Source organism: Pipistrellus hanaki (genome assembly GCF_964339955.1).
Source record: "Pipistrellus hanaki genome assembly, chromosome: 5".
NCBI lineage: Eukaryota > Metazoa > Chordata > Mammalia > Chiroptera > Vespertilionidae > Pipistrellus > Pipistrellus hanaki.
This window is the reverse complement of record NC_140507.1, coordinates 75,513,536-75,585,624: the sequence shown is the minus strand read 5'-3', so window position 1 is coordinate 75,585,624 and position 72,089 is coordinate 75,513,536. Positions and strand designations below refer to the sequence as shown.

At 38.8% G+C, this 72,089-nt stretch overlaps 2 protein-coding genes and 1 pseudogene across 3 annotated transcripts; 2 read left to right on the top strand and 1 right to left on the bottom strand.

The window, feature by feature from the left end:
- Nucleotides 1–14,479: 14,479 nt before the first annotated feature.
- Nucleotides 14,480–15,457, top strand: LOC311623557 (olfactory receptor 7E24-like; the record flags this gene model as incomplete). The annotated part of the gene is made up of 1 exon (XM_084885755.1): nt 14,480–15,457. Exon 1 carries the CDS (start codon nt 14,528–14,530, stop codon nt 15,455–15,457), a length of 930 nt encoding a protein of 309 aa, XP_084741881.1. The 5' UTR covers nt 14,480–14,527.
- Nucleotides 15,458–36,910: 21,453 nt separating this feature from the next.
- LOC311622586 (olfactory receptor 7E24-like) lies at nt 36,911–37,903 on the bottom strand (the record flags this gene model as incomplete). Its single annotated transcript, XM_084883838.1, has 1 exon — nt 36,911–37,903. The coding sequence occupies one exon, from the start codon at nt 37,901–37,903 to the stop codon at nt 36,911–36,913; it is 993 nt and encodes a 330-aa protein (XP_084739964.1).
- Nucleotides 37,904–63,186: 25,283 nt separating this feature from the next.
- LOC311622585 (olfactory receptor 7E24-like) lies at nt 63,187–64,187 on the top strand (annotated as a pseudogene). The gene has a single exon. The product of its transcript is annotated as an olfactory receptor 7E24-like (transcript).
- The last annotated feature ends 7,902 nt before the right edge of the window (nt 64,188–72,089 follow it).

The window sequence follows — 72,089 nt, the reverse complement described above, 5'->3', positions numbered from 1 at the left end:
CTTAGGCTATATTCCCAGCAGTGGGATTGCTGGAGCAAACAGCAGTTTTATTTTAATTTTTTGAAGAAACTCCATACTGTTTTCCACAGTGGCTGTACCAGTCTGCAGTCCCACCAGCAGTGTACTAGGGTTTCCTTTTCTCCACATCTTCATTTATTGATTTATTGATGGTAGCCATTCTGGAAGGTGTGAGGTGATACTTCATTGAAATTTAAATTGCATCTCTCTGTGGTTTAGTGATATTGAGCATCTTTTCATTCGCCTATTGGAGAAGTGTCTTTTCAGGTCTCTATTTTTTAAATTTATCTTTATTGTTAAAAGTATTACAGATGTCCTCTTCCCCCAGTTGATCCCTTACACTTTGCTCCAGCCTCCATTCATATTTAATTGGTGTTGAGTTATATAAGTTATTTATATATTTTATAATTGAACCCATTATTAGATGTATGATTGGTGAATATGTTCTCTCATACAGTGGGTTCCCTTTCAATTTGCTGATGTTTTCTTTTTGCTGTGCAGAAGCTTTAAGTTTTATGTAGTCTCATTTGCTTATTTTTTCCTTTGATTCTCTTGGCCTAGGAGAAGTATAAGAGAATATACTACTCGTGAGATCCCTGAGATTTTACTGCCTGTTTTCCTCTAGAATTTTTATGGGTTTACATTTAAATATTTTATACATTTTGAGTTTATTCTTATGTATGGTATAAACTGGTGGTCTCCTTTCTTTCTCTCTCTGTCTTTTTGTTCTTCGTCGTCTTCTTCTTCTTCTTCTTCTTCTTCTTCTTCTTCTTCTTCTTCTTCTTCTTCTTCTTTTACTTCTTCTTCTTTTTCTTCTTGTTTTTTTTTTTGCATGTACCTGTCCAATTTCCCAATACCTTTCATTGAAGAGATAGTCTTTATGTGTTGTTGATGGCTATTTTTGTGCTATGATGACAGAGTTCAGTAGTTATAACAAAAACCATATGACCTACAAAGCCTAAAATATTTACTACCTGCTTCTTTACAGGAAAATTTGCTGACCCTGTCTTGATGTTATTGGGATAATTGTTCATTTTATGGGGTTATGGTGAGGAGAAACCAAGTGTATGTAAAGTGCTTCACTTAACTTCTAAGTTAATTACAAAGTATGATCTTTGGGTTAAGACTGGGGTGCCACCTTGTTTTCATAAATAAAATTGTATTGGAACACAGCCTTGCTCATTCACACATGATTTAGCTTATACTAAAGGATCAATAAGTGGAAGTTGTGGTTATCATATTAAGAGGCCAAAGAGTAAAACATACAAAAAATTCTGGAGATGTTCAAATGGCATTTGGTAAATTATAACACATTCCGGATTAGAAAAATTAACAGAACAAGAATATAAAGATCAAAATATGTACATTAAACTAGAACTACTATGAAGTTAAATGCAGAAAACTTGGAATAATGTTCCTTTATAGTGAATAAAGTTACAAGTTCATTCTAACACTGTTATATTTCCAGTAGAGGTAACCTTGGCATTAGGACAAAAACATAAAACAGGAAAGAGACCACAATAATGAGTAATTTCAGACAATATGATGGTACTCATGGAAAACAACTAGAACCACTGTTAGAATAAAGAAGAGTTCTAGAAAAAGAAAAAAAGGATTAAAAACAATGAGGATAGCTTAAGGGAAATTGCATCATGGGGTTACAAGAGCTAGAAGAAACTGATTGGGATAGAAATATGTGTGAAGAAGAAAAATGACAGGAAAGTTCCCTATCCTGTTGAGAGAAAAGGGCTCATAAATTCAGGAAGCACAGAGGGTCCCAATCAAGATAAACCCATAATTAAAATGTCAAAGGTTAAAGAAAAAGTGAATATTAAAGGCAGCAGAGGAGAGATAGTCAGTAACCTACAAGGGAGCCCCCAGTAGGCTGTCAACTGATTTCTCAATAGAAATGCTCTAAGCCAGCCAAAACCAGTTTGGCTCAGTGGATAGAGAATTGGCCTGCAGACTGAAAGGTCCCGGGTTTGATTCTGGTCAAGGGCATGTACCTTGGTTGCTGGCATATTCCCAGAAGGGGTTATGCAAGAGGCAGCTGATTGATGACTCTCTCTCATCGATGTTTCTAACTCTATATCCCTCTCTCTTCCTCTCTGTAAAAAATCAATAAAAATATATATTAAAAAAAAAGAAATGCTCTCAGCCAGAGGGAATGGCATGACATTTTTAATGAAAAACAAGGTGTTTAAGGAAAAACCAAGACTACTCTATCCAGCAAGGCTATCATTTAAACTTGAAAGTGTAACAAAGAGCTTTCTAGACAGAAGAGGGCTAAAGGTGTTTATTGCCACCAAATAAGCATTGTAATAATTGCTAAAGAGAATCCTGTAAGAAGAAGAAATAGAAAGGAACATAGGCATAAAGACTAAAAATGGAAAGAAAAAGTCCTTATCAATAATAACCTAAAATGTAAATGGATTAAATGCTCCAATCAAAAGACACAGTAGGAGAAACCAAGATGACGGCATAAGTAAACACCTAAACTGCTGCTTCGCACAACAATTTCAAAACCACAACTAAAAGACAAAACATCTATCACCCAGAACCACGGGAAAGCTGGCTGAGTGGAAGTTCTACAACGAGAAGGAAAGAGAAAAGAGCAATGAGACATACACAAATGCTGAAAATCTGAGAGGTGCGCCCAGCAATCATTGTTTACTGTGCTTGGATGTGGGATGATGCGGGGACTTGTAAAGGCAGAGACATATAGATGGCTGACTGGCAGCCATCACTGTTTGCCACACCCTAGCCTGGTGACTCCCTGAGACCCCGCCCCACAATCTACAAATCCACCCAAGCTCCATGCAACGGCTTTTGCATACTAATAGCCTGTCCTATCGCAGCTTAATCAAAAAAACTGCAGCTCTGGTCAGACAGCTCCAAAACCTCCAAACACCAAGCAAAGAGGAGAAAACTGTAGTTCTCGCTGTAGCTCCTGATGGGTGGCCTCAGACTGTAGCTGACCTGCATCCCATTAGAGATCCAGAAGCTAGAGTATCTAGTGGTCAGTGTGAGATGACACCAGATTTCAACTACTCACATCCTTAAGTGACACATTCAAGAGCAAACTCAGTGAGCACCAAAGCCCCACTGAAACATATCCTGTCCCATTAAGGGTGACTTCAGCCAGCAGTTCTTCCATTATAGACACAGGGGGTCCTCACAGCCGACTGGCCTAGAGGTCAATTCCTCCCAGTGACACCAACAACAATCAAGACTTAATTACAACAAGGCTGTACACACAGTCCACAAAGTGGTGCACTAAGTATGTCCACCTCAGGTAATTGGGAGGCTGAACCACTGGCCCATGTATGACACCTAGCACACAAAGCCATCCTACCAACTCAGGGAAGCAGCAAAAATGTAGAGGCAAAGAAACAGATCACAAGTGAAAGAAATGGAGGAAAACAAATTAATGGATATAGAGTTTAAAACCATGATTGTAAAGTTTGCCAAGAAATTCCTAGAAAAGGCCAATAAATTCAATGAGAACCTTGAGGATATGAAAAAGGACCAACTAGAAATTAAAAATACAGTGACTGAAATAAAAATATATACAGAGAACCAACAGCAGACTAGAGGAATGCAAGAATCAAGTCAAAGATTTGAAATATAAAGAAGCAAAAAACAATCACTAAAGCAAAAATAAAATAAAAAATAAAAAATTGAAGATAGTTTAAGAAGCCTCTGGGACAACTTCAAGTGTACTGACATCAGAATTATGGGGATGCCAGAAGAAGAGAGAGTGCAAGATACTGAAAACCTAGTAGAAAAAATAATGACCAAAAACATCCCCTACCTGGTGAAAGAAATAGACTTAAAAGTCCAGTAAGCACAGAGAACCCTAACAAAGGAATCCAAAGAGTACAATATCAAGACACATCATAATTAAAATGCCAAGGGCAAAAGACAAAGAGAGAATATTAAAAGCAGCAAGAGAAAAACAGTTAATTACCTATAAGGAAACACCAATATGATTTCCAACTGATTTCACAATAGAAACTATGCACGCCAGACAAGAGAGAGAAGAAATATTCAAACTGATGAGTATCAAGAACCTACAAACAAGATTACTCTACCCAGCAAAGCTATCATTCAGAATTGAAGGTCAGATAAAGAGCTTCACAGATAAGAAAAAGCTAAAAGAATTCATCACCATCAAACCAGTATTATATGAAATGCTGAAAGGTATTCTTTAAGAAGAGGAGGAAGAAGGAAAAAGTAAAGATAAAATTATGAACTACAAATACATATAAATCAACAAGTGAATCTAAAAATCAAGTGAATTAAAAATCTGAGGAACATAATAAACTGGTGAATATAATATTAATAGAATCAGGGGCAAAGAATGGGAGTGCAATGATAATTCTAAAGGGGAAAGGGGCATGGGGGATATGAAAAGAGAGTGGACAAAAATCATATACCTATGAATTAGGACAGTGTGGGAAGGTAAGAGCAGAAGGTTGAGTGGGAACCGGGCGCTATGGGGGGGGAGGGAAAGGAAAAACAATTTTAATAATCTAAACAATAAAAGATTTATTAAATTAAAAAAAGACACAATAACTGAATGAATAAGAAAACATGTCCTGGGCAAAATGGATAAATTCCTAGACATATACAATTTTTCAGATCTCAACGAAGAAGAATCAGAGAACCTATATAGGCCAATAACAACTAATGTAATTGAAATAGTTATTAAAGATAACTCCCAGCAAACAAATGTCCCAATCCGGATGAATTCACAGGCAAATTATAAACATTCAAAGAAGAACTAATACCTATGCTTTTGAAACTATTGCAAGAAACTCAAGAGGAAGGAAGACTGTTTTTATGAGGCCATCATTACCCTAATTGCAAATCCAGATAAAGCCACTACAACATAAAGAAAACTATAGGTCAATATCCCTGATAAACATAGATGTTAAATCCTCAGCAAAATATTAGGAACTAGGATTCAGCAATACATTAAAAAGATCACACACCATGATCAAGTGGGATTTTTTTTACAGGGATGCAAGGTGGGAAAAATATTTGCAAATAAATAAATGTGATATATCATTTAAATAAAATAAAGGATAAAAACACAAGATCTTATTAATAAATACAGGAAAAGCAGTTGACAAAATACAAAACACATTTATGATAAAAGCTCCCAGGAGAATAGGATTAATACCTCAACATAATAAAAACCACATAAGAAAAACCTAGAGCTAACATCATACTAAATGGGCAGAAAACAAAAAGTGCTTCACTTAAGATCAGGAGCAAGACAGGGCTGTCCACTTCCACCACTCTTATTTAACATAGCACTGGTAGTAACAGCTATAGCAATCACACACACAAAATAAATAAATAAATAAATAAATAAATAAATAAATAAATAAAATGAATGAATGGAAGAAGTAAAATTGTCATTATTTGTAGATGACATGACACTGTACATAGAAAGCTCTAAGGACTCCACCAAGAACTACTGTATTAGATTTAAGAAATAAATTTTTTCAAAGTATCATGATAAAATATAAATATCTAGAAATCAATGGCATTTTTATACATCATAATGAACTGTCAGAAAATAAAAAGAAAATCTCATTTATCATTTCAACAACAAAAAAATAAGGTACTAAGAAATAAACTTAACCAAAGTGATAAAAAACCTGTATGCAGAAAACTATAGGATATTAGAAAAAGAAATAGAGGAAGACACAAACAAGTGGAAGCATACACTATATTCATGGATCAGAAGAATTAACATTATAAAAATGTCCATACTACTCAAAGCAATCAACACATTCAATACTTAGTAAAATACTAATGGTATATTTCATGGATCTAGAACAAATATTCCAAAAATTTATATGGAACCAAAATACCCCAAATAGCTGCAGGAATCTTAAGAAAGGACAAAGTTGGAGAGATCACAGGACCAGATATCAAACTATATTACAAAGCCATACAAAACATAGATTTCAGAAATCAATCCACATCTGTATGGTTAACTTATATTTGACAAAGTAGGCAAGATCATACAACAGAAAAAAGACTATCTCTTCAATGAAAGGTATTTATACAACTCAACACTAACAATACAAATGGGAGCTGAAGCAGTGTGTAAGGGGTCAACTGGAGGGCAGGGAGAGAACATCTGTAATACTTTTTATCAATAAAGATAAATGAAAAATATAGAGACCTGAAGAAACACTTGTTTAAAGAGGACATACAGATGGCCAATAGGCCAATGAAAGGATGGCCAATGTTACTAATCCTCAGAGAGATGAAAATTAAAACTGCACCTTACTCCTTCCAGAATGGCTACCATCAATGAACCAATAAACAACAGTGCTGATGAAGATACAGAGAAAAGGGAACCCTAGTACACTGCTGCAGACTGGTACAGCCACTGTGGAAAACAGTATGGAGTTTCTTCAAAAAATTAAAAATGAAACTGCTATTTGATCCAGCAATCCCACTGCTGGGAATATATCCCTAGGTTTCTGAAACACCCATCAGAAAGAATATATGCACCCTTATGTTCATAGTAGCATTGTTTACAATGGCCAATATCTGGAATCAGCCCAAATGCCCATCAGTAGATGAATGGGTAAAAACGCGGTCATACATTTACACAGAGGAATAATATGTGGCTATATAAAAGAAGAAGCTCCAATTCTTGCAACAACATGGATCAATCTGGAGATTATTATGCTAAGTGAAATAAGCCATTCCAAAAAGAAAGAAAGAAAAGACAAATATCACATCATCTCACTTATATATGAAATCTAATTAACCAAATAAACTGATGAACAAATAGGACTAGAAGCATGGATACATGCAATAGAATGACAGATCTCAGAGGGGAGGCTGGAGGACTGGACAACTTAACCAAAGAGCATATATGTGTATATGCTTAGCTTGTGAACACAGACAAAAATGTGGTGAATGCCTGGGGTAGAATGGGGCTGGTTGGAGAGAGGCAAAGTGGTGGAAAATGAAGGACTTCTGTAATCCTGTTAACAATAAAACAAAGAGTACTAGATAATGGAAATATATAATTTAATTTTGTTCTAATATGCCAATACAAATCAATTAAGAATAAATGAAAAAAAATGATATTACATATATTAGCAACAACAACAAAAAAATTACCAAGGAAGAAACTCCATAAGAAATGAGAACTTATATTTGAAAAAACGTGAAGCTCTTCTTGCAGACATCAACATGTTCAAACATGGAAATATTTTCAAATTTTAGCATGGGAAATACATTTCAGAAAATCAAAATTGTAAGTGAGATTAAAAAATTTTAATTGATTTTTAGAGAGAGAGAGGAAGATAGAGGGGCAAGAAAAACATTGATGTGAGAGCCAAACATCAATAAATTGCCTCTTGTATGCCCCCTACTGAGGACTGCGCTTGCAACATAGGCATCAATCCCAGGGATCAAACCAGCAATCTTTCAGTGTATGCAATGGCATGTAACCAACTGAGCCAAACTGGCCAGGACAGCAAGTAAGTTTTTAAGTGAAAATAAATCTAATCTGTATAAGAAGAGTCTTTCTTTAGGATAGGTGATTAGACCCAGGCAAGTGAACTTCCCCCTGGGATGGCACACGGCTCAGAAGTAATTGAGCTGGACCAAGGACACTGACTTTTTCCTCCCGTGGTTCTCTAAGATTGGGACGTCTTCAGGGAATAGAGTTCATGGACCCATTTGGTTAATTAAGAAGACGGTGCATTGAGAGTGTTCAAGGCCATACTACCATAAATAATTAGTCTGTCTCCAGCCTTTCAGTCTCCAGTCCCTGTCTAGCTGGCTTCACACCTGTGCCTCTTCTTTAAAGAATAGTAATCTCCATCCGGAGGCCTGGCCGGAGCCTGTCTTTCTGCCAGTCCTGGGGACAGAGCCTCAGCCACCATTGTTCACCAAGCAGAAGAGGACTGGCCCTCCATGGTCATTCACCTGCAGAATGGCAGCCCAGCCCAGTGAGTGCCATGGGAGACAGTGGAGGGAGAGGGACTGGGGGACATTGTTTGTTTATTGTCCTGACAAGGAAGTTATTTGGGGTAGGCAGGTGGTAAGGCACAAAATGCAGTTTCTATTCCAAGCACCATGAAGTTTATGTTTTCAGTTCATGTGGGAGTCGAAGAACTTTCATTCAAATTCTGCTTTTCTCTTATAATAGTTTTAATTTACAGAGAAATGACCCCCAAGATGGAGGAAATAGGTGTCTCTAAACTGTCCCATAAGCCCTATCTGTTTTGGCTCAGGGGATAGAGCATTGGCCTATAGACTGAAGGGACTTGGATTCAATTCCAGTCAAGGAAATGTACTTTGATTGTAGGTTCTCTGGCCCTGATTGGGGTGTGTTCAGGAGGTAACCAATTAATATGTAACTCTCACATTGATGTTTCTCCCCCTCCTTTTCAATTCTTTAAAAATCAATGGAAAAAATATCCTTGAGTTAGCATTAACCATAAATAAATAAATAAACAACCAAATAAATTACAACTGTCCCGTCTGTACTCTAAAATATGAGGTTATGATGATGATTATGAGAAGGAGGAGGAGGAGCAGGATGAAGACAGTATTCTGGATATCACGAATGATCACTGATGACTGCCTAAAAGCCAGGCTCTGAGCTGAGTGTTGGACAGTTTGTTTCATTTCATTTGTATAATCATGCCCAACAAAGAGGAATGCACATGATCATCATTTTACAAATGAACAAAGGAGCACAGCATTTAAATATAATATAACTTGCACTCTTTTATGTGGTAAAATAGGAGTGAATTCAGGTTTGAATCCAGGCATCCAGACTGTAGACACAATACATAACACTATTCTCTGCTTCCAACACAACCTTTAACTTGACAGGTCACTGCAGGGAGAGACCCCCTGTTCACTGTCCTCTTTCCTTTGGGGGTTCCTGGTAGACACCAGCAGAGAGCAATGGATGCCTCTTGCTGCACTGATGAAAAGCAGGCTAGCTCAGCTCAAAGTGGGGATCATAGAAAAATGAGCAGATTATAATTTAGGGCAGATCTTGCTCCTGCCCCCCACTCCTTAAACTGTCTTCTTTCTCCTTCATTTCTATACTTTAGCCCTCTCAGTCTCCAGAAGAGACATAAATTAAGGGTCTTGTGTCCTATTATTAGGAAACTAAACCCAGTTAAAAGATGGATCTTAGCTGTACTTTTGGTATGAAGAATGAAACAATTTCGTGTAAAGTACATATGTGATTATATATGTGATGTATGTATAGAGAAAGGAAAAATACATTTCAAATATCATTGTTAATATCAAGAGGCTAGTTTTATGCACTTTGATTAAAATATCCTGTGATTTGAAGGTATGAGGTTACCTGGATCTCTGACAGGACATTTTTAAAAAAGATTTTTATTGATTTCAGAGAGGAAAGAAGAAGAGTTAGAAACATCCATGATGAGATAAAATCATTTATTGGCTGCCTCCTGCACACCCCCTACTGGGGATCAAGCCTACAACCCTGACCAAATAAACTGATGAACAAAGGCATGTGCCCTTGACTGGAATTGAATCTGGTGCCCTTCCGTCCACAGGCTGATGCTCTATCCACTGAGCCAAAGCCGCTAGAGCTCTGACAGGCCATTGTATTTAGTCCTTGTACAAGTAGATACTGAGTGAATGGAGGGAAATGACTGAATCTTATTAATTTGTGATTCCTCAGAGCTTATCCTGTCTTTGGCACAAAGTAGCCAACAACAACAACAACAAAATTCCTGTTAAACATTAACTAGATCCTTAGTTTACACCAGCACAGAGTTGGCAAAGAGGCTTCCACCCACAGGGTGCTTCACTGCCTGTCCTTTCATTCCGTTCAGCAATATTCCATAGGACTTGCAATTGGGACTTTGTTTATCTATGACATGAACTTCCTAGGAACCTATTATTTTCCATTTGTAAGACATACATCATTCAATTGCTAAAACATTCTGGCAATTTTTCAATTGCTAAAACATTCTGGCAATTTTAAATATGGAACAATTTCAAAGGACAGGAAAGGGAGGATCAATCTTAGGATGCCAAGTCATTCCCGTTCAAGTTCCCTGGGACAAAAAAGGCTTTGGCCTCTTTGCCATGTAATTAAATAAAATCATTAAATATTTCTTGAGATTAAATATATCAATAACCTGCTACTATAAGAATAATTTTATTCTGATTAAAATGTAGTAGGAAAATATATTAATTGCCAAACTTCTGGGGGTATTAGTCTCCCCAGTTGTAGATACTTCACACATACTATTTTATAGACATTCTCACAGTGTGATTTGGACAGGTAAAACAATTTGCATATGATTGTCATTATAATAAATTAAAAATAGACTCTATTCCTCTGACAATATTATACATTAGCTTCAATGTTTAAACTAGATGCATGTACTTTACAAATATTTAATCTATGAAGTATTTTTTAAAAATATGAAGTTTAAATGAAAACATTACAGGGACAACATGTGCAGTATGATACTTTACAACTGAATTTTCAGGAAAACTTTTTATGAGTACAAAATCAATCCTAACACTACAGTAGCATTGGCAAGAATATATACCCACCAAATTCACTGACAATGGTTTACTTTGTGGGACAGGTACACAGGGAATGGGATGCAAACAAAACTGAAATTTTATTGGTAATATTTCAAATCTGTATAAAATATAAGTTCTGAAGCAAATATTACTGAATGGTCACATTTTAAATATGATGAGTGGGTATACTGATAATAATAGATAACATTAATGCAACATTTGCTAAGTGCCTGGTAATGTTCAAACACAATAATTCTCAACTTGACCATACATTAGAATCACCATGAGACTCACACATAGAAATTCTTATTTAACCGATTCAAGGCTGTAGCTAGGGCATCAGTATATTTTAAAAGATCCATAGGTTATTATAGTGGTCCATCAGAAGTGGGAGTCACTGGTCTATATTCATTTAATTTAATTTCTTGCAACCTATAAAGTAGGTTCCATTTTAATTCCCACTTTATAAACATAGAAACTGCCCAGGCTTTTGTTATGTTATTTTAACACAGGATGGAATAAAGATAGTTTTTTCAGCTTTTGCATTTTTCTCAAATTAAATCATATTGCTTCCTGCCAGAATAAAGAGAGTTTCAAGTTGTCTCCAGGGAGCTGGTTTAAAGAGAATTGTACTAGTAATTCCAGTTAGTAGGAAAGATTGAGGTAAAAATTCTCAACTACCCTGTTTCCCCGAAAATAAGACAGTGTCTTATATTAATTTTTGCTCCCAAAGATGCGGTAGGTCTTATTTTCAGGGGATGTCTTATTTTTCCATGAACAAGAATACGGTACACATTTATTGTTAAATGAAAATAAAAGAAATTTATTACCTGTATATGGTACGGTAGTACAGTAGTTGTCAACACAAACTAGACAAACTGTGAATCCTACAGTATCAAGAATTTACTCATTAGTTCAATGACAATCATGTCATCATCTTCTGGAACATCATCATAACAATCCAATTCCCAAATTTCCTAGTAATTTCTTGTGACTCCATTCTTTCAGAATCAGTGGACCAAATCTCTCATGTTTAGCAATAGCATTCTGAGACAGAGCCTGGGCGGGGGGAAGGGGGGGTGCTTATTTTCGGTGGATGCCTTATATTTCACTCAGAAGGAAACCTGTAAGTAGGTCTTATTTTCGGAGGATGTCTTATTTTCAGTAAAACATGGTAGTTTTAAAAATGCCTGAGTTTTAGACATAGCTTTGGGACTTCCCTTGGGTGTAAAACCCCAACTGTAAATAAGATGGCTGATTTGATGAGAAAAGAATGCTTCACAAATTTTAGAATTAGAAGCACGTTAAAACAGTTTAACCTACTTGCTACATCATGGAGAAAAACAAAGCAAAGAGCAGTTTCAAACACAAAACTCCCTGAGATTGTATAGTGTGATATAAATAACCTGCCTGCAAAGCCTAAGTGTAGGATTAATATTTGAAAATACATTTTTGCCTCTTTAAAAATGCTTACTTATTAAATTGATTGGGGTGACATTGATCAACATGATCATATAGGTTTCAGGTGTGGGTTTCTATGTTATAAGATCAGTATATTGCATTGTGAGCCCGCCACACAAAGTAAAATCATCTTCTTTCACCACATATTGGAACTCCCTTCTTCTCCCACCTCCTTCTCTCTGGCAATCACCATACTGCTGTGTTTTCACATGTTTCAGTTTTATATCTCACAGATGATTGAAATCATATAGATCTTAGCTTTTTCTGACTTATTTCAGTTGGCATGATGTTCTCAAGGTCCATCCATGTTGTACCAAATGGCATGATTTCATTCTTATGGCTGAGTAGTGTTCTATTGTGTATGTGTATCACATCTTCTATATCTAGACTCCTATCATGGGACACTGGTTGTTTCTATGTTTTGGCCACTGTAAATAATGCTGCAATGTACATAGGGGTGCATGTATATTTGCAAATATATGATTTTGAATTTTTAAGTTATATACCCAGGAGAGGGATTGCTGGGTCATTTGGTAGTTCTATTCTTAATTTTTTGATGACTGGCCATACTGGATTCCATAGTGGATGTATCAGTATATATATGAACCGATAATTTTTGACAAAGTAGATGGAAACATGCAATGGAATAAAGATAGTTTCTTCAATAAATGTTGTTAAGAAAACTAAAAAGCCACATGCAAAGAAATGAAACTGGATTACAATTTGTCCCCATGTACAAAAATAAATTCAAAATCAATCAAAGACCTGAATATAAGACCTCAAACAATAATGACATAGAAGAAAGTAGAGGTACCAAACCTATGGGACTTGTCTATAGAGGACATTTTATGAACTTGACCCCAAATAAAGGCAAGGGAAGTAAAGGCAAAAATAAATGAATGGTACTATATCAAACTAAAAACCTTCTGGAAATCAAAAGAACTGACAACAAAACAAATAGCCAGCCAGATGGGAGATGATATTTTCAAAAAGTAGCTCTGACAAAGATTTTCTTTCCAAAATATATAAAAAAGTCATAATGCTCAACACCTAACCAATAACCCAATCCAAATGTGGGCAGAGGTCTTGAAAATGCACCTCTGCCAAGAAGGAATACAAACAACTAATACGTAGATATATGAAAAGATGTTCAAGCTCACTAGCAGTTAGGGAAATTCAAATTAAAAATACAATGAGATACCACCTTACATATGTCATAGTGCCTATTATCAGCAGGGCAAGCAATAACAAACGTTGGAGAGGGTATGGAAAAAAGGGATCCCTCATTCCCTACCCGTGGGAATGTAGAGAGGTACAATCACTATGAAAAGACTTTTAAAAGACAACAAAGCTCTAGCTGGTTTGGTTCAGTGGCTAGAGAGCTGATCTTCAGAATAAAGGGTCCCAAGTTCAATTCCTGCCAAGGACACAAGCCCAGGTTGAGTGCTTAATCTCCCACCCCACAGTAGGGAGACTGCAGGAGGCATCCAATCACTAAATCTCATTGATTCTCTCTCATCATTGATGTTTCTAACTCTCTCTCTCTCCCCCTTCCTCTCTGCAATCATCATAATAGAAAATATATTTAAAAGATAGCACATATTGCGTGAGCACTTATTTCCATTGAGGATGGATATTGGGGAAAACCAAATGATAATAAAAATCCAGGACGATAGCTGTCATAAAAAAATTCCAACTGACTAATTACATTTGACTTTAATTTAGAATACTACCCTGTTTCCCCGAAAATAAGACAGTTTCTTATATTAATTTTTTTCTCCCAAAGTTGTGCTAGGTCTTATTTTCGAAGGATGTCTTATTTTTGGGGAAACACGGTAGTAATGTTATAAACATGTATAAATATTCTAAATTGAAGATTTCTTTGGCATACAATTTAGGTTAATTACAGTATATTTGGTTCCCACTGTCTTTGAACTGGAGTGATTTAAATATAATTTTCTTGATTGAAGGGAGAAAGAAAAACATCAATTTGTTTTTCCACTTATTTATACATTCAATAGTTATGTCTTGTATGTGTCCTGACCAGGGATTCAACCTACAACCTTGGTGTATCAGGACGACTCTCTAACCACCTGAGCTCCTGCCCAGTGCTGGAACAATTTATTTCAAAGGATAAAGATATTTCTTATTATATATATTTCCTTCATAAGGAAATGAATATTTACTGTGTTCATGACTTTATTAAGTCTATTAACCTTGGTATCTCTAAAGTAGGTACAAAGAGAAATAGGAAAATACCCAAGAATCAATGAGGAAAAATTCTTTTGAGGAAATGAGTTTGCCACCACTGAGAAAAATTGCTGAAAGTACTGGAGTATATTGTCCTTAAGTATGAATACTATACTCAGATTTAACTGAATCCAAAGTACAGACTCAGTACTGGTTGCCTGCTTACTTGTTTCATCACTCTAAGCCTCTTTCCTTTTTTAGGAGGTGTCTCAGTCCCATGGAACTCAAGAATCTAACACATGTCTCAGAATTCTTCCTCCTGGGTCTCTCCGATGACCTGGAACTGCAGCCTCTGCTCTTGGGGCTCTTCCTGTCCATGTACCTAGTTGCTGTGTTGGGAAACATGCTCATCATCCTGACTGTCAGCTCTGACTCCCACCTCCACACCCCCATGTATTTCTTCCTCTGCAACCTGTCCTTGGCTGACATTGGTTTCATTTCTACCACTGTTCCAAAGATGATTGTGGGCATCCAGACTCACAGTAGAGTCATCTCCTATGGGGGCTGCCTGACACAGATGTCTTTTTTTTTATTTTTTGCATGTATGGATGACATGCTTTTGACTGTCATGGCCTATGACCGGTTTGTGGCCATCTGTCACCCTCTGCACTACTCAGCCACTATGAACTCACACCTCTGCTGCTTCTTAGTTTCTGTGTCATTTTTCATGAGTCTTTTGGAGTCCCAGCTGCACAATTTGATGTTATTACAGTTTACCTGCTTCAAGGATGTAAACATTTCTAATTTCTTCTGTGATCCTTCTCAGCTCCTTCAACTTGCCTGCTCTGACACCTTTCCCAATAACATAGTCATGTATTTTGTTGGGTCCATCTTTGGTGGGGTTCCACTCGCGGGGATCTTTTGCTCTTACTATAAAATTGTTTCCTCCATTCTGAGAATTCCAGCGATAGGTGGGAGGTATAAAGCCTTTTCCATCTGCGGTTCTCACCTGTCAGTTGTTTGCTTATTTTATGGAACAGGTGTTGGAAGTTACTTTGGATCAGCACTGTTGTCTTCCCCCAGGAAGGATGTGGTTGCCTCAGTCATGTACACTATAGTCACCCCCATGCTGAACCCTTTCATTTACAGTCTGAGGAACAGGGACATTAAAAGTGCCATATGGAGGCTCTGCAGCAGAATAATCTAATGTGAACATCTCTGCAATCCCTTTGCATTATGGTTGGTAAAATTCACAAAACCAAACATGTAGATCAGTGAATGTGCTTTCCTTGGTCACATTCTTTTTTTGTCTCATAGTTTTCATTCCTCTCTGTGCTTCACATATGAAATTTACATCTTTTGATTTGTCTTTAAATTGGCAGAGTACTGTGGGAACTTTTGATCATCATAATAAATGAATGAGAAGTACTCCTCATTGATTCTGATATCTAGGTGAAATGCACAATTTTCTTAGTATGTACTTAAACTTTATTTCCCCCCCATAGTTTTAGAGTATTTTCCATACAAAATTTGCATCTGTCAAATACATGTATTCAGGTAATTTCTGAGTATGAAATTCACTGGTTTTCATGTATGGATTTTCTTGGAATGTGCTGGGTGTTCTATCGATATAAACACTGGTGACTGGGTCTGTTGGAGGAGTTTGTCAAGAAGATGTAAAGGCCAGTCGACCCAAGAGCTGGTTGTGGAATCAGAGAGCCCTAAGCCTCTCCCCTGTCCTTGGATTGTTCATTTCACTTGCCTACCCTGAGCTAGAAGCTAGCCTTAGGAGACTATCTGGATGTATATATGACTGAATGCAATTAGATTGTCAAACTTTAGAGGGAAGACAGGGTCGAGTGTATGGGAGGTAGGGGGGTGTGTGAATTGGGGTAAGGTAAATAGATTAACCAATGAACTCATATGAATATATGTATAACCCATAGACACAGACAATAGTGTGGTGAATATAAAATGGGGGTTGGGGTGGGAATGTGCAATTAGGGGGGAAAAAGGGACATATGCAATACTTTCAACAATAAAGATTTATTTTTAAAAAGTACCTTGACTGTATATAAATGTTAAAATTTGGCTCATATGAAACACTTTCCTAGAAAAGTACAATCTTCCTAAATGGAATCTGGAAAAAAAATCTGAATAGATAGATTACAAATAATGAAAGTGAAGCAGTAACAAAAAACGATAAAAACAAAAAACAAAAAATCTCTCAACAAACAAAAGATGTCTCAATAAATTTAATGTGTTTATATCATATCAAGCAACTTCTCTGACCATCCTATCTAATAAAAGAGTAATATATAAATTGACCATCAAACCAAGACACAAGATGCCTGCCCCCATATGGAGACAAGATGGCCACCACAAAATGGATGTCAAAAGATGGTCTGAGGAGAGGTCAGTTGTGGGGAGCTAGGGGTGACAAGACCAGCAAAGGAGGGCAGATGGAGGAGACAAGGCCAGCAAAGGAGGGCAATTTAGGGGAAACCAGGCCTGCAGGTAGGGCAGTTGGGAGCACCCAGGCGTGCAGAGGAGGCAGTTGGAGGGACCAGGCCTTCAGGGGAGGGCATTTGCGGGCAATTAGGCCAGCAGGGATGACCAGCCTGGCAGAGGAGAGTAGTTGGGATAGATGAGGTCAACAGGGGAGGAAAGTTGGGTGGGACCAGAGCTGCATTGGAGGCCCATGAGAGGGGTGCAGGGGGGGGGGGGTGACAAGGCCTGCAATGTAGTGCAGTTGGGGGTGGACAAGGCCTGTAGTGTAGTACAGTTGGTTGAGACTCAGGCCAGTAGATGAGGGAAGGTGGGGGAGACTAGGGTAGTTGGGGAGGGCAGTTGGGAGGGTCCAGGATTGAAGAGGAGTGCAGTTGTGGGCAATCAGGCTGGCAGGGAGGGCAGTTAGGAGTGACTGGGCCAGCAGAGGAATTGGTGGTGGTACCATTGTTTGGAAAGAAACAATCGTTGTGCCGCAGTGAAGGGGACAGAGTCCTGGGCCTGCAATCAGGAGGCCTGTGTCTGAGTCCCACAGCTGTCTCCCACTAAGTGGGATGTGTGAGTTCATCTTTTCACCTCTCTGGACATAGAAATGGGGAAATAACACCCATTTCTGGCAAATGAGTGACACCATTTATATATAAAATATATATTTATATAAAATGTTTATATTCTATTACATGGAAAGGAATAAGTTTCTTAGAAAATTCACGACATAGATGCATACAAATGTATCTTCTGCTGACACCAGGAGACATTGCTAATAGGAGAGAAATTACTGGAAAGAAAGCACTGGGCATGTGGCAGCCATGTCACCCACACTCTGTTTCTGGACCCAACGGAGAGTCTATTCAATAGTTAGCAGATGGTTGTTGTCTCTGCCAAGCAGAGGATAGGCCCTAAGGGGATCAGAAATGAATGTCACTCAGATGTTTCCCTCCAGTTATTCAGATTCTACCCTTTTAAGAACAAAAATGTCTGAAACGTTCCATACTGTTGTACTGCCTGCTGTTTGTCCCAACTCTCCTGTTTGTCCTAATGATGACAAAGAAATGCTCCTGACAGTCCCTCTCCATCCCTCTCCTCCACAGTACTCACTGGGCAGGTCTGTCTCTGCTGGAGTCTGACCAAGGAGTGGGAATCCACTGCCCCTGTCCTGCCTGGCAAGCAATGAAGGGTCAGGTTCCATCAAGACTGGCAGGATATCAGAGTTAGTCGTGGGCTCCTGATGCAGTGGAGGCGAGAGGAGAAGACTCAGATGTGAAGCCCTCTGGACTGAGACAGGAAGCTGAAGGGCTGGAGGCACAGCTGATTATCTATTGCTGCATGGCCCTGGGAGCTCAATGCAGAGGTCATAATTAGTCAATGGGTCTGGGTTATCCCAATCTCTGATGCTGTTACTAATAGAAGAGGAAAAGGGAATGTACTTTTTAAGGTTTCAGGCATTTCTCTTCTCAGGAGAAAGTGCCCCTGTAGTTCTCACTTCCAAGTTGCAGGAATTTTATAAATTTAAACAATATTTTTCAATTGAAAAGCAGCAATGTGTAACTTGTATGTCTGCACATTCATTGAATTGACCAATCTATGGAGGGATAATTATATTTACTATGTCAAGAATATGATACCATTTCTATTTTCTCATTTAATATTTATGTCCTAAAGAGAAACTTCTTTTTTTCCATAGTCCAGCTTTGGGGTTTTGCAATTTATGTGTTGAGATGTGGTTTTTCTTTGGTTATTTAGAAAGACAATCAAAGTTCTATTTTTTTCTGTGGAATTTATGCATACTGTTACATTAGACAACCATCTATTTTGATACACCAAATTGACAATTTTCTTAAATCCTACAGGGGAATTCACAGATGTCTGTGTTCTCAATGTAGGGCTGCAGTCATCCTGTTTTTTCTTTTTCTATTTTTTAAATTAAATTGATTGGGGTGACATTGATTAAAAAAATTCTATACGTTTCAGTGTATAATTCGCTGTTTTAAAATATATTTTTATTGATTCTGAGAGGAAGGTAGAGAGAGAAAAAAAACACATCAATGATGAGAATTATTGGCTGGCTGTCTCCAGCACATCCCTTCGGTGGATCCAGCTCACACCCCAAGCATGTGACCTTATCCAGAATCAAAACCAGGACCTTTCAGTCTGCGGGCCAACGCTCTATCCACTGAGACACACCGTCTAGGGCTCAGTATATAATTCTATAATACATTATAGGCAGGTTGCATTGTGTGCTCACAATCCCCAGTCCAGCCTCCTTCATCACCTTTTATCCTGAAACCCTTTTCCCTCATCTACTGCCCTTCACACCCTTTCCCTTCTGGTAATCACCATTCTGTTGTCTGTGTCTATGAGGGGGGTTTTATTCTTAATCCCTTCACCTTTTTCACCCAGCCCCCCAAACTCTTGCCCTCTGACAGCTGTCAGTCTGTCATCTGAATCTATGAGAATATTTCCATTTTGTTAATCAGCTTAACAATAACCCACAACCTTCGGACCAACTTATTTCCATTTTGTTCCTTTATTTTGTTCATTAGATTCCACATATAAGTTAAATAATATGGTAGTTTTCTTTCTCTGAATGGCCTATTTCACATAGCATAATACTCTCCAGGTTAAAAAAAAATGTATAATAAACACAAAATAAAAGAACAACCTTTAAAAAATACTCTCCATCACATGAAAACATGCTCAAAGTCACTAATTGTCCTAGAGATGCAAATCTAAACAACAATGCTATATCATCTCACACCTGTCAGAATGGCCAACATCAACAAATCAACAAACGACAAGTGTTGGCGAGGTTGCGGAGAAAAAGGAACCCTGGTGCACTGCTGGTGGGAATGCAGACTGGTGCAACCACTGTGGAGGACAGTATGGAGTTTCCTCAAAAAACTGAAAATGGAACTCCCATTTGACCCAGTAATCCCACTCCTAGGATTATATCCCAATAAGCTAGAAACACCAATCAGAAAGGATATATGCACCCCTATGTAAATAGCAGTACAATCTACAATAGCTAGGATTTGGAAATAGCCTAGGTGCTCATCAGCAGATGATTGAATAAAAAAACAATGGAATACTATGCTGCCATAAAAAAGAAGGAATTCTTATCATTTGCAGCAACCTGGATGGAATTGGAAAACATCATGCTGAGTGAAATAAGCCAGTCAATGAAAGAGAAACACCTCGGGGGCGGAGCTTGAAGATGGCGACCGAACAGATGGACTTGTTCTGACCCCGGTCCCAAAACAGATAGAAGCAACATCTGAGTCGCTCAGGGAATGTTGATTAGCAGCTAAGGGGCAGCGGATCACTCTAGGAAGGTAAGGAAGTGTCCGCTGGACAATTTTTCCTGACCAAGCGGCCAGCACTCCCGACTTCTCCCGGAGCTCCGGGCTCGGCGCAAAGGCGGCGCCACCCTACCAGGAAGGGAGCAGCTTCTCTGAGGCCTGGAAAACCCACAGCCGAGGAGTCCATCGAGCACCTGTGGCGCCCCGATCGGAGCAAGCGCGTGGATTCAAGGAAGCTCTTCAACCACCCACAGAAAGGTCAGAGTTTGCGTGGCTAGGCTGAGAGTTCAGGCTGCGATAGCCCCATTGCTCCCACGAGGCCCCGCCCCCAGAGCGGCCCCAAGCGCCGCGAGGCCCCGCCCCCAGTGCGGCCCTGAGCGCTGCGCCCCGGAGCGCCGCGAGGCCCCGCCCCCAGTGCGGCCGCGGCCCCGCCTATATTGTAGCCCAGGAGAGCTGCGAGGGCCCGCCCCCAGAGAGAAAGAGGGCCAGAGCAACCAAAGTCTGGGAGGTCAAACCAGTAACACTGACACCTAAGGGCTGAACTACAAACTGCCTTTTTTTTTTTTTTCTTTTTTTTTTTTTTTTTTTTCTTTTTTCTTTTTCTTTTTCTTTTAATTAATCAAAAATAAATGGACACAAATAACTAAGATATAGCCTACCTAAAATTAAGGACTACCTTACAAAACTGAGGTGCAGTGGAAAGCTGGGAACTGCAAGACTCTCTGATCCAAGAACCAGGCATACCAAATACAATAACAGAGGAAGTGATTGAACTCTACTGGACAATTTTATGCTAATTATACTATTCTTTATTTTATTTTCATTTTTTACATTTTTTATTTAATTTTCATTTTTTACATCTTTTACTTCAGAAACGATTTTTTTTCTTTTTTCCTTACTTGATTTTACCTTTTCAATTATTACATTTTTCAATCTCTATCTTCACTATTACTACTGCTATTTTGCAATTTTTTTTTTCTTTTTCTTTTCCTCCCCAGTACCATTTTACTTCGTCTTTATTTTACATTGGGAGTAACCTTCATTCTATTTTAATCTCTACTATAGCATCATTCAACCCTATCTCAATTTGACCTTTACCCCATCACTCTCTTACTAAACTTTAACCTTTTAGTCTCCAGTTTATCCTATCCCTTTCCGGCTTTAGTTTTTCCTCTATTCTTTCTGTATACCCCCTGCTAAAGCTCTCACTATACTCATAGACCTAAGTTCCAACCCCTGATACAAGTGTATAAATATCACTCTCTGCACTATATTAACTAGTAAAAAAAAAAAAAAAAAACACAAAAAAAACGGTTCTACTTTCTATCCTTTTCTCATTGTTTGAGTGAAGGTTGATTATTGTGAATATTTGTGCTTTTCAGTGAAATTGTTATGCTTATTCCAGTGTTGTTATTGTTGCTTTGTATTTTTTTTAAATCCTCTGTTTTTGTTTGTTTCTTTGACTTCTGTATATCATAACCTTACTTAATAATAGTGGATATTGTATTGTAGTTTGTATTAATCTCCAAGTATTGTTACCGGCATTGGCTGGGCTCAGTGGTTGATCTATGGCAATTTTCTCCACATATATATAGTTTGTTTCCCATTTTTTTAGTTTGCTTCTTCTCTCTCTCTCTCTCTCTCTCTCTCTCTCTCTCTCTTTCTCTCTCTCTCTTACTCTCTCTTCTTTTTCTCCCTGTTTTCTAACTTCATTTTGTCATTACTTTATTTCTTCTTTGACTTTTTTTTTTTTTTAATTTTTCTTTATTTTATTTTTACCTTCCTTCCTTCCTTCTCTCCTATACCCTAATTTGCCTATCGCTAGGGGTTACCTTTATTAGAGGTTATTAATATTGTAAATACATTCCTGTTAAGTGCCTCTCGTGTTGTACCTGGTAGTGTTGTATTTTGCACCTATAAATTAACTCAAGAGAAAGAACACCACATAACCAGACATCCTGAAAACAGATACCATGGGAAGACAAAGAAACACCCCACAAATGAAAGAAAAGCAGGCATCACCAGAAAAGGAAGTAAACGAGCCAGAGGCAAGCAGCCTACCAGAGCAAGAGTTCAGAATAATGATTATTGGTTGGCTAAAAAGAATGGAAGAGAAATTTGACAATAACCAAGAAGAAATGAGGAAGAACCATCAGGAATTGAGGAAGAACCAAGAAGAAATGAAAAATGACATCGCTACCATGAAGAACTCAATAGAAAGCATCAAGAGTAGACTAGATGAAGCGGAAGACCGCATCAGTGAGCTAGAAGACAAGATGGAAAAAAATACCCAATTAGAGCAGCTTCTAGAAAAAAAGATTAAAAAGCAGGAGGAGAGCCTACGGGAGCTTTGGGACATTACAAAACAAAATAATATTCGAATAATAGGGGTTCCAGAAGGAAAGGAAACTGAGGTAGACGTGGAAAAAGTATTTCAAGAAATAATGACAGAAAACTTTCCTGAGATAGAGAAGAAAAAACCCACACGCTCGCAGAGTCCCAAGCAAAATGAATCCCAGAAGACAGACGCCAAGGCACATTATAATTAAAGTGGCAAACAACAACGACAAAGTAAGAATCTTAAAAGCAGCCAGAGAGAGACAGAAAGTTACTTACAAAGGAACCCCCATCAGACTAGCAACTGATTTCTCAACAGAAACATATCAGGCCAGAAGGGAATGGGATGAAATATACAAAGTCATGCAAAGGAAGGGTTTGAATCCAAGAATACTGTACCCAGCAAGACTATCAATCAAAATTGAAGGGGAAATCAGGAGCTTCACAGACAAAAAAAGACTGAAGGAATTTATCTCCACCAAACCAGCAATGCAAGAAATGCTAAAGGGTCTACTGTAAAAATAAAGAAATAGGAATTGAAGAAGGAACATGGGTATAGAATAAAAATGCCATCAAATGAGTACCTATCAATAATAACCTTAAATGTAAATGGATTAAATGCTCCAATCAAAAGACATAGGGTGTCAGATTGGACAAGAAAACAAGACCCTTACATCTGTTGCCTACAAGAAACCCACCTCAGAAAAAAAGATGCACACAGACTGAGGGTGAAGGGATGGAAAAAAGTTTTCCAGGCAAATGGAAAGGAAAGAAAAGCTGGGGTAGCAATACTTATATCTGACAAATTAGATCTCAGAGTGAAGGACATAACAAGAGATAATGAAGGCCACTTCATAATACTAAAGGGTACAATCCAACAAGAAGAAATAACCCTGGTAAATATATATGCACCCAATACAGGAGCACCCAAATACATAAAAAAACTGCTGGAGGACATTAAGGGAGAGATTAATAGCAATACAATCATAGTAGGAGATTTTAATACCCCACTGTCACCCTTCGACAAATCATCTAAACAAAAAATCAGCAAAGAAATATCAATCCTAAACGACTCACTAGACCAGATGGAATTAATTGACATCTTTAGAACATTCCACCCCAAAGCCACAGAATATACATTCTTCTCAAGTGCACATGGGACATTCTCAAAGATAGACCACATTTTGGGACATAGGCAAAGTCTCTTCAAATTCAAGAAGATAGAAATCATATCAAGCATCTTCTCAGACCATAGTGGCATAAAACTGGAAATTAATTACAATAAAAATAATCCAAAGAAATCAAATACATGGAGACTAAACAACATGCTATTAAACAAGGACTGGGTTACCAGAGAAATCAAGGAAGAAATTAAAAACATCCTGGCAACAAATGACAATGAAAACACAACAATCCAAAATCTATGGGACACAGCAAAAGCAGTTTTGAGAGGGAAGTTCATATCCTTACAAGCCTATTGCAAAAAACTAGAAAAAATGGTAACAGATGAACTAACTCTACAACTCAAAGAGTTAGAAAAAGAGCAACAAGAAAAGCCCAGTGTAAGCAGAAGGAAGGAAATAACAAAAATCAGAGCACAGATAAATGACATAGAGACCAAAGAAACAATACATAAGATCAACAAAACCAAGAGCTGGTTCTTCGAAAGGATAAACAAGATTGATGGACCTCTAGCCAGGCTAACCAAGAAACAAAGAGAGAGGACCCAAATAAACAAAATCAGAAATGAAAGAGGTGAAATAACAACAGACCCCACCGAAATACAACAGATTGTTACAAAATACTACGAACAACTCTATTCCAACAAACTAAACAACCTGGAGGAAATGGACATATTCCTAGAAAAATACAAACTGCCAAAACTCAATCAGGAAGAATCTAAAAATCTCAATAGACCAGTGACGTGGGAAGAAATTGAAACCGTCATCAAAAAGCTTCCAGCAAACAAAAGCCCAGGGCCAGATGGCTTCACAGGAGAGTTTTACCAAACATTCAAGGAAGAACTAAAACCTATCCTCCTCAGACTATTCCAAAAAATCCAAGAGGAAGGAACACTTCCGAACTCCTTCTATGAAGCCAACATCACCCTAATACCAAAACCAGATAAAGACAACTCAATGAAAGAGAATTACAGGCCAATATCCCTCATGAACATAGATGCCAAAATCCTCAACAAAATTCTAGCAAATCGACTCCAGAAGAACATCACAAAGATCATACACCATGACCAAGTAGGATTTATTCCAGGAATGCAAGGATGGTACAATATCCGCAAATCAATAAACGTGATACATCACATAAACAAATTGAAAGATAAAAATCATATAGTCATATCAATTGACGCAGAAAAAGCATTTGACAAAATCCAACACCCTTTCCTGTTAAAAACTCTTAAAAAGGTGGGAGTACAAGGATCATACCTCAACATAATAAAAGCTATATATGATAAACCCACAGCCAACATTATACTCAATGGGCAAAAACTAAAACCATTCCCTCTAAGAACAGGAACAAGACAGGGATGCCCACTCTCGCCACTCCTGTTTGACATAGTTCTGGAAGTACTAGCCATTGCAATTAGACAAGAGGAGGAAATAAAAGGCATCCAAATTGGAAAAGAAGAAGTAAAGTTATCCTTATTTGCAGATGACATGATATTGTACATAAAAAACCCAAAAGACTCCATTAAAAAACTAATTGACTTAATAAATGAATTTGGCAACGTAGCAGGATATAAAATTAATGCCAAGAAATCCATGGCATTTCTATACACCAACAGTGAAACTACAGAAACAGAGGCTAAAAAAGCAATTCCATTCACCATCGCACCAAAAAAATTAAGATACCTAGGAATAAATTTAACTAAAGAAATAAAGGACCTATTTGCGGAAAACTACACGACACTGAAAAAAGAGATAGAGGAAGATGTAAGGAGATGGAAGAACATACCATGTTCATGGATTGGTAGAATCAACATCATCAAAATGTCCATACTTCCTAAAGCAATCTATAGGTTCAATGCACTCCCCATTAAAATACCAACGACATATTTCACTGACCTAGAAAGAACTCTCCAAAAGTTCATTTGGAACAATAAAAGACCCCGAATAGCCACAGCAATTCTGAGAAAGAAGAGTAAAGTAGGAGGGATCTCAATACCAGACTTCAAACTATACTACAAAGCCACTGTTCTCAAAACAGCCTGGTACTGGCACAAGAACAGACAAATAGATCAATGGAATAGAATTGAGAACCCAGATATCAACCCAAATCACTATGCTCAATTAATATTTGACAAAGGAGGCACGAATATACAATGGAGTCAAGACAGTCTCTTCAATAAATGGTGTTGGGAAAATTGGACAGACACATGCAAAAGAATGAAACTAGATCACCAACTTACACCATTCACAAGGATAAACTCAAAATGGATACAGGACTTAAACATCAGACGGGAAACCATAAAAATACTAGAAGCATCCACAGGTAGCAAAATCTCAGACGTATGCCAAAATAACTTCTTCACTGATACTGCCCCTAGGGCAATGGAAGCTAAAGAGAAAATAAACAAATGGGACTACTTCAAAATAAAAAGCTTTTTTACAGCAAAAGAAACCATCAATAAAACAACAAGAAAGCCCACGGTGTGGGAGATCATATTTGCAAATATTACCACTGATAAAGGTTTAATCTCCAACATTTACAGACAGCTTATACAACTAAATAAAAGGAAGATGAATGATCCAATTAAAAAATGGGCAATGGACCTAAACAGAATATTTTCAAAAGAAGACAGAAGGAAGGCCAAAAGGCACATGAAAACATGCTCAAAGTCACTAATTATCCGAGAGGTGCAAATCAAAACAACAATGCGGTACCATCTCACACCTGTCAGAATGGCCAACATCAACAAATCAACAAACGACAAGTGTTGGCGAGGTTGCGGAGAAAAAGGAACCCTCGTGCACTGCTGGTGGGAATGCAGACTGGTGCAACCACTGTGGAGAACAGTGTGGAGTTTCCTCAAAAAACTGAAAATGGAACTCCCATTTGACCCAGTAATCCCACTTCTAGGAATATATCCCAAGAAACTAGAAACACCAATCAGAAAGGATATATGCACCCCTATGTTCATAGCAGCACAATCTACAATAGCCAGAATTTGGAAACAGCCTAGGTGCCCGTCAGCAGATGATTGGATCAAAAAACTGTGGTACATCTACACAATGGAATACTATGCTGCCATAAAGAAGAAGGAATTCTCATCATTTGCAGCAACCTGGATGGAATTGGAGAACATCATGCTGAGTGAAATAAGCCAATCAACGAAAGAGAAACACCACATGACCTCACACATCGGTGGATGATAAAGATCTTTATAAACTGATGAACCAAGAGACAGATATAGAGAAAGTAAAGCAACAGGCAGACTGTCAAATTACAGTGGGGAGGGTAGGGATATCAGGGGGAGATAATAGATCAACCGAAGGACTTGTATAAATGCATATAAGTACAACCAATGGACATAAAACTATGGGGAGGGAGGGGATGTGTGGGAGGGCGGGAGGGGGGCAATAAAAAAAAATCAAGAAAATATGTAAAAAATAAATAAATAAATAAATAAATAAATAAATAAATAAATAAATAAAAAAAAAAAAAAAAAAGAAAGAGAAACACCTCATGACCTCACTCATTTATGGATAATAAAGAACATTATAATCTGATGAACCAAAAGATAGATACAGTATAGAGACAGTAAAGCAACAAGCAGACTCAAATTACAGCAGGGAGGGGAGGGAGATCTGTGGGAGATAAGAGATCAACCGAAGGACTTGTATACATGCATATAAATACAACCAATGGACACAAAACACTAGGGAGGGAGGGTATGTATGGGAGGGGGGCAATGGTAAAATATATACGTAGATAATAATTTGATTAAATAAATAAATAAATAAATAAATAAATAAATAAATAAATTAAAAACATACTCTTGAGATTCATCCACTCTGTCATAGGTGGTAAAAGATCCTTTTTTTCTTTACCCTTAAATCCCCACCAATGATATGTTTTTATTAATTTTAGACAGAGAGGACAGGAAAGAGTGAGAGAAACATTGATGTGAGACACATCAATTGGTTGCCTCCTGCATGCAACCTTGCTGGTGATTGAATCCACAACCTGGCTGGGATAGGACCTTGCAACCTTTCGGTTTATGGGACCATGCTCCAACCAACTCAATCACACAGCTATGGCAAATTTTCTTTTGGTTTTATGACCTTTCTTATGCTGAGGTGTGCTCCCTCTATTCCTACTTCAAGTTTCTTCTGCACTTATTGATATGATCAGGTGGTTTTATCCTTCATTCTGTGTATGTGATGTCCCAGGTTTATTGACTCATGACTATTGTACCAGCCTTGTATATCTGGGATAAATTCCACTTAATTCGAGTGCATAATCTTTTTAATGTGTCTTTGTATTGCATTTGCTTATATTTTGTTGAGGAATTTAACATCTATGTTCATCGGGGATATTGGCTATAATTCTCATTATACAGTTGTAAGGTCTTTATCTGCATTTGGAATCAGTATAACGCTGGCCTCTTTAAATGAGCTAGGGAGTCCTCTCTTTTCTTGAATTTTTTGGATCGTTTGAGAAGAATAGGTTTAATTCTTCTTTAAATGGTTGGTAAAATTCACCTGTGACATAATCTGGTCCAGAACTTTTGTTTGTTGAGAGTTTTTGGTTACCACTTCATTCACATTAGTTGCAATCTGTCTATTCGGATTCTTTCCCAGATTCAGTTTTGGAAAATTGTATATTTTCTAGGAATCTGTTTGAAATATAGTGGCAACCATACTTTGGTAAAAACTGCTGTTTGAATTTTAGCCTTGCTATCTGACTTCGACCTTCGATTACTTGCTGAGGAGTGGGAAATTACTGACCTTGCCTGGAGGGTAGAAAGTTACTCCTCCCTCCCCCTCCTGGACCTGAAGGCCAAATCAACAGTCTGGGTTAGTCAAGGCTAAAAGAACAGAACGAACCAAGAAGGGAGATTAGGCCATCTGGCCAATGCATGCAACCACAAGGTTAAGCGATATAGAAACGACCTCCACCCCCTTATTTGAAATGTGCATAAAAAGCTGGATTTGTAACTGCTTGCTGCTGTTTGTTGCCTGCTCCTTCCTGGCGGCGGCAGCCCAGATTCGAATCTGTAATAAAATTTGTTATTTGACTCCGCAATTGGCTAGTTGGAGTTGTTTCCCGGGTAGGGGTCTCTGCCTCTTGGGTGGTCTCTTCTCCATTCAACATTTGGGGGCTCGTCCGGGATTAGAGACCCCCAGATGGGCAGACGCCCCATTCTTGTTGTCTGGACCTTCTCGCACGGCGCCGGTAAGTCGAGGCCTCAGTTTTCTGTTTCTGTTAAAGTTGCTCTCGAGCGTTTGCAGATCTTGAGGACGGCGGGACGCTGCCATAAGTCCTAAGATCCAACCCAGGAGGGGGACACCCCGACTGCGGTCTTAGTTTTGGTTTCGGGTGTGCCTGGAAGTGTGAAAGAGATGCTGTGGTATGTCTGGTTTTTTGTATTTCTAGGAATGTTACTTGTCGTCCTTGTTTTGGATTTATTTGTTGCCTAACTGTTTATAGATTGGGAAGAAAGAGAGAAATGGGGCAAGGAAACTCGAGGGAGAGTCACCTAAGTCCCCTTGAATGTATGATTAAAAATTTTTTCTGACTTCAGAAAAGGGTGAAGGCTATGGTGTTTCTGTAGATGCCTTCACTCTCCAGAGACTCTGTAAGTTGGAGTGGCCGAGATTTGGGGTTGATTGGCCTTCAACAGGGACCCTAGAAATGGGGCCCTGTACGGGAGTCCGGCGGATAGTCTATGGAAGCCCCGGGCATCCGAACCAAATTCCCCACATTGATATTTGGATTGATGTTCTTTTTGATAACCCCAAATGGCTGAAGGAGTGTGGTTGTCTCCCTGACAAAGGAAAATTGGGAAAGAAACCCTTAATTTGTTTAAAGCTGAGTGCTCTGATGGCTAGCAAACCATCCCGAGTGGCCACTGGGATTCCTTTTTCCCAGGGGTGTTTTGTTTTCTATCAGAGGGGAATCGGCCCGCCTAACAATATTTATGTCAGAGACCAAATTCTAAAGTTGTGTACAAGAAGGAAGCTTGAGCTAGCAAAGTTGCCAAGTCTGTCCAGCAAGTACAAAAAAAAACAAAAACAAAAACAAAAAACCTAAATGAATCTTATTTCTGCCACCACCCAGTCTTGATCAGTGGTGGAGGAACTGTCTCAGAACTGTTTGTTTCAATTGGCCATTTAAGTTTAATGTAATTAATGATTACAGTACATTATAAAATCTTTAAAAGAAAAGGAAAATATTTTGTGGGCCACTTGGTCCTTGTGTATATGTCAACTCTTAAGTTATAATTTTAAAATCAGTAAGAGCTTGTCAAAAAGGTCAGGGGGTCTGATTGTAGTGTAGGGGTCACCGGTTCCCCCATGGCACCTTTGCTAGCAAGAGGCAAGCGGCGGACTGCCAGATGAAAAAGCCCTGGTGGAAGCACCTCCTTCGACACCTGGGACCCCTCGGACCCGTGTGCTCCCTGCCTCAGCCCACCTGGTGTCTATTCCCTCCAGGGGTTGTTTTGAATAGCTGGAGACAGCAGATAATTCCCCACCGTGAGGCGGAAACTACTCAGGGGTCTTCAAACTACGGCCCTCGGGCCACATGCGGCCCGCAGAGGAGTCTGATCCGGCCCGCCAGGTTTTTTGGGCAGTGAGCGCAGCCGAGGTGTTACAGTAGGAATTAGTAGTTCATATAGTCCGGCCCTCCAGCTCTCTGAGGGACCGTGATCTGGCCCCCACTTTAAAAAGTTTGAGGACCCCTGACCTAGATGATACTGGTAACAAGTTTACAGGAATGGCTGGGAGTCTTCAGCTAAAGAATATGTTCATTTGCATTTGAATGCTACTCCAGTGATCCACAGGGAGTGGCAGGTAATTCCATGGTGAAGATGCCCTGATGGCCTTGCTTACAATGTTTAGTCTTTGTCATTGGTATCAGCTAAGCAGGGTCATATAGCTACTTAAGTATGAATTATAATTGAGAAATGTAATGTTATTAATCTGAAGAAAAAAAATGCCAAATATATTTTACTTGCCAGCTTTAAAAGTTCAAAGTATAAATTAAATTAGGAAAAGTTAATTACAGTAACTAAATACCTAGACTATGGCAGGCTAAACTGTATTACATGTGTTAAGAATAAGCAGTAATGATCAAAGATCTCAAGAATTGATTTATTCTCATTTATCAGATGAGGAATCTATATGATGCTTGAGCCCTATCCAGGTTGTTTCATACAGACCTAAGTAAATTTGCTGGGAATTTATAGTGTATCTCTTGTGAAGAAGTAGGCCAAGTCATATATTTTTCTCTTAATGTAGAAAAAGTGATAGCCATATTAATTTGTTTTGTTTTGCTTTTCTCATATGCCATTGTTATCATTTCTAATTGAATTGTAAGCTTGAATTTGAGCTTGTACCTGCATCTTGTATTTTGTTTAAACTTTGGGAATCATTTTTGGTTTCAGTCATGTGTGTCTACTTTATAGATTTAAGTAGACTTCATCACAAAGGTTTATAATTTATTTAGAATTGTGTTAAAACAATGTGAAAACATGGTTTAACTCCCCGTGACTACTTGGACACTTTTCACCGTGTTCTATTAGGGGGCTTAAAGGCACAGTTAAAATTCTCCCATTCTCCTTTTCAGTCTTATCAGAATCTGAGATCTTTATCTGTAGGAAGATTTGAGGTATAGTTATAGACTTTTGAAGGACATAGAAAGAAGGTTTAAAATAGTGAAAGTTTTTATGAAAGTTGTACATGTGATGAGAAGGAGAAACAGGGAGAGAGGGAAAGAACGAAGCAGAGACTTAAGAAAGAGACTCTGGGAGTCCGAGAGGGAAGGATTTAGACAGAAGCAAACAAAGATTAGAAGAGAAAGTGATATGAATGTATAGGTGTAAGTATATATGTGAGAAAGGGAGGGAGAGAGAGACAGGAAAGGACAGAGATTAGAGAGGGAGAGAGACAGAAGGTAAGGCCAGAAGAGACAGAGACGGTCTAAAAGAAAGGAAGACTTAGACTCCAAGGGTTTTTAACCTCCAGGAAGAAGACTGACAGGACCAGGGCTCCTTTCAATTAATCCCCCAAGGGTAACCTTACAAGTGAGAGGCAAAGCTATTAATTTCCTGGTGAGCACTGGGCAGTTTATTCAGTCTTGACAGAGCTGATGGGACCTCTAGGAAGATATCAGTCCAGGGAGCCACCAGACAAACTGACTGTTTTCCTTGGACATCAAGAAGGACTGTAGACCTAAGAAGGAACACGTACTAGAGGAACGCAGCCGCTAAACTGGACTGAAGTAGAACAACGGGCCTTTGAAGAGCTAAAGAAGGCTCTCATCTCAGCACCTGCCCTAGCCTCGCCAGATGTCACGAAGCCCTTCCACCTTTACGTAAGTAAGGTAAGGGGCATTGCCAAAGGGGTTCTCACTCAGACTCTAGGTCCCTGGAAGAGACCTGTGGCCTATCTGTCTAAGAGACTAGACCCTGTGGCAGCAGAGTGGCCAGTGTGCCTCTGGGCAGTGGCCATCATTTGAGGCCATCTGACTCCCAAAAGCAGTTGCAATAGTGCACTGCAAAGGACATCAGAAAGGGGAGACAATTAAAGCCAGAGAAAATAGAGCCACAGACCAAACTGCAAAGGAAGATGCCCAAAAACCAGTGGGGCCTTTACAAGTCTTAGTAACCCTGACAGACCCCAACCTACACCAAAGAAGAGGAAGAATTGGCTGAACAGAAGCAAGTCATTGAAGGACCAGATGGTTGGTGGACCCTACCAGATGACAGACTATTGGTCCCAGAGGCTCTAAGTCGGATATTAGTTGCCCAGTCATGCCAGGTTACCCACTTAGGTATCATCAAGACTTCTGAATTTCTGTGAGGCAGATACTACGAAGCTTAAGTAAGGTAAAAGCATAGACACTAGAAGTACTATCTGTGTACAGGTAAATGCTAAGGAAGAATTGAGGGACCCCCTGGGAATTCGGGCCCCAAGGAAATTCCCTAGGAGAGCATTAGAAGGTTGGTTTCACAGAGATTAAGGTATAAGTACATGCTAGTTTTTATAGACACCTTCCCAGATTAGGTTGAAGCGTAGAACAGAAACTGCCTCTATGGGAGTCAAGAAATTACTCCAGGAGATTATACATAGATTCGAGCTGCCAGTAGTCATAGGGTCAGATGACAGCCCAGTCTTTATAGCAAGGTATCTCAAAGTATAGCTCAAGTCTTAGGACAGGCATGAGTAGAACTCTAAAAAGTTTAATTAAAATTGTCCTGAAAACCGGTGAAGATTAGACCAACCCCCTGCCGTTCACCCTCTTATAGGCCAGGTGTATCCTCTAACGGGAGAGGTTCCCCCCCTCTTTTTGAGATCATGTATGGTAGACCTCCCTCCATCCTTCCTGGCGTCAGGGAGAAACTGAAAGCTAGAATTCATAACCATTCCCTTGCTCAAGTCCTTACAGGCTCTACAATTTACCCAAAAGCCATGCATAAGCTTATTCCAGATGCACTGCCAGTGCCCCCCGTGGACCCTGTACACCTCATCCAGCCCGGAGACTCTATGGGTAAAGAAGTTCACTGCCCAAAGACTCACTCCAACCTGAAAGGGACGCTACACTGTTGTCCTGAGCACGCCCACGGCTGTTGAAGTAGACGGCACCCAGACCTGGCTACACCACTCCCAGCTCCTGCACAGAAAACAACCTGGATCCTGGCAACCAGCAGCCTCACCCGTGAGATCTCTAGCCTGGCCTCCACACAGGCCAGGAGGAGACTTGATGCCAGGAGGGGAATTGGACTTCAGTGAGGACAGTACTAATGGGAACTGTGGTACTAGAGGTTTTGGTAACTGTAAAAACATTTTTGCTAACCAAGTGAGAAAGTCCGGGGCTAAGTAAGGCTAAATGTGCTAGGGGACTAGAGAGCAAGGAAGTAGGATGAGTCAATGATTTGACTCATGTACATAAAAAAACAGTGGGGAATGAAATATAATGGCAACCATACTTTGGTAAAAACTGCTGTTTGAATTTTAGCCTTGCTATCTGACTTCGACCTTCGATTACTTGCTGAGGAGTGGGAAATTACTGACCTTGCCTGGAGGGTAGAAAGTTACTCCTCCCTCCCCCTCCTGGACCTGAAGGCCAAGTCAACAGTCTGGGTTAGTCAAGGCTAAAAGAACAGAACGAACCAAGAAGGGAGATTAGGCCATCTGGCCGATGCATGCAACCACAAGGTTAAGTGATATAGAAACGACCTCCACCCCCTTATTTGAAATGTGCATAAAAAGCTGGATTTGTAACTGCTTGCTGCTGTTTGTTGCCTGCTTCTTCCTGGCGGCGGCAGCCCAGATTCGAATCTGTAATAAAATTTGTTATTTGACTCCGCAATTGGCTAGTTGGAGTTGTTTCCCGGGTAGGGGTCTCTGCCTCTTGGGTGGTCTCTTCTCCATTCAACACTGTTCATGTCATCTAAATTGTTTTATTTGTTGGGATATAGTTGTTCATACTATTTATTAGTATCCTTCACATACTATTTATGTGAAGTAACTTGTTATGTCTCCTCTTTAATTTCTGATTTTCTTTATTTGGGTCCTCTCTTGGTTTCTTGACAAGTCTCATTAAAAGTTTGTCAATCTTTTTTTCTTTTCCAAAAACAAACAAATAAACAAAATTGCATTCGGTGTCATTGATCTTTTGTAGTGTTTTAGAATCTATTTGATGTATTCCTGCTCCACTCTATATCATTTCCTTTCTTTTACTCACTTTGGGATTTGCTTTTTGTTCTTTTTTGGTTCCTGTATGTGTAAATTAGATTATTTATTTCAGATTTTTCTTGTTTATTGAGATAGATCTGTAATGCTATGAATTATGCCTTGGGACTGTTTAGCTGTTTGTTTCCAGGAATCTTTTTATTTTCTCCCTGATGTCACTGCTAGACCTTTAATTGTTTAATAACATGTTATTTAGCGTCCATGTCTTTCTTTTTTTCTCCCCCCCCCCCTTTGATTAATTTCTAGTTTTGTACCATTACTTGATGCCAGGTGCATGGAATTCATGCACGGGAGCGGAGAGGTGTCCCTCAGCCAAGCCTTCACTCTCTCCAATCTCAGATCACTTGAGGGATGTTTGACCACCATTTAGGCCCGATCCCACTGGAACATCCCTCTCAGAATCCAAGACTTCTGGCATCCAACTGCCCTCCCCAGCAGGCCTCTTCCCCGCAACTGCCCTCCCCTTCCTGCCTGGTCCCCACCAAATGCCCTCCCCTGCAGGCATGGGTCCCCCCCAACTGTCCTCCCCTGCAGGCCTGGTCCCCTCCAACTGAACTCCCATGCAGTTCTTGCAATCCCCTACTATCCTACCCTGAAGGCCTGGTCCCCCCAACTGCCCTTCCCTGCAGGCCTTTCCTGCCCTCCCCCCCCTCAATTACCCTCCCCTGCAGCCTGGTCCCCACCAACTGCTCTCCCCTGAAGGTCTGGCCCCATTAACTGCTATCTGCTATAGGCCTGGGTCCCCTGCAATTGCCCTCCCCTGCTGGCCTGGTCCCTCCCAATTGCCCTCCCTAGCTGGCCTGATCTCCCCCAATTTACCTCCTCTGCTGGCCCAGTCACTCCTAACTGCATTCCCTGCTGGCCTGATTTCCCAGAACTGCACTCCCATCCAACCTGGACCTCCCAACTGCCCTCCCCAACTACCCTGGTCTTCACAACCTTCTCTCCCCTGCTGGCCTGGGTCTCTCCCAACTGTCCTCCACTATAGGCCTTATCCACCCCTCATTGCCTTCCACTGCATGCCTGGTTCCCCTTCCCTCCCAATGCCCTCCACTGCAGGCCTGACCCCACCCATCTTCCCTCCCTTGTTTATCTGGTCTTCCCCAACTACCCTCCTTTGCCAGGCCTGTCATCCCTGATGGCCTCATTGCCCACAGCTGCCCTCCTCTGAAGGCTTGGTCCCTCCACTGCCTCCTCTACGAGCCAGGGTCCTCCCAACTGCCCTCCCTACAGGCCTTGTCTCCTCCAACTGCACTCCTCTGCTGGCCTGGTCACTCCTAGCTCCCCACAACTGACCTCTCCTCAGACCATCTTTTGACGTCCATCTTGTGTTGGCCATCTTGTCTCCATATGGGGGCAGACATCTTGTGTCTTGGTTTGATGGTCAATTTATATATTACTCTTTTATTAGATAGGATGGTCAGAGAAGTTGCTTTATATGATATAAAATATTTTAAATTTATTGAGACATCTTTGTTTGTTGGAAGGTTTTTTGTTTTTTGCTTTTTCAATTTTTGTTACTGCTTCAATTTCATTATTTGTAATCTATCTATTCAGATTTTTTTTCCTGATTCTATTTTGGAAGATTGTACATTTCTAGGAAAGTGTTCCATATACACCAAATTTTAAACATTTATATACAGTAAGGGAATTTTTAAAACTTAAATCTTAATTGTTGAAATATTAAATATGTCCCTCCCCCACCATTGCACATTCACAACCCACCCCCCATTGCACATTCACCACCCTATTGTCTCTGTCTATGTGTTATGCATATATGTGTTTGAGTTCATTGGTCAATCTATTTACCTTATCCCACTTTGTACCCCCTTACCTCCCATGCACTCTCCCCTGTCTTCCCTCTAAAGTTTGACAATCTAATTGTATTCAGGCATATATACATCCAGATAATCTCCTAAGGTTAGCTTCTAGCTCAGGGTAGGGAAGTGAAAAGAACAATCCAAGGACAGGGGAGAGGCTTAGGACTCTCTGATTCCACAACCCAGCTCTTGGGTCGACTGGCAGTTACATCTTCTTGACGAACTCCTCCAACAGACCTAGTAGCCAGTGTTTATAGAACACCCAGCGCATTCCAAGAAAATCCTCACATGACAACCAGTAAATTTCATCCTCAGATATTCTCTGAATACATGTATTTGACATATATCTTTTCAAAGTTACTTTCATATAGTATTATTCAGAAATACACACATGACTAGAGGTTGTCATTTCTAAATTTTCCAGTTAACTGTTAGAATCTGCTGTTACACTATATCTCACCTGAAAAATTATTATTTGTATAACTCACATTGCAAATTTTGTATGGAAAATACTCTAAAACTATGGGGAAAGAAATAAAGTTTAATTACCTACTAAGAAAATTGTGCATTTCACCTGGATATCAGAATCAATGAGGAAAAACTCTCATTCATCTATTATGATGTAGAAAGGATCCCAGGGTACTCTGCCAATTCAATTAAAGACAAATAAAAAGATTTAAAGTTCATATGTGAAGCACAGAGAGGAATGAAAACTATGAGACCAAAAACAAATGTGACCAAGGAAAGCACATTCACTGATCTACATGTTTGGTTTTGTGAGTTTTACCAACCATAATCCAAAGGGATTGTAGAGAGATTCACTTTGGACTGTTCTGCAGTAGAGTCTCCATAGGGCACTCTTAATGTCCCTGTTCCTCAGACTGTAAATGAAAGGGTTCAGCATGGGGGTGACTACAGTGTACATGACTGAGGCCACCACATTCTCCCTGGAGGAAGGCAACAGTGCTGATCCAAGATAACCTCCAATAGCTGTTCCATAAAACAAGCAAACAACTGACAGGTGAGAACCACAGGTGGAGAAGGCTTTATACCTCCCACCTATCGATGGGACTCTCAGAATGGAGGAAACAATTTTATAGTAAGAGCAAAAGATCCCCACAACTGGAACACCACCAAAGATGGCGCCAACAAAATACATGACAATATTTTTGGTTATGGTATCAGAACAGGCAAGATAAAGGAGTTGAGAAGGATCACAGAAGAAATTAGAAATATTTACATCCTTGAAGCAGGTAAAATGTAATAACATCAAATTGTGCAGCTGGGAGTCCAAAAGGCTGACAAAAAATGACACCAAAACTAAGAAGAAACAGACGTGTGGGTTAATGATGGCTGCGTAGTGCAGTGGGTGACAGATAGCCACAAACCTGTCATAGGCCATGACAGTCAAAAGCATGCCATCCATACATCCAAAAAGGAACAAGAAAGATATCTGTGTCAGGCAGCCCCCATAGGAGATGACTCTACTGTGAGTCTGGATGCCCACAATCATCTTTGGGACAGTGGTAGAAATGAATCCGATGTCAGCCAAGGACAGGCTGCAGAGGAAGAAGTACATGGGGGTGTGGAGGTGGGAGTCAGAGCAGACAGTCAGGATGATGAGCATGTTCCCCAACACGGCAACCAGGTACATGGACAGGAAGAGCCCCCAGAGCAGAGGCTGCAGTTCCAGGTCATCAGAGAGACCCAGGAGGAAGAATTCTGAGACATGTGTTAGATTCTTGAGTTCCATGGGGCTGAGACACCTCCTAATAAAGGAAAGAGGCTTAGAGTGATGAAACAACTAAGCAGGCAATCAGTGCTGAGTCTTTACTTTGGAATCAGTTAAGTTCCAAAGCTATGTCTAAAACTCAGTCTTTTTAAGTCTAGTTGAGAATTTTTATGTCAATCCTTCCTACTAACAGGAATTACTAGTACAATTCTCTTTAAACTGCTTCCTGAAGACAACTTGAAACTCCCTTTCTCCTGGCAGGTAGCAATATGATTTAATTTGAGGAAAATGGAGTGATGAGGACACATATGTAATACCTTAATCAATAAAGAAATTTTGAAAAACTTCATGTTTCTTAAAAATAACCTTCTATTTTAAATCTTTCTGTGAAGTACATGCATCTAGTTTAAACATTTAAGCTAATGTATAATATTGCCACAGTATTAGACTTAAATTTATTTTTAATTCATTATAATAATAGTTCTATGCAAATCACAGAAGTGAGAACATCTATAAGATAGATAATTCTGAAGTACAATTGCCTGCATTGTAAAAATCAGTTGCCCAAATTTTTCTCCAAAACAAATAAATAAGTAAATTCAAATACAATCTATTACTTGCACTTATTGCTGAGATATAGAAACAGGGTGTCCCAAAGTCATTTTGTGATATATCACATGAAATTTTCAACTTGTAGAGGAAATAATGCTTACATATCTTACATTTCCTAAGTGAGATGAAAAAACATTACTATGTATAGAAAACCCCATAGACCACAATATGTATGCCAGAAGGACCCCTAGGAATCACTTAGTCCATCCCCTTATTCACAGATGTCCTCAATGAGTTCCAATAGGAGTAATCACGTATTTTTCCTCTGTTTCCTCATTTTAGACAAAACAGACTTGAGAAAATATATGATTGTTTAGATCTAGTGGATGGGACAGAGTTCTGGGCCAAGATTCAATAGATGAAAATATTAGTGTCACATCTTTCACACAGTAAATTTAGAGTGTGTGTGGATATCTCATCCTCTCACTGATGGCATTTTTTACCTAAAAATGGGGAGACTAGTACCCTAGAAATTTTGCATATATTCAAGTTTTAATATATTCAGCTATTGCATTTTAATCAGGATTAAATTATTCTTGCAGCACCAGGTTATTGACATTTAATCTAAAGAAATATTTAATGATTTTACTTAATTACATGCCAGATACACCAAAGCCTTCCTTGTCCCAGGGAACTTGAACATGGAATGACTTGGCATCCAAAATGTGAAATCCTAAAAGTGTCTCAGTTCATGAAATAAGATTAATTGTCCCCTTTACAGTCCTTTGAAATTGATCAGTATTAAAAATCACTGGAATGTTTTAGCAATTGAATGATGTATGTCTTACAAAAGGAAATAATACGTTCCTAGGAAGTTCATGTCATAGATATACATAGTCCCTATAGCATGGTGTCTCTAGTACTATGGAATATTGCTGAATGGGATGAAAGGACAAGCAGAAAATCACCCAGTGGGTGGAAGCCTTTTTGCCTATTCTGTGCTGGTATAAACAAAGAATCTAGTTAATGTTCAACAGGAATTTTTTGGTTTGTTTTTAATGGCTACTCTGAACCAAACACAGGGCAGGCTCTGAGGTATCACAAATTAATGAGATTCAGTCATTTTTCTTCATTCACTCAGTATCTACTTGTACAAGGACTAAATAAAATGTCCTGTCAGGGCTCTAGTTAGTTTGGCTCAGTGGACAGAGCATCAGCCTGTGGACTGTAGGGCCGAAGGTTTAGTTCCAGTCAGGGCACATGCCAGGGTTGTGGGCTCAATCCCAAGTAGGGGGTGTGCAGGAGGCAGCCAATCAATGATTCTCTCAGTATGGATATTTCTAACTCTCCCTCTTCTTTCCTCTCTGAAATCAAAAATCTTTTTTTTTTAAATATCCTGTCAGAGATCCAAGTAAGCTCATATCTTCAAATAACATAATATTTTAATCAAAGTGCACAAAGCTATCTTACTTATATTAATGACAATATTTTAAATGTATTTTTCCTTTCTCTATACATTCATCACATATATAATCATATATGTACTTGCCAATGTATTGTTTCATCCTTGCAGTAGTGCAGTTGTCACAACTAGGGATCAACTCAGATGACAATGTTGAGGTTCAGAGATACCCAGAACTTGCCCCATATTGCACAAGATAATAAGTAGAACAGACAAAATTAAACTAAATTTCCTGTCTCCAATTGGCCATCTGATAAATATCTACACTCTTTCCTGACACTTCAGAAGGATGAACACAGAAGGCCCAGGGTCTTTACCAAGTTTACAGCTAAGATCCATCTTTTAATGGGTTTTAGTTTCCTAATAATAGAACTCGAGATCCTTAATTTATGTCTCTTTGGGAGACTGAGAGGGCTAAGGTACAGAAATGAAGGAGGAAGAATAGCGGGGGCAGGAGCAAGATCTGCCCTAAATTATAATCTGCTCATTTTTCTATGATTTGCACTTTGAACTGAGCTAGCCTGCTTTTCATCAGTGCAGCAAGAGGCATCCATTGTTCACTGCTGGGGTCTACCAGGAACCCCCAAAGGAAAGAGGACAGTGAACAGGGTTTCTCTCCCTGCAGTGACCTGTCAAGTTAAAGGTTGGGTTGGAAGCAGAGAATAGTGTTATGTGCTCTGTGTCTACAGTCTGGATGCCTGGATTCAAACCTGAATTCACTCCTATTTTACCACTTAATGGAGTCCAAGTTATATTTAAATGCTGTGTTCATTTGTAAAATGATAATCATGTGCATTCCTCTTTCTTGGGGCTGCTTATGCAAATTAAATGAAACAAGTTGTTCAACACTCAGCTCAGAGCCTGGCTCTTAGGAAAACCTCAGTGACCATTCATGATATCTGGCTTACTGTCTTCATCCTCCTCCTCCTACTCATCATCATCATCATCAACACTTCATATTTTGGAGTACTTAGGGTACATTTATTTTTATTTATTTGGTTGTTTATTTATTTATTTTTGGTTAATGCTAACTCAAGGATATTTTTTTTCCATTGATTTTTAAAGAGTAGAAAGGGAGGGGGAGAAACATCAATGTGAGAATTACATATTAATTGGTTACCTCCTGAACACACCCCAATCACGGCAAGGAAAACTACAATCAAAGTACATTTCCTTGACTATAATTGAACCCAAGACCCTTCAGTCTGTAGGCCAATGCTCTATCCCCAGAGCCAAAAGAGCTAGGGCTTATGGGACAGTTTAGAGAGTCCTGTTTCCTCCATCTTGGGGATCATTTCTCTGCAAATTAAAACTATTATAAGAGAAAACCAGAATTCTGAATGAAAATTCTTGGACTTCCACATGAACTGAAAACATAAACTTCATGGTGCTTGGAATAGAAACTGCATTTTGTGCTCTATCACCTGCCTATCCCAAATGGCCTCCTTGTCAGGACAATAAACAAACAGTTTCCCCCAGTCCCTCTCCCTCCACTGTCTCCCATGGCACTCACTGGGCTAGGCTGCCATTCCGCTGATGCCTGACCAAGGAGGGCCAGTCCTCTTCTGCCTGCTGAGCAATGATGGCTGAGGCTCTGTCCCCAGGACTGGCAGAAAGACAGGCTCGGGTCAGATCTCCTGATGGAGATTACTATTCTGAAAGGAAGAGGCACAGGTGTGAAGCCAGCTAGACAGGGACTGGAGACTGAAAGGCTGGAGACAGACTAATTATTTATGGTAGTATGGCCTTGAACACTCTCAATGCACAGTCTTCTTAATTATCCAAATGGGTCCATGAACTCTATTCCCTGAAGACGTCCCAATCGTAGAGAACCACGGGAGGAAAAAGTCAGTGTCCTTGGTCCAGCTCAATTACTTCTGAGCGGAGTGCCATCCCAGGGGAAGTTCACTTGTCTGTGTCTAATCACCTATCCGAAAGGAATACTCTCTTCGTACAGATTAGATTCATTATTACCACTTAAAACTCACTTGCTGCCCTGGCCAGTGTGACTCAGTTGGTTACATGTCATTGCGTACACTGAAAGATTGCTGGTTTGATCCCTGGTAAAGGGCCTGGATTGCAGGTTCAGTCCCCAGTTAGGGGCATATAAAAAGCAACTTATTGATGTTTGGCTCTCACATCAATATTTTTCTTGCCCCTTTCTCTTCCTCCCTATCTAAAAATCTATTAAAATTTTTTGTCATTTCACTTGCAATTTTGGTTTATTGAAAAGCATTTCCCATGCTAGAATATGAAAATTTTCCATATTTGAACATGTTTACGTTGGCAAGAAGAGCTTCATACTTTTCTTAATATAAGTTCTCATTTCTTATGGAGTTCATTCCTTTGTAATATTGTTGTTGCTTATTTAAATATTATCATTGTTTTATTTATTGTTAATTCATTTGTATTGACATATTAGAACACAATTAAATTGTATATTTCCATTATCTAGCAATGTTATTTTGTTTTGTTGTTGACAATATTAAAGATGTCCCCCATTTTGTACCACTTTGGCTTCCTCCAACCACCAGCATTCTACCGCTGGCCTTCACCACATTTTTGTCTGTGTTCACAGGTTATGCATATACACATTTATATTCTTTGGTTAATCTAGTCCAGTTCTACAACCACCCCTCTGAGATCTGTCAGTCTATTGCATGTAACCATGCCTCTACCCCTCTTTTGGTCATCAATCCTTGAGTTAGAATTAGTTTATTTGTTATTTAGATACCATATGTAAGTGATACCGGTGGTATTTGTCTCTTCTTTTTGGGGCGGGATGTGGGGGTGGTAGTGGCTTATTTCACTTAGCATAATAATCTCCAGGTTGATCCATGCTGTTGCAAGAGTGAGAACTTCTTCTTTTATACAGCCATGTATTATTCCTCTGTGTAAATGTACCACAGGTTTTTTATCCACTCATCTACTGATGGGCATTTGGGCTGTTTCCAGATGCTATCTATTGTAAATGATGCTACTATGAACATAAGGGTGCATATATTCTTCCTAATTGTTGTTTCAGAAACCTAGGGGTATATTAACAGCAATGAGATTGCTGGAGCAAATAGCAGTTACATTTTAAGTTTTGAAGAAACTCCATACTGTTTTCCACAGTGGCTGTACCAGTCTGCAGTCCCACCAGCAGTGTACTAGGGTTCCCTTTTCTCTACATCTTCATTTATTGATTTATTGATGGTAGCCATTCTGGAAGGTGTGAGGTGATACTTCATTGAAATTTAAATTGCATCTCTCTGTGAATTAGTGACATTGAGCATCTTTTCATTGGCCTATTGGCCATCTGTATGTGCTCTTAGAGAAGTGTCTCTTCAGGTCTCTATCTATTTTTTTAAAATTTATCTGTATTGTTAAAACTATTACAGATGTCCTCTTCCCCCAGTTGATCCTCTACAACTCGCTCCAGGCTCTATTTGTATTCAATTGGTGTTGAGTTGTATAAGTTATTTACATATTTTGTAATTGAACCCCTTATCAGATGTATCATTGGAAAATATGCTCTCTCATACAGTGGGTTCCATTTTAATTTGCTGATGTTTTCTTTTTGCTGTGCAGAAGCTTTTCAGTTTTATGTAGTGTAATTTGCTTATTTTTTTCTTTGATTCTCTTGGCCTAGGAGAAGTATAAGAGACAATAATACTCCAGAAGATGCCTGAGATTTTACTGCCTGATTTCCTCTAGAATTTGTATGAGTTCATGACTTACATTTAAATATTTTATTCATTTTGAGTTTATTCTTATGTATGGTATAAACTGGTGGTTTTCTTTCTTTCTTTCTTTTGTTCTTCTTCTTTCCCTCCTCCCCCCTCCTCCTCCTCCTTCTCCTCTTCCTCCTCCTTCTCCTCCTCCTCCTTCTCCTTTTTCTTCTTCTTCTTCTTCTTCTTCTTCTTCTTCTTCTTCTTCTTCTTCTTCTTCTTCTTCTCTTCTTCTTCTTCTTCTTTTTCTTCTTCTTCTCCTCCTCCTCCTCCTCCTCCTCCTCCTCCTCCTCCTCCTCTTTCTTCTTCTTCTTCTTCTTCTTCTTCTTCTTCTTCTTCTTCTTCTTCTTCTTCTTCTTCTTCCTCTTCTTCTTCTCCTTCTCCTCCTCCTCCTCCTCCTCCTCCTCCTCCTCCTCCTCCTCCTCCTCCTCCTCCTCTTCCTCCTCCTCCTCCTTCTTCTTCTTCTTGAATGTACCTGTCCAATTTCCCAATACCTTTCATTGAAGAGATAGTCTTTATGTGTTGTTGATGGCTACTTTTGTGCTATGATGACAGAGTTGAGTAGTTATAACAAAGACTATATGGCCTACAAAGCCTAAAATATTTACTACCTGCTCTTTACAGGAAAATTTGCTGACCCTGTCTTAATATTATTGAAATAATTGTTCACTTTATGGTGTTATGCTGAGGGGAAACCAAATGTATTTAAAGTGCTTGACTTAACTTCTAAGTTAAGTACAAAGTATGATCTTTGGGTTAAGACTAGGGTGCCACCTTGTTTTCATAAATAAAATTGTATTGGAACACAGCCTTGCTCATTCAATTATGAATGAACACATTCTATAGGGTCAATAAGTGGAAGTTGTGGTTATCATATTAAGAGGCCAAAGAGTAAAACTTACAAAAAATTCTGGAGATGTTGAAATTGCAATTGGTAAATTATAACCCATTCCAGATTAGAAATATTAATAGAACAAGAATATAGAAAAACAAAATATGTACATTAAATTAGAACTATTAACTAGTATGAAGTTAAATGCATGAAACTTGGAATCATGTTTCTTTATAGTGAATAAAGTTACAACTTCATTTAAACACTGTTATATTTCTAGAAGAGGTAACCTTGGCATTAGGACAAAAACATAAAACAAGAAAGAACCACAATAATGAGTAATTTCAGATAGTATGATTGTACTCATGGAAAACAACCAGAACCACTGATAGAATAAAGAAGAGTTCTAGAAAACAAATGATTAAAAACCATGAGGGTAGCTTACGGGGACTTTGGTAAAATGCACCATGAGGTTACAAAAGCTAGAAGAAACTGATTTGGATAGAGATAAGTGTGAAGAAATAACGACAGGAAACTTCCCTATGCTGTTGATGGAAAAAGGCTTGCAAATTCAGGAAGGACAGAGGGTCCCAATCAAGATAAACCCATAATTAAAATATCAAAGGTTAAAGATAAAGAGAATATTAAATGCAACAGAGGAGAGGTAGTCGGTAACCTACATCCAGCCCACACTAGGCTGTCAACTGATTTCTCAACAGAAATGCTCTAAGCCAGAGGGAGTGGCATGATATTTTTAATGAAAAGCAAGGATCCTAAACCAAGACTAGTCTATCCAGCAAGGCTATCATTTAAACTTGAAGGTGAAATAAAGAGCTTCCTAGATGGAAGAGGGCTAAAGGAGTTTATTGCCACCAAACAAGTATTGTAATAATTGCTAAAGAGACTCCTGTAAGGAGAAGAAATAGAAAGGAACATAGGCATAAGGACTAAAAATGGAATAAAAAAGTATTTATCAATAATAACCTAAAATGAAAATGGTTTAAATGCTCCAATGAAAAGACACTGTACGAGAAACCCAGATGATGGCATAAATAAACACCTAAACTGCTGCCTGGCACAACAATTTCAAAACTACAACTAAAAGACAAAACGTATATCACCCAGAACCACGGGAAGGCTGGCTGAGTGGAAGTTCTACAACGAGAAGGAAAGAGAAAAAAGCACTGAGACATACACAAATGCTGAAAATCTGAGAGGTGTGCCCAGCAATCATTGTTTACTGTGCTTGGATGTGGGATGATGTGGGGACTTGGAAACACAGAGACAAATAGATGGCTAACTGGCAGCCATCAATGTTTGCCGCACCCTAGCCTGGTGACTCCCTGAGACCCCGCCCCACAATCTACAAATCCACTCCAGTTCAGGCAATGGCTTTTGCATATACATGGCCTTCCCTATTGCTGCTTAACCAAACAAACTGGAGCTCTGGTCAGACAGCTTCAAAACCTCCAAATACCAAGCAAATAGTAAAAAACTGTAGTTCTCACTATAGCTCCTGATGGGTGGCCTCAGATAATAGCTGACCTGCATCCCATTAGAGATCCAGAATCTAGTATATCTAGTGGTCAGTGTAAGATGACACCAGATTTCATCTACTCACATCCTTAAGTGACACATTCAAGAGGAAAACTCAGTGAGCACCAAAGCTCCACTGAAACATATCCTGTCCCATTAAGGGTGACTTCAGCCATCAGTTCTTCTATTATAGACACAGGGGATCCTCACAGCCAACTGGCCTGGAGGTCAATTCCTCCCAGTGACACCAACAACAATCAAGACTTAACTACAACAAGGCTGTACACAGAGTCCACAAAGGGGTACACCAAGAATGTCCACCTCAGGTAATTGGGAGGCTGAACCACTGGCCCATGTAGGACACCTAGTACACAAAGCCACCCTACCAACTCAGGGACGCAGTGAAAATGCAGAGAGAAAGAACCAGATCACCAGTGAAAGAAATGGAGGAAAACAAAGAAATGGAATTGAGTTTAAAACCATGGTTATAAGGTTTGCCAAGAATTTCCTAGAAAAGGCTGATAAATTTAATGAGACCCTTGGGGATATGAAAAAGGACCAACTATAAATTAAAAATACACTGACTGAAGTAAAAAATATTATACAGAGAACCAACAGCAGACTAGAGGAATGCAAGAATTAAGTCAAAGATTTGAAATACAAAGAAGCAAAAAACACTCAATCACTAAAGCAAAAAGAAAAAAAAGAAGAAAAAATTTGAAGATAGTATAAGAAGCCTCTGGGACAACTTCAAGCATACCAACATCAGAATTATGAGGACGCCATAAGAAGAAAGAGCATAAGATACTAAAAACCTAGTCGAAGAAATAATGACCCAAAACTTCCCCTACCTGGTGAAAGAAATTGACTTACAAGTTCAGGAAGCACAGAGAACCCCAACAAAAATATCCAAAGAAGACAACATCAAGACACATCATAATTAAAATGCCAAGGGCAAAAGACAAAAAGAGAATATTAAAAGCAGCATGAGAAAAACAGTTAATTACCTACAAGGGAAGCACCAATACGTTTTCTAGCTGATTTCACAACAGAAACTATGCATGACAGAGGGAGTGGCAAGAAATATTCAAAGTGATGAATGGCAAGAAACTACAAACAAGATTACTCTACCCAGCAAAGTTATCATTCAGAATTGAAGGTCAGATAAAGAGCTTCTCAGATAAGAAAAAGCTAAAGGAGTTCATCACCACCATCCAGTATTATATGAAATGCTGAAAGGTATTCTTTAAGAAGAGGAGGAAGAAGAAAAATGTAAAGATAAAATTATGAACCACAAATACATATATATCAACAGTGAATCTAAAAATCAAGTGAATTAAAAATCTGAGGAACAGAATAAACTGGTGAATATAATAGAATCAGGGGCATAGAATGGGAATGGAATGATAAGTCTAAGGGGGAAAGTGGCGTGGGGGATATGAGAAGAGACTGGTAAAAAATCACATACCTCTGGAATAGGGCAGCATGGGAAGTTAAGGGCAGAGGGTGAAGTGGGAACTGGCTGGAGGGGAGCTATGGCGGGAAAAAGGAGAAACAATTGTAATAATTTATATAAACAATAAAGATTTATTAAATTAAAAGACACCGTAACCGAATGAATAAGAAACCATGACCTGGGCAAAATGGACAAATTCCTAGACACATACAATTTTTCAGAACTCAACTAGTAAGAATCAGAGAACCTAAATAGGCCAATAACAACTAATGAAATTGAAAGAGGAACTAATATCTATGCTTTTGAAACTCTTGCAAGAAACTCAAGAGGAAGGAAGACTTCCAAGCTGTTTTTATGAGGCCAGCATTATCCTAATTGCAAATCCAGATAAAGCCACTACACAGAAAGAAAACTATAGGTCAATATCCCTGATGGATATAGATGTTAAATCCTCAACAAAATATTAGGAACTAGGATTCAGCAATACATGAAAAGGATCACACACCATGATCAAGTGGGATTTATTACAGGGATGCAAGGTTGGTAAAATATTTGCAACGAAATAAATGTGATACATCATTTAAATGAAATGAAGGTTAAAAACACAAGATCTTATCAATAGATACAGGAAAAGCACTTGACAAAATACAAAACCCATTTATGATAAAAAAAAATCACAGCAAAGTGGGCATACAGGGACCATACCTCAATATAATAAAGACCACATGAGAAAAACCTAGAGCCAACATCATACTCAATGGGCAGAAAACAAAAAGTGTTTCACTTAAGATCAGGAGCAAGAGAGGGTTGTCCACTTTCACCACTCTTATTTAACATAGTACTGGTTGTACTAGCTATAGCAATCACACACACAAAATAAATGAATAAATAAAAGGAAGAAGTAAAATTGTCATTATTTGTAGATGACCTGATACTATACATAGAAAACACTAAGGACTCCACCAAGAACTATTGTATTAGATTTAAAAAATGAATTTGTCAAAGTATCATGATACAATATTAATATCTAGAAATCAATGACATTTTTATACACAATAACAAACTGTCAGAAAATAAAAAGACAATCCCATTTATCATTGCAACAACAAAAAAAATAAGGTACCAAGGAGTAAACTTAACCAAAGTTTAAGTTTAGACTTGTATACAGAAAAGTATAGGATATTGAAAAAAGAAACAGAGGAAGATACAAACAAGTGGAAGCATACACTGTATTCATGGATCAGAAGAATTAACATTATAAAAATGTCCATACTACTCAAAGCAAACAATAGATTCAATTCCTAGTAAAATACCAATGGTATATTTCATGGATCTAGAACAAATATTCAAAAAATTTATATGGAAACAAAATACCCCAAATAGCTGCAGGAATCTTAAGAAAGGACAAAGTTGGACAGATCACAATACCAGATATCAAACTATATTACAATGCCATACAAAACATAGAGTTCTGAAATCAACCCACATCTCTACAGTTAACTTATATTTGACAAAATAGGCAAAATCATACAACAGAATAAAGACTACCTCTTCAATGAAAGGTATTGGGAAATTGGACAGGTACATACAAAATAAATGAATAAATAAATAAATAGAAATAGAGAGAGAAAAAGAAAGAAAGGAAGAAACAAGACTACCAGATTATACACAATAATAAACTCGAAACGGATAAAATATTTATTTATTTATTTATTTTAAATCTATTTTATTGTTTTTATACAGAGAGGAAGGGAGAGAGATAGAGAGTTAGAAACATCGATGGGAGAGAGTCATCGATCAGCTGCCTCTTGCACACCCCCTACTGGGGATATGCCCGCAACCAAGGTACATGCCCTTGACTGGAATCGAACCCGGGACCTTTCAGTCTCCAAGCAGACGCTCTATCCATTGAGCCAAACCGGTTTCGGCAAAATGGATAAAATATTTAAATGTAAGTTATAAAGCCATAAAAAATCATAGAGGTAAACAGGCAGTTAAATCTCAGGCACCTCACATAGTAGTATTTATTCTTATAGATCTCCTAGGCCAAGAGAAGCAAAGAAAAAAAATAAACAAACGGGACTACATCAAACTAAAAACTTCTGCACTGCAAAAAGAAAACATCAGCAAATTAAACGGGAAACCACTGTATGAGAGAACATATTCGCCAATGATACATCTGATAAGGGGTTCAATTCCAAAATATTTAAAGTACTTATACAACTCAACACTAGGAATACAAATGGGAGCTGAAGCAGTGTGTAAGGGGTGAACTGGGGGTATAGAGATAGGACATCTGATATATTTTTAACAATAAAGATAAATGAAAAATGTAGATAGAGACCTAAAGAGACACTTCTCCAAAGAAGACATACATTATTTATAGGCCAATGAAAACATGCTCAATGTCACTAATTCTCAGAGAGATGAAAAGTTAAAACTGCAATGGAGTATCACCTCACACCTTCCAGAATGGCTATCATCAATAAATCAATAAATAACAGTGCTGATGAAGATGCGGAGAAAAGAGAACCCTAGTACACTGCTGGTGGGACTGCAGACTGGTACAGCCACTGTGGAAAACAGTATAGAGTTTCTTCAAAAAATTAAAAATGAAACTGTTGTTTGCCCCAGCAATCCCACTGCTGGAAATATATCCCTAGGTTTCTGAAACACCCATCAGAAAGAATATATGCACCCTTATGTTCATACTAGAATTATTTACAATGGCTAATACCTGAAAACAGCCCAAATGCCCATCAGCAGATGACTGGATAAAAAAGCTGTGATACATTTACACAGAGAAATAATATGTGGCTGTATAAAAGAAGAAGCTCCAATTCTTGAAACAACATGGATCAATCTGGATATTATTATGCTAAGTGAAATAAGCCATTTCAGAAAGAAAGAAAGAAAGAAAGAAAGAAAGAAAGAAAGAAAGAAAGAAAGAAAGAAAGAAAGAAACAGGTATCACATGATCTCACTTATATATGAAATCTAATTAACCAAATAAACTGATGAACAAATAGGACTAGAAGCATGGATACATGCAATAGAATGACAGATCTCAGAGGGGAGGCTGGAGGACTGGACTAGATTAACCAAAAAGCATATGTGTGTATATGCTTAGCCTGTGAACACAGACAAAAATATGGTGAATGCCTGGGGTAGAATGGGGCTGGTTGGAGAGAAGCAAAGTGGTGGAAAATGAATGAACTCTATAATACTGTTAACAATAAAACAAAAAGGAGAGTGCTAGATAATGGAAATATAAAATTTAATTGTGTTCTAATATGCCAATACAAGTCAATTAACAATAAATGAAAACAATGATATTACTTATATTAGCAACAAAAAAAATTACCAAGGAATGAACTCCATAAGAAATGAGAACTCATATTAAAAAAAGCATGAAGCTCTACTTGCAGACATAAACATGTTCAAATATGGAAATATTTTCATATTCTAGCATGGGAAATACATTTCAGAAAATCAAAATTGCAAGTGAGATTTAAAAATTTTAATTAATTTTTAGAGAGAGGGTAAGAGAGAGGGGCAAGAAAAACATTGATGTGAGAGCCAAACATCAATAAATTGCTTCTTGCACACCCCCTAATGGGGATTGAGCCTGCAACCCAGGCATCAATTCCAGGGATCAAACTAGCAATCTTTCAATGTATGCAATGACATGTAACCAACTGAGCCACACTGGCCAAGGCAGCAACTGAGTTTTTAAGTGTTAATAATAAATCTAATATGTACAAGGAGAGTCTTCCTTTAGGAAAGGTGAGTATACTTAGGCAAGTGAACTTCCCCCTGGGATGGCATAGGGCTCAGAAGTAATTGAGCTGGACAAAGGACACTGACTTTTTCTTCCTGTGGTTCTCTAAGATTGGGAAGTCTTCAGGGAATAGAGCTCATGGACCCATTTGGTTAATTAAGAAGACTGTGCATTGAGTGCTCAAGGCCATACTACCATAAATAATTAGTCTGTGTCTCCAGCCTTTCAGTTTCCAGTCCCTGTCTAGCTGGCTTCACACCTGTGCCTCTTCCTTTCAGAATAATAATCTGAATCAGGAGGTCTGGCCCGAGCCTCAGCCATGATTGCTCACCAGGCAGAAGAGGGCTGGCCCTCCTTGGTCAGGCATCAGCAGAATGGCAACCCATCCCAGTGAGTGCCTTGGGAGAGAATGGAGTGAGGTGGCAGGGGGGCGGGCTTGGGAGCATGTTTTCTTATTTGCAGGGGAAGCAGGACATTTGGTGTAGGATACCAAAATGCAGTTTCTATTCTAAGCATTATGAAGTTTATGTTCTTGGTTCTGGTGGTGGTCAAAGAACTTTCATTCAGAGTTCTGCTTTCCTCTTACAATAGTTTTAATTCCCATAGAAATAACCCCCAATGATGCAGGAAACAGGCCTCTCTATACTATCGCCTAAGCCCTATCTGATTTGGCTCAGTGGATAGAGCATTGGCCTGTGGACAGACGGGCCCTGGTTTAGATTTTAGTCAAGGCATGCACCTTGGTTGCAGCTTCCCTGGCCCAGATTGGGGAGTGTGCAGGAGGTAACCAATTGACATGTCTCTCACATCGATGTTTCTCTGTCTCTCCATCTCCCATTTATCTCTCTAAAAATCAATGTAAAAATATCCTTGAGTTAGCTTTAACCATAAATCAATAAATAAACAATCAAATAAATAACAATAAATGTCCCCTAAGTACTCCAAAATATGAGGTGTTGATGATGATGATGATGAGTAGGAGGAGGATGATGAAGACAGTAAGCCAGATATCATGAATGGTCACTGAGGACTTCCTAAGAGCCAGGCTCTGAGTTGGACAACTTGTTTCATTTAATTTGCATAATCATCCCCAAGAAAAAGGAATGCACATGATCACCATTTTACAAATGAACAAAGGAGCACAGCATTTAAATATAACTTGTACTCCATTAAGTGGTAAAATAGGAGTGAATTCAGGTTTGAATCCAGGCATCCAGACTGTAGACACAGAACACATAACACTATTCTCTGCTTCCAACCCAACCTTTAACTTGACAGGTCACTGCAGGGAGAGAAACCATGTTCACTGTCCTCTTTCCTTTGGGGGTTCCTGGTAGACCCCAGCAGAGAGCAATGGATGCCCCTTGCTGCACTGATGAAAAGCAGGCTAGCTCATCTCAAAGTGGAAATCATAGAAAAATGAGCAGATTATAATTTAGGGCAGATCTTGCTCCTGCCCCCCACTCCTTAAACTGTCTTCTTTCTCCTTCATTACTATACTTTAGCCCTCTCAGGCTCCAGAAGAGACATAAATTAAGGGTCTTGAGTTCTATTATTAGGAAGTTGAACTCAGTTAAAAGATGGATCTTAGCTGTACTTTTGGTATGAAGAATGAAACAATATGATGGAATGTACATATGCAATTATATATGTGATGTGTGTATAGAGAAAGGAACAATACATTTCAAATATCATTGTTAATAGCTTTATGCACTTTGATTAAAATATCCTGTGATTTGAAAGTATGAGGTTACCTGGATCTCTGATAGGACATTTAAAATTTTTTTTTTTATTGATTTCAGAGAGGAAAGAAGAGGGAGAGTTAGAAATATCCATAATGAGATAGAATCATTTATTTGCTGCCTCCTGCACACCCTCTCCTGGGGATCAAGCCTGCAACCCTGACATGTGCCCTTGACTGGTATTGAATCTGGTGCACTTCAGTCCACAGGCTGATGCTTTATCCACTGAGTCAAAGCAGTTAGGGCTCTGACAGGCCATTTAATTTAGTCCTTGTACAAGTAGATACTGAGTGAATGAAGGGAAATGGATGAATCTCATTAATTTGTGATTCCTCAGAGCCTATCCTGTCTTTGACACAGAGTAGCCAATAAAAACAACAACAAAAACATTTCTGTTAAACATCAACTAGATCCTTAGTTTACACCAGCACAAAGTAGGCAAAAAGTCTTCCACCCACTGGGTGCTTTTCTGCCTGTCCTTTCATCCCGTTCAGCAATATTCCATAGGACTAGAGACACGATGCAATTGGGACTATGTATATCTATGACATGAACTTCCTAGGTACCTATTATTTCCTTTTGTAAGACATACATCATTCAATTGCTAAAACATTCTGTTAATTTTAAATATGGAACAATTTCAAAGGGCAGGAAAGGATGGATTAATCTTACTTCATGAACTGAGACACTTTTAGGATGCCAAGTCATTCCATGTTCAAGGGACAATGAAGGCTTTGGCCTCTCTGCCATATAATTAAATTAAAAATAATTGAATATTTCTTGAGATTAAACATATTAATAACCTGCTACTGCAAGGATAATTTAATTCTGATTAAAATGCAATAACTGAATATATTAATTACCAAACTTCTGGGGGTATTAGTCTCTCCATTTGCAGGTAAAAAATGCCATCAGCGAGAGGTTGAAGTATCCGCACACACTCTAAATTTATTGAGTGAAAGAAGTGGGACTCAAACTTTCATCTCCTGAATCCTGGCTCAGGACTCTCTCCCATCCACTAGACCTGAACAATTATATTTTTTCTCAAGTCTGTTTTGTCTAAGATGAGTAAACAGATGCAAAATAATTGATTTCTCCTATTGGGACTCAGTGAGGTCATCTGTGAATTAGGGGATGGACTGAGTGATTCAGAGGGGTCCTTATGCAATATATATAGTGGTTTATAGGGTTTTCTATAAATAGTAATTATTTTTCCTTCTCACTTAGGAAATCTAAGATATGCAAGCATTATTTTCTCTACAAGTTGAGAATTTAATGTGAAATGTTATGAAAAGCTATTATGAGACAGATTTTGGGGCATCCTGGTTCTATATCTCAGCAATAAGAGCAGGTAATTGATCGTGTTTGATTGTTTTTATTGAAGAAAAATTTAGGCAACTAATTGTAAAATTCAATGTGCACTGATTTTTACAATGCTGGCAATTATACTTCACACATATCTATTTTATAAACCTTCTCACTTGTGTGATTTGGACAGGTAAAACAATTTTCATATGATTGTCATTATAATAAATTAAAAATAGTCTCTATTCCTCTGACATTAGCTTAAATGTTTAAACTAGATGCATGTACTTTACAAATATTTAATCTATGAAGTATTTTTTAAAAATATGAAGTTTAAATGAAAACATTACAGGGATAACATGTGTAGTATGATACTTTACAACTAAATTTTCAGGAAGACTATTTATGAGTACAAAATTAATCCTAACACTACAGTAGCATTGTCAAGAATATATACCCACCAAATTCACTGACAATGGTTTAATTTGTGGGACAGGTGCACAGGGAATGGGATACAAACAAAACTGAAATTTTATTGGTAATATTTCAAATCTGTATAAAATATAAGTTCTGAAGCAAATATTACTGAATGGTCACATTTTAAATATGGTGAGTGGGTATACTGATAATAATAGATAACATTAATGAAACATTTGCTAAGTGCCTGGAAATGTTCAAACACAATGATTCTCAACTTGGTTGTACATTAGAATCACCATCAGACTCACACATAGGAATTCTTATTTAACCCCCAATTCAAGGCTGCAGCGAGGGCATCAGTATATTTTAAAAGATCCATAGGTAATTATAATGGTCCATCAGAAGTGGGAGTCACTGGTTGATATTAATTTAATTTAATTTCTTGCAACCTATAAAGTAGGTTCCATTTTAATTCCCATTTTATAAACATAGAAACTGCCCAGGCTTTTGTTATGTTATTTTAACACAGGATGGAATAAAGATAGTTTGTTCAGCTTTTGCATTTTTCTCAAATTAAATCATTTTGCTACCTGCCAGGAGAAAGAGAGATGCAAGTTGTCTCCAGGGAGCTGGTTTAAAGAGAATTGTACTAGTAATTCCTGTTAGTAGGAAGGATTGAAATAAAAATTCTCAAATAGTTTTAAAAAGCCCGAGTTTTAGACATAGCTTTGGGACTTTCCTTGGGTGTAAAACCCCAAACTGTAAATAAGATGGCTGATTTGATGAGAAAAGAATGCTTCACAAATTTTAGAATTAGAAGCATGTTTAAACACTTTAATCTAGTTACTACATCATGGAGAAAAACAAAGCAAAGAGCAGTTTCAAACACAAAACTCCCTGAGATTGTATACTGTGATATAAATAACCTGCCTGTAAAGCCTAGGTGTAGGATTAATATTTGAAAATACATTTTTGCCTCTTTAAAAATGCTTATTTATTAAATTGATTGGGGTGACATTGATCAACATGAACATATAGGTTTCAGATGTCGGTTTCTATGTTATAAAATCTGTATATTGCATGTTGTACCCATCACCCAAATAAAATCATCTTCTTTCACCACATATTAGAACTCCCTTCTTTCCCCACCTCCTTCTCTCTGGCAATCACCATACTGCTGTATGTGTTCACACGTTTCAGTTTTATATCTCACACATGATTGAAATCATACAGATCTTAGCTTTTTCTGATTTATTTCACTTGGCATGATGTTCTCAGGGTCCATCCATGTTGTTGCAAATGGCATTATTTCATTCTCTCTTATGGCTGAATAGTGTTCTATTGTGCATGTGTATCACATCTTCTTTATCTAGACTTTTATCACAGGACACTGGTTTTTTCTATGTTTTGGCCACTTTGAATAATGCTGCAATGAACATAGAGGTGCATGTATATTTGCAAATACATGATTTTATTTTTTGGTTATATACTCAGGAGAGGGATTGCTGGGACATCTGGTAGCTCTATTCTTAATTATTTTGACTATTGGATTCCATAGTGGATGTATCAGTCTATATATGGACAGATAATTTTTAAAATATATTTTTATTGATTTTTTACAGAGAGGAAGAGAAACAGAGAGTTAGAAACATCGATGAGAGGGAATCATTGATCAGCTGCCTCTTGCACATCCCCTACTCGGGATGTGTCAACAACCAAGGTACATGCCCTTGACCGGAATCGAACCACGGATCTTTCTGTCCACAGGCCAAAGCTCTATCCACTGAGCCAAACTGGTTTCAGATGGACAGATAATTTTTGACAAAGGAGCTGGAAACACACAATGGGATAAAGATAGTTTCTTCAATAAATGTTGTTGGGGAAACTGAAAAGCCACATGCAAATGAATTAAACTGAATTACAGTTCGTCTTTATGTACAAAAAATGAATTTAAAAAGGATCATAGACCTAAGTACAAGACCCCAATCAATAATTACATAGAAGAAAATCTATGGACCTTGGCCATAGAGTTCATTTTATGAACTTGACAACAAAGACAAGGGAAGTAAAGGCAAAAATAATTGAATGGAACTATATAAAACTAAAATGCTTCTGCACAGCAAAAAAAAAAAAAAAAAAAAAAAAAAAAAAACCCTCAAAAAAACTAACAACAAAACAAATAGCCAGCCAGATTGGAGATGATATTTGCAAAAAGTAGCTCCAATAAAAGTAGCTCCAAACTCAAAATTATGTATTTGCAAAGGTTTACTTTCCAAAATACATGAAAAATTCATAAAGCTCAACACCAAACAAACAATCCAATCAAAAAGTAAGTAAGTAGAGGACCTGAAAATTCACCTATCCCAATAACCAATAGATATATGAAAAGATGTTTAACCTCAGTAGCAATTAGGGAAATACAAATTAAAACTACAATGACCTACCACCTTATGCCTGCTAGAGTACCCATTATTAGCAGAAGGAGCAATAAGAAGTGTTGGAGAGGGTGGGAATGTAGACAGGTACAATCACTATGAAAAGACTTTTAAAAGAAAACAAAGCCTTAGCCCCTTTGGCTCAGTGAATAGAGTATTGGCCTGCAAACTAAAGGGTCCCAGGTTGGATACCTACCAAGGGCACTTGTTATGCTTGCCAGCTCAATCTCCCCCCCCCCCCCCCGCCCAGCCCAAGTAGGGGGCCTGCAGGAGGTAGCCAAGCAATGATTTTCTCTCATTGATGTTTATATTTCTCTCCCTTCCTCTCTGCAATCAATAAAAATATATAAAAAATATTTGAGTGAGCACTTATTTCCATTGAGTATGGATATTGGGGAAAACAAGTGATAATAAAAAGTCAGGATGATAACTGTCATAGAAAAATTCAAAGTGATTAATTGCATTTGACTTTAATTTAGAATACTGGTAATGATAAAAACATGTATAAATATTTCAAATTTAGACACTATTGGCACAGTATTTTGGTAAATTAAGGTATATTTGATTCCCATTGTCTTTGAACTGGAGTAATTTTAAATAAAATTTAATGATTGATTTTATTTATTTAAATTTAATTTTATTGTTTAAAGTATTACATATAGTAGTGCATATATCTCCTTTTTTCCTCTGTTGACCTTCCCCCAGCCTCCCCTATCCCCTGTTGCATGCCCTCATCCCATCCTCCCACTGTCTCGTGTCCATTGACTGTGCTTATATGCATGCATACAAATCCTTCTGTTGACCCTTTACTCCTCTCGTCAACATGCCCCAGCCTTCCCGTTGTAATTTGACAGTCTGTTCCATGCATTACTGCCTTTGTATCTAGCTTTATGTTCATCAGGTTATAATGTTCTTTATTTTCCATAAATGAGTGAGATCATGTGATACTTTTCTTTCATTGCCTGGCTTATTTCACTTAGCATAATTCTTTCCAGTTCCATTCATGCTGCTGCAAATGGTAGGAATTGATTCTTTTTTTTTTTTTTATAGCAGCCTAGTATTCCATTGTGTAGATGTACCATGGTTTTCTAATCCACTCATCTGCTGATGGGCATTTAGGCTGTTTCCAAATCTTAGCTGTGGTGAATTGTGCCGCTATATATATAGGAGTGCATATATCCTTTCTGATTGGTGTTTCTAGTTTCTTGGGATATATTCCTAGAAGTGGAACTACTGGGTCAATTGGGAGTTTTATTTTTAGTTTTTTGAGGAAATTCTATACTGTTCTCCGCCTTGTCTTGTTCCAGTCTGCATTCTCACCAGCAGTGCACGAAGGTTCCTTTTTCTCCACATCCTTGCCAGCACTTGTCGTTTGTTGATTTGTTGATGATAGCTCTTCTGACATGTGTGAGATGGTACTGCATAGTGGTTTTGATTTGCATCTCTGGGATAATTAGAGACATTGAGCATGTTTTCATATGTATTTTGGTCTACCTTCTGTCTTGTTTAAAAAAGTTTCTATTTAGGTCCATTGCCCATTTTTTTTATTGGATCATTTATCTTCCATTTATTAAGTTGTATGAGGTCCCTGTAAATGTTGGAGATTAAACCTTTATCAATGATAAGGTTTGCAAATATGTTCTCCCACTTAGTGGGCTTTCTTGTTGTTTTGGTGATGGTTTCTTTTGCTGTGCAAAAGCTTTCTATTTGATGTAGTCCCATTTGTTTATTTTCTCTTTAGTTTCCATTGCCCCAGAAGTGGTATTGGTGAAAAAATTGCTTCAATATCTTTGTGAGATTTCTCTGCCTGTGGATTTCTCTAGTATTTTTATGGTTTCTGATCTTATGTTTATGTTTATGTCCTTTATCCATTTTGAATTTATTTTTGTGTATGGTGTAAGTTTAGGGGTCTAGTTTCATTTTTTTTCATGTATCTGTCCAATTTTCTCAAGAAGAATGTATATTCTGTGGCTTTGGGATGAAATGTTCTGAAGATGTCAATTTATTTCATCTGATCTAGTGAGTGATTCAGGATTGATGTTTCTTTGCTGATTTTTTGTTAAGAGGATTTGTCCTATGGTGATAGTGGGGTATGAAGGTACCCTACTATGTTTGTATTGCTGTCATTCTCTCCCTTGATATCCTGCAGGAGTTTTTTTGTTTTGTTTTTTAATATATTATGATGCTCTTGTATTGGGTGCATATATGTTTACCAGAGTTATTTTTTCTTGTTAGATTGCTCTCTTTAGTATTATAAAGTGGCCTTCCATATCTCACTTTGAGATCTAATTTGTCAGATATAAGTACTGATACCCTAGCTTTTTTTTTTTTTTTTTTTTTTTTTTTTAAATTTCCATTCACCTGAAAAACCTTTTTCCGTTCCTTTACCATCAGTCTGTGTGCTTTTATTATTATTTTTTCTTTTCAGATGTGTTTCCTGAAGACAGCAGATATATGCATCTTGTTCTCTTATCCAATCCATTACCATATGTCCTTTGATTGGGATATTTAATCCATTTATACTTAATGTTATTATTGATACATATTGTTTGACTCCATTTTTATTCTTTACCCCTGTGTTTCTTCTTCACTTTCTATTTCTTCTTTATATTTATTTATTTATTTTATTTATTTAATTTTAAAAATATATTTTATTGATTTTTAACAGAGAGGAAGAGAGAGAGATAGAGAGCTAGAAATGTCAATGAGAGAGAAACATCGACCAGCTGCCTCTTGCACACCCCCTACCGAGGATGTGCCCACAACCAATGTACATGCCCTCGACCAGAATCAAACCCGGGACCTTTCAGTCCGCAGACCGACGCTCTACCACTGAGCCAAACTGGCTTCGGCTATTTCTTCTTTTTACAGCAGACCCTTTAGCATTTCTTGCATTGCTGGTTTGCTGGTAATAATCTCCCTTAGTCCTTTTTTGTCTGTGAAGCTTCTGATTCCACTTTCAATTTTGAATGATAGCCTTGCTGGGTATAGTATTCTTTGACTTAGTCCCTTACTTTGCTTCACTTTGTATATATTTAACTCCATTACCTTCTGGCCTAGTGTGTTTCTGTTGAGAAATCAGTTGATATTCTAATAGGAGATCCTTTGTTGTAACTTTCTGTCTCTCTGTGACAGCCTTTAAGATTCTTACTTTATAGTTAGTTTCAACAATTTAATTATAATGTGTCTTGGTGTCAGTCTTTTGGGGTTCAACTTGTTTGGGAATCTATGTACTTCTTGGACTTGCATAGTTTTTTTCTTGCCAATATCAGGGAAGTTATCTGTCATTATTTCTTCAAACAGGTTTTCTATTCCTTGCTTCTCTTCTTCTGCTTCTGGTAGTCCTTTAAGCGAATGTTGTTTCATTTTGTGCTGTCCCAAAGCTCCCTTAGGCTCTCCTCTTGCTTTTTAAGTCTTCTTTTCAGTTGCTGCTGTGTTTGTGTGTTTTTGCCCAACTTGTCTTCTAATTCGCTGATGTGGTCCTCAGCCCCTTCTAATGTGTTCAAGCCTTCCAATGTGTTCTTTATTGCAGCTATGTCATTGTTCATCTCCCCTTGGTTCCTTTTCATGTTGGTGGCTTTCTCATTCAGCTACTTATAGTTCTCATTGAGTTGTGTGTATTTGTCATTGAGTTGTATTTGTCATCCAGCCATTTAAACATCCTTATAGCCATTACTCTGAATTCTTTCTCTGATATGCTGCTAGCCTCAATTTCATTTAACTCCCTTTCTGGTGATTCCTATTTTTCTTTCCTTTGGGGATCGCTTTTTTTTTTTGTTTTCCCATGTTTTGCTGTAACGTTTTAATTGTAGGTCCAATTGCTTTGATACTCAGGTTCTTTTGGGGATGGTGCTACTGGTGTGATCTCTCAGGTCTTCTGGGCTTGGTGATCTAGTATAGTTCTCTACTTGAACTATTTGGGTTCTCTTGATGTAGGTCTGCGAGCTGGAACGGCACAACTGTGGTGTCTAGAAATCAGCAGCCATGGAGGAGGGTATCCCAATTTTTACAGTCTTGCATCTTTGATTAAAATCACTCATGCCTAGTGGGGACTCACAGTGGCACCCAGGTACCATCTGTTGGGTTGATGGGTCTCAGGAGGCCTTCATTCTGGAAAAGCATGACTGTGGTGTCCAGAGATCTGTAGTTGTTGGGTGGGTAGACTCAACGTTTGCTGCTGCACCTTTGGTGGATATGCACACACTCCCAGTGGAGGATCACAGGTGCACCCTTGGTGCATTTGCCAGCGAGGGGCCCTGAAGTACTCTGAAGCGCCCTGGCACTGAAGATGCATAATTGAGGCTTTTTTGGGCAGGTATCCAGGATGAGTGAATTCAGAATTTCTACTGCCAGGGAGAGTGTGTCCCTGTTTGTCCATTGTTTCTTGTCATTTGTTGCCATGATGTTTTTTATTTCATCTTTGATCTCTTTGGTAACCCAGTCATTGTTTAATAGCATGTTATTTAGTCTCCATGTGTTTGATTTTTTTGAGATTGTTTTTATTATAGTTGATTTCCAGTTTTGTGCTACTGTGATCTGAGAAGATGCTTGATGTGACTTCTATCTTCTTGAATTTGAAGAGACTTTGCTTGTGACCCAGCAAGGGCTCACAGTAGCTTCCACAAGCACCCTGTGGATAGATGGGCTCAAGGTGCCTGACTGTTGAAAATGCGCACAAGGACTGGCAATGAGTTTGCAGGTGCAGAGCTCTGATGCACTTTGAGGGGCCCTGGCAATGAAGTTAAGCAGCAGGGTTGTATGTGTGCAATTATCCAGGAGGAGGGAATTCAGTTTCTACTGTGGGGCACCGTGCCCTTTTTTGTACAGAATCACACCCAGCAGGGGCTCAAAGCAGCTCCCCAGAGGACCCTGTGAATATATGGGCTCCAGGTGCCTGCCCTTTAGTAATGTGTTCTTCTGTGTTGCTGAGTTTACCACCGCAGAGCTCTGATGCACTTTGAGTGGCCCTTGCGCTAAAGTTACACAGCTGGGATTATTCATAACAGGCAGTTATTCAGGCAGAGGAAATTCAGAATTTGTACTGAAGGACAGCGCACTCTTGTATGTATAGAATCAAATCCAGCAGGGGCTCCCTGTGGCTCCCAGGCTCTGTGTACAGAGTGGTGTGCCTGGATGTCTGTTCAGGTGGAAATGCATGATAGTGGTGTCTGGAGTTCTCCCACTGGGGAGGGGGAAGATGCACTTACTGCTGTGGGAATGGCGCACCTTTGGAGATGGAAGTCCTGGGATCCACAGGTCTACAGCTAAGGTAGCAAGATTTTGGCAGGAGTGGCTGTTGGGTTGTGGGCAGTGTCAATGTCATGTCTGGGTGGTGATGCTGCTGAGTTCCTAGAAAAGGCTGCTGTCCCCTTCAAGATGGCGTGAGCGCCATACCCAAGTCTTGCAGTCCAGGGAGTACCCACAGGGGTAGCAGTCTCTCCTTGTCTAAGAGAGCCTGGTCTGAGAACCCCTGCTGCTTCTGTGAAATTTAACTGTCCCTCACTCACTTACACACACAATACACACATCCACACACTCACTTCCTCTTTCTCACCTCTGTCCTGTCAGCCACTATATTTTTTTCTTATTGATTGATTTTAGAGAGAGAAGGAAGAGAATAAAACATCAATTTGTTGTTCTACTTATTTAAGAATTCATTGGTTGACTCTTGTATGTATCCTGACTAGGGACTGAACCTACAACCTTGGTGTATCAGGATGATTCTAACCAACTGAGCTACTCCCCAGTGGTAGTGATTTCTTTCAAGGGAGAAAGATATTTCTTATTCCATGTATGTCCTTCAGGAGGAAATGAATATTTACTTTGTTCATGACTTTAATAACTCTATTAACTTTAGGGTCTCTAAAATAGGTAGATATAGAAAAAAGTAAATACCCAAGAAATAAATGAAAAAAAAATTCCTCTGAGGAAATGAGTTTGCCATCTTTCCTTAAGTATAAATGCTTTATTTGATTTGACTGAATCCAAAGTATAGACTCAGCACTGGTTGCCTGCTTAGTTGTTTCATCACTCTAAGCATCTTTCCTCTTTTAGGAGGTGCCTCAGCCCCATGGAACTCAAGAATCTAACACATGTCTCAGAATTCTTCCTCCTGAGTCTCTCTGATGACCTGGAACTGCAGCCTCTGCTCTTGGGCTCTTCCTGTCCATGTACCTGGTTGCTGTGTTGGGGAACATGCTCATCATCCTGACTGTCAGCTCTGACTCCCACCTCCACACCCCCATGTACTTCTTCCTCTGCAACCTGTCCTTGGTTGACATCTGTTTCATTTCTACCACTGTTCCCAAGATGATTGTGGACATCCAGACTCACAGTAGAGTCATCTCCTATAGGGGCTGCCTGATACAGATGTCTTCTTTTATCCTTTTTGGATGTATGGATGGCATGATTTTGACTGTCATGGCCTATGACCGGTTTGTGGCCATCTGTCACCCTCTGCACTACTCAGCCACCATGAATTCATACCTCTCCTGCTTCTTAGTTTCGGTGTCATTTTTCATGAGCCTTTTGGAGTCCCAGCTGCACAATTTGATGTTATTACAGTTTACCTGCTTCAAGGATGTAAACATTTCTAATTTCTTTTGTGATCCTTCTCAGCTCCTTCACCTTGCCTGCTCTGACACTTTTACCAATGACATAGTCATGTATTTTGTTGGCGCTATCTTTGGTGGTGTTCCACTCACAGGGATCTTTTGCTCTTACTATAAAATTGTTTCCTCCATCCTGAGGGTTCCATCGATAGGTGGGAAGTATAAAGCCTTCTCCACCTGTGGCTCTCACCTGTCAGTTGTTTGCTTATTTTATGGAACATCTATTGGAGGTTACCTTGGATCAGCATTATTGCCTTTCACCAGTAAGGATGTGGTGGCCTCTGTCATGTACACTATAGTCACCCCCATGCTGAATCCTTTCATTTACAGTCTGAGGAACAGGGACATTAAGAGTGCCCTATGGAGGCTCTACTGCAGAATAGTACAATGTGAATATCTCTGCAATAATTTTTGGAGTATGATTGGTAAAACTAACAAATCCAAACATGTAGACCAGTGAGTAATTTGGCCTTTTTTTGTCTAATAGTTTTCATTCCTCTCCATGCTTCACATATGAACTTTACCTCATTTGATTTGTCTTTAATTGAATTTGCAATATATTCTGATATCCTTTGTACATCATAATAAATGAATGAGAGGTCCTCCCTATTGATTTTGATATCCTGGTGAAATGTACTATTCTTGTATTATATACTTAAACTTTATATCTTTCCCCATAATTTTAGAGTATTTTCCATACACATTTTGCATCTGTCAAATCTATGTATTCAGGTAATTCCTAAGGGTACAGTTCACTGGTTTTCAGTTGTGGATTTTATTGGCATACCCTTCGCTTTCTATATTCACTGGTGACTGGGTCTGCTGGAGGCATTGGTCAAGAAGACGTAACTGCCAGTGGACCCAAGAGCTGGATTGTGGAATCAGAGACACCTAAGCCTATCCCATGTCCTTGGATTGTTCATTTCACTTGCCTACTCTGAGCTAGAAGCTAGCTTTAAGAGACTATCGGGATGATTAAATGATTAAATTCAGTTGGATTGTCAAACATCAGAAGGTAGGCAGGGAAGAGTCGGGGGGAGATAGATGGAGTGGAGAATAGATCAACCAATGAATTCATACATGTATGCATAACCCATAGACTCGGACTATAGGGTGTTGAAGTCTAGGGGGGTATGTGCAATAGAGAAAAAACGGGCAAATGCAATACTTTCAACAATAAATATTTGTTTTTTAAAAAGGCCTTTACTATATATAAATGTTTAAAATTTGGTGCATATGGAACACATTGCTAGAAATGTACAATCTTCCAAAACGAAATCAGGAAAAAAAAATCTGAATAGACAGATTACAACTAATGAATTTGAAGCAGTAACAAACAACAACAACAACAACAAAACTACCAATAAACAAAAGATGTCTCAATAAATTTAAGAAGTTTAAAATCATATCAAGAATCTTCTCTGACCATAATGATATAAAACTAGAAATCAATCACAAGGAAAAAAAAGAAAAACAAAGAAAGTCAAATGCTAAATAATATGTTACTAAACAATGAATGGTTTAACAGTGAGATCAGGGAGGAAACAAAAAGGTACCTGGAAACAAACAGCAAAAATCAGTCCCAAGACAAAATTCATAGCATTACAGACCTATCTCAAGAAACAAGAAAAATCAGAAGTAAGCAATCTAACTTTACACATACAGGAACTAGAAAAAGAACAAAAAGTGGAACCCAAGGTGAGTAAAAGAAAGGAAATAATATAGATTAGAGCATAAATACATAAAATAAAGTCTAAAAAATACAAAAGATGAATGACACCTATGCCCCGACCCACGGGTAAATCAACTTGGACTTTAGAGGGGGAGTGAGAATGAGGGGACAAGAGACACAAGAGACGGAGACAAGACAGGCTTTCTGATCAAGTCTCATTTATTGCAGGGTATAAGGATGTAGATATAGTCAGGGAGAATGAGGGAGTTTCCTCCAAGGACATCAGCGGGTAGCTAAGCAACTAAACTGTAAATGTTAAGAATAGTTTATCTTCAACAGAGACATTCTGTTGTGCAGCCGTGTCCCAACCGCAGGATGTTCGATAAGCAGAGCTTGAGTAATAGCTGTCATGGGTTGTGGAAACAATGCATCTTAGGCCATCCAGGTGCATGCCTGGGAGTACAGTTTCCCACAACCAAGAGCTATTTTTTTTTTAAAAAAAAAAGATAAACAAGATTGACAAACTTTCAATGAGACTTATCAAGAAATAAAGAAAGGACCCAAATAAAGAAAATTAGAAATTAAAGAGGAGACATAATGAGTTACTTCACATAAATACAAGGGATACTAAGAAAATAGTATGGACAACTATATCCCAACAAATAAAACAATCTAGATGGCATGAACACATTCCTAGAAACGTTCAATTTTCCAAAACTGAATCAGGAAAAAAATCTGAATAGACAGATTGCAACTAATGCGATTGAAGCAGTAACCAAAAACTCACAACAAACAAAATTATGTAACAGGTGAATTTTACAACTATTTAAAGAACTAAAACCTATTCTTCTCAAATGATTCCAAAAAATTCAAGAAAAGAGAAGACTAACTAACTCATTTAAAAAAGCCAGCATTATCCTAATTCCAAACCCAGATATTATAAATATTAGCAAATGGAATCCAGTGAAACATTAAAAGGATTATGCATTCTAATTAAGTGGAATTTGTCTCAGGATGCAAGGTTGGTACAAAAGTCACAAGTCAATAAACCTGGGACATCACACAAACAGAATGAAGATAAAACCACCTGATCATATCAATAAGTGCCGAAAAAACTTTTGATGAAATGAGCACTCTTTTATGATAAAAACTTAGTAATGTCAGAATAAAGGGAACACACCTCAGCATAATAAAGGCCATAAAAGGAAAAGAAAATTTGCCATAGCTGTGTGCTTGAGTTGGTTGGAGCATTGTCCCGTACACGAAAAGATTGCAAGGTCGAATCCCAGCCAGGGTACATACCTAGGGTGGGTTCAATCCCCGGTCAGGTTGCATGCAGAAGGCAACCAATTGCTGTGTCTCACATCAATGTATCTCTCACTCTTTCCTGTCCTCTCTCAAAAATTAATAAAATCATACCATTGGTGAGGATTTAAGGGAAAAAAATAAAGGAAGGTTTACCTCTTATGACAAAATGGATGGATCCGAAGAGTTGTTTTTTTATTTTATTTATTTTTATTTTATTTTTTTGTGTGTGTGTTTATTATACTTTTATTTTTTTTTAACCTGGAGACTATTATGCTATGTGAAATAGGCGAATCATAGAAAGAAAAACTACCATAATATTTCACTTATATGTGGAATCTAATGAACAAAATAAAGTAACAAAATGGAAATAGACTCATAGATTCAGACGACAGACTGACAGCTGTCAGAGAGCAAGGGTTTGGGGAGCTGGGTGAAAAAGGTGAGGGGATTAAGTATAAAAAATCCCTCATAGACACAGACAACAGAATGGTGATGACCAGAAGGGAAAGCATGTGGGGGACAGTAGATGAGGGTAAAGGTTTTCAGGATAAAAGGTGATGAAGGAGATTTGACAGGGGATTGTGAGCACACAATACAATATACAATACATATAATAAATTATAGAATTGCACACTGAGCCTTAGATAATAAATTATACAATTGCACACTGAGCCTTAGCCAGTTTTGCTCAGTAGATAAGAGTATTGGCCTGCAGAACGAAGGGTCCCAGTTTGGATTCTGGTCAAGGTTACATAGCTGGATTGTAGGCTCGATCCCCAGTAGGGGGCGTGCTGGAGGCAACCGACCAATGATTCTCATCACTGATGTTTTCTCCCTCCCTCCACCTTCCTCTCTGAATCAATAAAAATATATTTTAAAAAAGAATTGTACACTGAAACCTATGTAATATTTTTAATCAATGTCACCCCATTCAATTTAATTTTAAAAAGAAAAAAAAAAAAAGAAAAAACAGGATGACTGCAGTCCTACATCAGAACACAGACACCTGTGAATTCCCCTGTAGGATTTAAGAAAATTGTCAATTTGGTGTATCAGAATAGATGGTTGTCTATACACATAAATTCCATAGAAAAAGTAGAACTTTGATTGTCTTTCTAAACCACATCTCAACACATAAAATCCAAATCCCAAAGTTAGACTATGGAAGAAAAGAGGAATTTCTCTTTAGAGACATAACATATTGAATGAGAAAATAGAGATGAGATCATATTCTTGGTATAGAAAACATAATCATCCCTCCATAGAATGGTCAATTCAATGAATGTGCAGACATACAAATTACACATTGCTGCTTTTCAATTGAAAAACATTGTTTAAATTTATAAAATTCCTGCAACTTGGAAGCAATAATTACAGGGGAACTTTCTCCTGAGAAAAGGAAGGACCCAAACCTTAAAAAGTACATTCCCTTTTCCTCTTCTATCAGTAACAGCATCAGAGATTGGGATAACCCAGACCCATTGACTAATCATGAGCTCTGCATTGAGCTCCCAGGGCCATGCAGCAACAGATAATCAGCTGTGCCTCCAGCCCTTCAGCTTCCAGTCTCAGTCCAGGGGGCTTCACATCTGAGTCTTCTCCTCTCGCCTCCACTGCATCAGGAGCCCACGAAAAAGTCTGACGTCCTGCCAGTCTTGATGGAACCTGACCCTTCATTGCTTGCCAGGCAGGACAGGGGCAGTGGATTCCCACTCCTTGGTCAGACTCCAGCAGAGACAGACCTGCCCAGTGAGTACTGTGGAGGCGATGGATGGAGAGGGACTGTCAGGAGCATTTCTTTTTCATCATTAGGACAAACAGGGGAGTTGGGACAAACAGCTGGCAGGACAACAGTATGGAACGTTTCAGACATTTTTGTCCTTAAAAGGGTAGAATCTGAATAGCTGGAGGGAAACAACTGAGTGACATTCATTTCTGATCCCCTTAGGGCCTATCCACTGCTTGACAGAGACAACAACAATCTGCTAACTATTGAATAGACTCTTCCTTGGGTCTAGAAACAGAGTGTGGGTGACATGGCTTCCACATGCCCAGGGCTTTCTTTCCAGTAACTTCTCTCCTTTTAGCAATATCTCCTGGGGTCAACAGAAATAAAACTGTATTTGTATGCATAGAAACCTCAATGATTAGAGAATCATTGATCAGCTGCCTCCTGCACACCCTTACAAGGATGGAACCTGTAACCTGGGAATGTGGCCTTGACTGTAGGCAGAAGCTCTATACACTAAGCCAAACTGGCTAGGGCATTTTGTTTTTGTTTTTGTTTTGTTAATCCTCACCGGGGGACATTTTTCCATTGACCTTTAAGAGACAGTGGAAGAGAGAGGGAAAGACAAGGGAAACATTTATGTGAAATACATTGTTCTGTTGCTTCCTACATGCATCCTGACCATGCTCTGGGCTCCGGGAGGAGCCTGCAACCAGGATACATGCCCTTGACGGGAATCGAACCTGGGACCCTTTATTCAACAGGCCTACACTCTATTTCCTGAGCCAAACTGGATAGGGCCAGGAATTCTTTATGATTGGCTTACAAGATAGTTAACAAAATTATGTGCTCCCATCTGAGAAAAAATGATTCCTCTGGCATTTCAAAGGCGTGTTAATCTAAGTGCACAATAACAATGGACAGGGCTCCTATAGGCAGAGGTAAACCTTTCACTGAGTTATAGGCCTGGGACATGTCTTCCCACCATGACCTTCCCAGTTAGGAATTTATGATTGGATCACCCTGTGAGACCAAAAGTAGGGTTACTATTGTTTGTATGAAAAATAATGCAAAGAATAATAATACAATAATAATACCCTATGTTTCTCATACTCACAACTTTTGCTCCACTGTATCAGATAGGGCCCCCATAACTAGGAACTAAAAGATTAAGGGAATGATTCAGCTAGGTGTCAGATTGTCTTTCTAACTTCTAACTCTCTCAACAGGAACTTCTCCCTCTTTCTGTATAATTAGCTAATTTATACTGATGGCAGTGCAGACTGATGAATGCCAGCTCAATATATGTGACTTCTGAGATAATGGCACCAATGGGATATTCTGTAGGCCTTCAACTCAACCTTTCCAAGATTAAACTGGTACTTTACATTCTTTGAGAGTTGCTTTTTCTGCTATCCCAACATTGATCACTCTGGTACCCATGGAATTATTTTACTCCAGGGGCCCTCAATCAGGCTGATTTTGTCCTCTCTTAGGACAATTAGCCAAGTCTAGAGACATTTCCGATGATCACAACTTGGTGCTGGCTTCCAGTGGATAGAGGCCAAGGATCTGTGAAACATTTTACAGGACATAGAACAGACCCCTGTGACAAATTATTCAAATCCAAAATTTCAATATTGCTGATGTGAAATCCTGGTGTAGACTGTTGAAAAATAATATTAAATATTTTACCTAAAAAAAAATCCCAACTAATATTCTCTATTAGTGTATAATGATATTAATAACAGTGGGTGCAGAGACCTTTCAGAGCTCAAGGTCTCCAGCCTTCTGGGTTCCTACTCAACACTTCTCTGCTAATGAAGACAATGGGCGGCTTCTGACAGCAGTTGAGCCTAAAATAATGACTGACCCATAGAAAATAATCAGTATATATAGGTTCGATAAGTTGAATAAACAAACGTGGTTCTGAAGGGCCTGCCAGTAACATTGTCTCCTGACCACAGTAGATTGGCCAAAGTGGGAAGAAGACATGCCTGTGCCAATTAGCATCCTTTTCTACGCTTATTGTTTAAAGGAGCTTAAATGCATCTGGTTTCTATTAAGTAGTGAAATTACCAGATGTGGGTAGTGAGAGCAGCTATTTCCCATGTCTCTTTTTATGTGGAGGTAACCAGTTTGAGGAAATAAAGCTGATACTCTGGAAGGGAATCCTCAAGGTGTTTGAGCCTCTGTGTGCAGCTGTGCCACTGTACAGCTGAGTCTCTGCTCCACTAGATTCAGATGAATCAGGAGACTCTGTCACTGGTCACCAAAGCACACTTATCCAGTAGGGCCTCACCTCTATGTGAGCCAGTATCAGGAGATGGTCATGCTCAAAGAAAATCAGCAAGAGAGATTTTCCACCTTCTCAGCTCAAGACGGATGAGTCGATTATTGGCAAATTGTAAATCACTCATGTCCTGTCATAAGTTGAATAACTTCCCAAAGATTTTCATGTATTAAGCTCTAGAACTTGTGAATATGTTAGCTAAGATGGTAATAGTCACTTTGCAAATGTGATTAAGTTAAGCATCTTCCAATGGGGAAAGTATTGTAGGTTATCTGGGTGGGTTCCACGTAATTACAAGGGTCTTTATCAGAGGAAGCTAGAGGGATTAGGGAGAGATTTGATGATGTTCTATTGTTGAGTTTAAAGATGGAGGAAGGCATCACAAGCTAATGAATGCAAAAGATTTCTAGAATTAGGAAAAGGCAAAGAAAGAGATTCTCTTCCAGAGTTCCTAGATGGGAAGCAATCCTGATGATACATATCAGACTTCTGCTCTCTAAGGTTGTAAGTTATTTTAAGTCACTAGACATGGCAATTTGTTATAGCAGCAATAGGAAACTAATACACCTCTTTTAAAAAAAATGTATGCATCTCATTACCCCTGGCTTAGATCAGGTCTCCATCATCTCTCCCCAGCTCTGATTTTTTCCATTTGGGGAAATTCTAAAATCCTCACATTATACCTATGATGATGGCATGGCCCTGGTGATAATTTGCTTATAAAATCCTTGGTAAGTCAAACTATACTATTAAATAGAGGCCCAGTGCATGAATTCATGCATGGTTGGGATCCTTTGGGGTGGCCTACAGGGATCAGGCCAAAACTGGCAGTCCAATGCTGCCTGCCTCTCCTGCTTGCTGCTTCCTCTCATCCAGGCCCCGCCATGCCTGTCAAGGACTCACTCCCGATCGGTAGCAGCAGTGCTGGCCAGCTGTGAGCCCTGCATCTGGTGCCCATCCAGAGTGAGGTGGAAGTAGGGAGAAGGGAGTCCCATCCAGTGGGACTAGGATCTGGAACCATCCGGCTGATGTTCACGCTGGTTGTCAGGAGTCACCTGGTGGCCACTTTTATATTGCTTCTTTTTTGTGGAGCATCTAGGCCCTAGATTCTAGGGAGAGGAAGTGGCCTTGGTGCCTGAGGCCAATTCCCAGGAGGCCTGTGGCACTGCTGAGATGGTGCTGTGTCTCCAGTTCATCAGTACCTGGCCCATTCTCTGAAGATTGGACCTGCTGGACTACTGAGGGAGTGAGTGGCTGCCACCGGTCTGGATGGGCCACCATGATGGGTGGGTCAACTGAGTGGCAGTCTTGATGTGAAAGCCCACTGACTACCAGAAGGTAGCTCCTACATGGAGCATCT